The sequence below is a fragment of the Arachis stenosperma genome, chromosome 5 (assembly GCF_014773155.1).
Source record: "Arachis stenosperma cultivar V10309 chromosome 5, arast.V10309.gnm1.PFL2, whole genome shotgun sequence".
Taxonomy (NCBI): Eukaryota; Viridiplantae; Streptophyta; class Magnoliopsida; order Fabales; family Fabaceae; genus Arachis; species Arachis stenosperma.
The window spans coordinates 4,064,010-4,116,429 of record NC_080381.1 but is presented as its reverse complement, the minus strand read 5'-3'; the positions used below and the strand labels follow the sequence as shown (position 1 = coordinate 4,116,429).

General features: G+C 34.2%; 4 protein-coding genes across 7 annotated transcripts; 3 read left to right on the top strand and 1 right to left on the bottom strand.

The window, feature by feature from the left end:
• Positions 1-336: 336 nt before the first annotated feature.
• Positions 337-15,076, top strand: LOC130979387 (butanoate--CoA ligase AAE1-like). Its single transcript, XM_057902818.1, has 2 exons — positions 337-590; positions 13,439-15,076. The coding sequence occupies exons 1-2, from the start codon at positions 375-377 to the stop codon at positions 14,894-14,896; spliced, it is 1,674 nt and encodes a 557-aa protein (XP_057758801.1). The 5' UTR covers positions 337-374; the 3' UTR covers positions 14,897-15,076.
• A 3,843-nt stretch (positions 15,077-18,919) lies between these two features.
• On the top strand, positions 18,920-23,703 carry LOC130979423 (protein DETOXIFICATION 45, chloroplastic-like). Of its 3 annotated transcripts, none has more exons than XM_057902867.1 (14): positions 18,920-19,135; positions 19,332-19,664; positions 19,811-19,956; positions 20,100-20,377; positions 20,505-20,640; positions 20,749-20,845; positions 20,942-21,042; positions 21,386-21,549; positions 21,725-21,796; positions 21,882-21,998; positions 22,254-22,349; positions 22,918-23,039; positions 23,269-23,326; positions 23,544-23,703. In XM_057902867.1, the coding sequence occupies exons 2-14, from the start codon at positions 19,354-19,356 to the stop codon at positions 23,571-23,573; spliced, it is 1,728 nt and encodes a 575-aa protein (XP_057758850.1). In that variant the 5' UTR covers positions 18,920-19,135; positions 19,332-19,353; the 3' UTR covers positions 23,574-23,703. The 3 variants fall into 3 exon arrangements, 2 of the variants coding, with proteins under 2 accessions (XP_057758850.1, XP_057758851.1); XM_057902868.1 differs by having other exon boundaries at positions 23,440-23,703; XR_009086644.1 differs by lacking the exon at positions 23,544-23,703 and having other exon boundaries at positions 21,882-21,975.
• A 3,884-nt stretch (positions 23,704-27,587) lies between these two features.
• Positions 27,588-28,264, top strand: LOC130979244 (squamosa promoter-binding-like protein 3). Its single transcript, XM_057902631.1, has 2 exons — positions 27,588-27,898; positions 27,998-28,264. The coding sequence occupies exons 1-2, from the start codon at positions 27,597-27,599 to the stop codon at positions 28,131-28,133; spliced, it is 438 nt and encodes a 145-aa protein (XP_057758614.1). The 5' UTR covers positions 27,588-27,596; the 3' UTR covers positions 28,134-28,264.
• Positions 28,265-29,076: 812 nt separating this feature from the next.
• On the bottom strand, positions 29,077-33,069 carry LOC130981854 (isocitrate dehydrogenase [NAD] regulatory subunit 1, mitochondrial-like). 2 transcript variants are annotated; one of them, XM_057905587.1, is made up of 4 exons: positions 32,423-33,069; positions 31,329-31,556; positions 30,650-30,728; positions 29,077-29,577 (listed from the first exon to the last, which is right to left on the bottom strand). In XM_057905587.1, the coding sequence occupies exons 1-4, from the start codon at positions 32,930-32,932 to the stop codon at positions 29,303-29,305; spliced, it is 1,092 nt and encodes a 363-aa protein (XP_057761570.1). In that variant the 5' UTR covers positions 32,933-33,069; the 3' UTR covers positions 29,077-29,302. The 2 variants fall into 2 exon arrangements, with proteins under 2 accessions (XP_057761570.1, XP_057761569.1); XM_057905586.1 differs by having other exon boundaries at positions 31,329-31,568; positions 32,423-33,065.
• Positions 33,070-52,420: the final 19,351 nt, after the last annotated feature.

Sequence of the window (52,420 nt, the reverse complement as noted above, 5' to 3'; positions counted from 1 at the left end):
ATATAATTATTTTAAAGAATGTTAAAATAGAATAAATATATTTTAAAAAAACACAAACAAACAACATTAAAATTCGCAACCTGCTATCTTATTTAGTACCTTTAATAATAAGTTTTATTTTCTAAAGAAACACTACACTTTTTTTTTTCTTGAAATGCATTACCCATTAATCTGAAAATTAAGCTAATTCTACTAATAAAGCAAATCCCATTGGGTTGACGGCGTCATGGTATGAATCTTGTGCACTAAGAAGCCATGTACATATACATACTCTATCTACCGTGTCTTGTACTTCACAATCTAATTTATTATATATATCTGAGAGAGAGTTTTTTTTAAGAACGAATTTTATTTGATCGGAATTACCTAGCAATATGAAAAAATTAGAGATACTTATTCCGTGCTCTGCAAACTATACTGCTTTGACACCAATCAGTTTTCTAGAACAAGCGGCCACTATCTTCGGTGATAATAAGGCCTCAATCATTTACGGTGACTACGTTAGATTTTCTTGGAAGCAAACCTATCAAAGATGTCTCAACCTAGCTTCTTCTCTCCTCAGCTTTGGGATTTCCCATCCTCATCATATTGTAAGCTAAGTTCCTTTAAATTCATGTAATCTATGCTCATAATTTCTTAGCTGCTTTTTAGATTTCTACATTATTTCTCTTAATTTATTTTGTGCGTAGAAAATAACCACTGACATAAATATATTTTTATATAAAAATAATATTAAAATATAAACACATATTATATTAAATATATCAAATTAAAATATTTAACAATTTTCATTATTTATTATCTTTTAAAAAAATATATTCATGTCACTGATTATTATCCGTGTGAAATTCAAACTCCAAAATATTCATGATACAATATAGTTTAATTTTGTCTAGTTTCATATGTTACATAACATAAAACTAAGATTGGTATTTAATAGAGAATTATTTTTGATATGTCATTTGATATCTCAAATCCCAATTCCTAGTTTCTACCTTATTAGCTTTATCTCTGAAGTTCTTGCATTAGCTATGTTAGCTTTTAGAGCTAAAAAGTTAGTTATACCAGAGTAGTGTGTAATAATCCTTGAAAATTTCTTTTCCACCTGTCCTAGTTATTGATAAGGTTATTGTCTCATATGAGGAATTTTCTTTTCATTTTATCTACTATTAATCACATCTTATAAATGCCATTTAGCAATAAAATACTAAGGCAACTTTATTTTAATCAATCATCATCTTACAGTGTATGCTAAGAATAATTATATAAAATATATAATTAAAATATAAAATATATATTAAAAATAATTAAAATAATAATATATTTATATATTTTAATTCAAATATTATTACTATATAGTGTTATAGTGTCCAAAAAAGTACTCAATTTACTAGAAAATTTAAAAATTAACATTTAAAATTTATTATAAAAAATTAAACAAAAATTAAATACAAAATTATAAACACCATAAATTCACCCTACTGTCTATACATTCCGTCTTTTCCAAAATCTTGTATTAGGATAAGAATCAAGCTGAATATATTTTCCAAAAGCTTATGTTTAATGTCCTTATACACTCCCTCTTTTCCAAAACCTTCTACTAGGATAAGAATCAAGCTGAATATATTTTCCAAAAGCTTATGTTTAATGTCCAGCAATTTATTTGGGTTCACGATGTCAAGGCATTGTTATTCAATACGAGTCTTTGTTTTTAATTTGAAATAATCTATTTTTATACTGTTATATGATTATCACTCAATCACTGTCAATTCTATTCAACCGTTCTGGAAAAGAAGGATTGTTTATATTTGATGTTTTTGTCATTTGTTTAGATCTGAATCAATAAATAAGCGCGTGATCATGGAATATTTTCATGTTTGTAAATTGATTTCAAGTATTCTATCATTATTGTTGAACAACCTAGGCTTCGTTGACATTTTGATCCTCATATACCAAGACTTACGCCAATCAAACTCTTCTTTAAAATAATAATATATTTTTATTTTTAACGAGTCAATAATTTTTTTTATTTTTGTCAGACATACATACGCATTAGAATATTAAATAGATCTGGCTAATATATATCATGGTGGGAAGAGTACTATGATATGAAATTCATTTTAGTTTTGAATATTATTTAATTAATTTATTAAATTTTAATTTTGACATATTTACGGTCTAATTTTTATATAATTATTTAATTAATTTTACTTTTTTATGACCATTTTTGGTAATATGCATGTGTGAAGTAATTATTTATATACATGTAAAAATATGTAATTTAATGCATAAAGTATCTTTGTACTAATATATTAGATGGGAATTAAATACTTAATTTTTTTTCTAGTCATATGAAATTTGACTTTTTGAGAGGTTATGATGTCAAAGATAAATTAAACTCCACGGAATAATAATATCACGTGAAAATATTGATCAATAATACTTAAAAATTTCAAAATGATGATAATTAAGGATAATTAAAAGGATATTTAATAAACACAAAATATCAATTATTAAATATATACACTATGAACAACTTCTTATAAATTTGAATGTTTATTATAAAGGTAAATTTGGTTTGATTATATGGTCACATAATTTTATTGTAATTACAAATTTATTTTATTATAATTGTATATCTGACTGGAATATATAGTGTATGAACTACGAAATTTGATTTTAAATTAAAAAAATTATGTATATATCAAAAATTAATTATTAAATTAATTATTATATAAATATATATTATTTAACTCATTTTTAATGTATGTTCTATATTTTAATATATATTTTATATTAATAATTAATTTGATAATCGATTTTTAATGTACATCAAACATAAAATCATTATAAACGTGAATTTGATTTATATTTCTTAGATATTGTGGAGTCACTTTCTATATTCCTAAGACTACAAATTTTCTATATAGTAATGGTTGATTTATTAATTTATGTGTTCATGTACCACTACTAATAATTAAAATTATAATATAGTTAAACAAACTGTAAAAGACTGTTGGCTAATTAAAGCTAAAGCTAGTAGAAGCCTTATTAGTAGGGACTAAAATATTGTTGTACATACATCAAATACATCTTCAATTATATTATTTTAAAGCCTTTTAGGTGCAGCTATGCTATTACACAAAGTGTAATAACCAATCATTGTAATATTATTAAATTTTTATAATTTTAGTGAAATAATTTTATTGTCTATGCATGCATTACTGAAAAATTTATTTAATTGTTACTACATATTTTAATATTGATGCTGGGCTGCTTGCATTAAAATGGACTTTCAGTTAAATCTGTAGTTTCTATGAGAAATAATAATAAATATGTTTAATTGTTTATAGGCAAGTTTAATTATATATATATATATATATATATATATATATATATATATATATATATATGTTACTTAACTAAAAGTCTAAAATCTGCTCCGAATGAATTTGTGGTTATTTTATAAAATAGAATTACTTCTTAATTTCTTTTAAGTGGAATTTTAAATTAAATACGGTGATATATATATAATATATATATATATATATATATATATATATATATATATGTTTGAAAAATAGCAAGCCATTAAAGATATGAGATGTATAAACTTTTTTTTTTTCTTTTGAGTAATATATATAAATTCTTGAACTAAAATTTATATTGCATGCACTCAAATATTATATAATAATACTGTACATATATGTACAAAAATATAAAAAAATATTCATCAAGACCTTACTATATGTAATTTATTTTTAAAAAAATATTGGAATTACAATTTATACCCTAAATCCTAATCTTGATTTGTGGTTATTTCTCATTACCTATTTGATAGGTCTAGAAAAAGTTTAATACTCTTAAGCTTTGAACTTACACACGTCGTGACATTACATATAACATGCGTCTGATATTACATCTAATTTAAAAATAATAAGATTTATCGAAATTATAAAAAAAATGTAAAAACTATATATGCCAACTAAATATACGTACCTAATAATCTAACAAACGAAAGTGAAGATCTATAAAATATAAGGATCATTTAGAATGTATATTATAAGACCCACTATAACGATGGAGTCAATGCAATAATGAAAAAAAGTTTAATTAAAATAGAAGGGTACTCTTTGTTTTTAGCGGTGAATTAACATAGAATTAGAAGACTTTTCTTTTAATTTTTTGGCCCCCTTTATGTATAAGTCTTAGCTAACTCATATTAAAATGGAGAAGTTTCAAATGGTGGTGGTGATGAGTTAGATATGTATTAAATTAAGTACTCATTATTTGTACCACACAACATAAATGTTTAATAGCTTCCTTTGTTCAAGCTATAATAAAAAATGATTTAATAATAAGAGTCAATATAAATATAATAATAAAAAAAAAGAAAAACAATAAAAACTAGATTTAAGGAGAAAATAGTTTTTGGATATTTATTTACTTTTCAGATAAATAGAATAATTTTTTTTCCAAAAAAAAAATACTATTCCAAGAAATAAAAGTAATGTTGTTTATTATTGACGTGTAAAAAATGTTGTCTATTATTTGAATAAAAGACCAGTAAAAAATAAAAAAAAATTAGCCAACATACTTATTTATATCATGACCTAATACTAGGGTTCAGACATAAATACACCTAAAAATCCAATCTAAAGATTGGTCCTCGCTCCCCACTGATCGATCGGATTTGATACAGATTCCACTCTAAGGAAGTCGGGATCAAATGTTAGCCGGCAGATAACACTTATTCAAATAAATAATTGTCCCTAAAATATCGCAACCCATTTCCAAGAGCCATATCTCAACTTCCCTAAGATAAAGGGACGGTTATTCACCTTAAAAGATGGAATTACTCCAACAGTGGTTGATGATTCACCACTATAAATACAGACACCCCTCAGGAATCTTTAAGTTCCAATACTCTATAAACCTGTGAAACCCTTTGCTGACTTAGGCATTGGAGTGTCTTCACCACCCCATTCCTTCATACACATAAGTCGGACGACGGCTCACAGACGCACACCAAGTCGGAGACCCCATCCTCCAGACATATAGGCCATCCTCACAAGTCCAACCCATTAATCTCCGGTTACCCATCGTAACATTGGCGCCTTTGCCGGGGACCCGAGAGATCAACCAGTGATGGCAGATGACTTACACGAAGATGGCAACATAGCGTCCGATTCTGAGCAAGAGAATCAAGACGTTGGAAACGACGACAGGGATATAGTCACTCACCAAGGGGTGACTAACCAACATAGAGAATGCACTTCAGGGGTAAAAGACCCGAAAGTAAACTCCTCTGAAGGGCGTGAATCAGGAAAGGAGGGACAACCCCATGCAGCTGACTTCATGGGATTGTTCCACGGACACCAAGGGCGCATGGAGCAATTGGAGCAAGAGTTGGAACGGCAGAGAGAAACAGATAGGAATTTGAGAAGCGAGATCGAGCGACGAAAGGAGCTTGAAGAAAAGCTCCTAAGACTAGAGTCCGCTCTTCGAAGTCGAAACTCTCGTAGCGACATAGAAGACTCGCCCTTGGGAGGAGAAGATCCGTTCAGTGAGGACATAATGAGGGCAAAAGTTCCAAGGAACTTTAAAAGCCCTGATACGGACCTCTACGACAGAACTACAGATCCAAAGCATCATTTAAGCAATTTTAAAAGCCGGATGTACCTGGCTGACGCTTTTAATGCTACTCATTGCAAGGCTTTCCCGACAACCCTTACTAAAACAGCGATGAAGTGGTTCAATAGCCTCCTCCCGAGGTCGGTCACTAGTTTCGATGACCTCTCGCGAAAATTCCTCATGCGATTCTCAATCCAAAAGGACAAAGTAAAACACGCACCGAGCCTCCTGGGAGTGAAGCAGGAGGTCGGAGAACCTTTGAGGGATTACATAGAAAGGTTCAACAAAGCGTGTTTGGAGATCCAAGACCTGCCCACGGAGGCAGTGATTATGGGCCAGTAAATGGAGTCCGAGAAGGCCTCTTCTCCCAATCCATCTCGAAAAGGCACCCGACCTTCCTGGGTGATGTACAGGAAAGAGCTGAGAAGTACATCAACATGGAAGAAAATGCAAGGCTGCGAGAGCCAAGTTGGCAACCTGGGCACTCTCACTCATCAAAAGAAAAAGAGAGAGAGCCCAAGAAAAAAGAGGAAGTCGGCCCTGAAAGGCCTAGGAGATATCACTCCTATACTCCTCTACGGGTTTCCCTAGGTGATATATACAGGAAAATCTGTCATACTAAAAGACTACCTCTCCCTAGGCCCATCAAAAATAAAAAGGAGGGAGTCGTGGCGACTACTGTGAGTACCACAAACTATATGGTCACTCAACAAATGATTGTTACGACCTAAAAAATGTGATAGAAAAGCTGGCCAGAGAAGGTTAGCTGGACAGATATCTCATAGAAAGGTTGGACCATTATGGCAAGAGAAAGCGAGATGACGAGGACCGAAGAGACCCACCACCACAGACTCCGGAAAGACATATACATATGATCTCGGGAGGATTCGGTGGAGGTGGCCTCACAAAGTCATCTCGCAAGAGACACCTGAAGGAAGTCTACCAGGTCGGGGGCGAAGCTCCCGACCTTCCAACCATCTCTTTTACTAAAGAAGATGGGCAAGGTATCATTCCTGGACATGATGATCCAGTTGTGATAACCATTATCCTTGCCAATGCCCATCTTCACAGAACCCTGGTGGATTAGGGAAGCTCAGTCGACATCCTGTTTAAACTGGCATTCGTGAAGCTGGGATTGGATGAAAAAGAGTTAAGAGCTTACCCCGATACTCTATATGGACTGTGGGATACGCCAATCAGGCCATTAGGATTCATACCCCTACACATGACTTTTGGAAAAGGGGTAAAATCCAAAACTCTGAGTATTGACTTCATGGTCGTCGTTGTGGATTCGGCCTATAATGCTTTAATAGGTAGGACAACCCTAAATTGGCTCGGAGCAGTGGTGTCCACCCCCCACCTTTGCATGAAATTTCCAACGCCAGAGGGAATAACAACCATCAGGAAAGACTAGAAACTGGCGAGAAAATGCTACAATGAAAGCCTAAACTTGAGAGGAAAAGGCAAGGAGGTTCACACTATTGAGCTCGGAGGGATCAGAGCAAAAGAAGAGTTGCGACCACAACCCGGTGGAAAAATTGAAGAGATACAGGTTGGAGAAGAGGAAGAAAAAAAATACCAACATAGGAGCTAACCTGAAAGAATGTATGAAACAGAAGCTTATAGGGCTCCTACAAGAGAATTCCGACCTCTTCGCTTGGAAAGCCTCCAACATGCTAGGGATAGATCCCAAACTCATGTCACATAAACTGTCAGTATACCCTGGATCGCGACCTGTTCAGCAAAGAAGACGGAAGCTCGGACCTGAACGGGCCCAGTGGTGGAAGAGCAAGTACAAGCCCTCCTAGAAGCTGGCTTCATCAAAGAGGTTAAATATCCGGCGTGGCTGGCAAATTTGGTGTTAGTCAAAAAACAAAACGGAAAGTGGAGGATGTGCGTCGATTACACTGACCTGAACATGGCGTGTCCTAAAGACCCATATCCACTCCCTAACATTGGTACCTTAGTAGACTCCAGCTCAAGGTATCAATACTTGTCATTCATGGACGCATACTCGGGATACAATCAAATCCCGATGTACAAGCCGGATAAAAAAAAAATATCTTTCATCACGCCAAGAGCAAACTATTGCTATGTGGTCATGCCTTTTGGGTTAAAAAATGCAGGAGCCACATATCAAATGTTGATGAATAAGGTGTTCGCATCCCACCTTGGGAGTCTAATGGAAGTCTATGTAGACGACATGCTAGTAAAAACCAAGGACGAAGCCGACCTCCTGGTTGACCTTTTGCAAGTTTTCAGCACCATAAGAATGCATGGGATGAGGTTGAATCCCGCAAATTACACCTTCATGGTGGAGGCTAGAAAATTCCTGGGATTTATGCTAACATAAAGGGGGATTGAAGCAAACCCCGACAAGTGCAAAGCAATCCAAGAAATGAAAAGCCCAACTTGCTTAAGGGAGGTCCAACTGTTGAATGGCCGACTTGCAGCCCTTTCCAGGTTCTTGGCAGGATCAGCGTTAAGATCTCTACCACTCTTCTTTCTACTAAGAAATAGATGCCAGTTCGAATGGACTCCTGAGTGCAAAGAAGCATTCCAAGAGTTCAAAAGGTTTTTAATCCAACCTCCCATCCTGACTCGACCTAAAGTAGGGGAATAACTCATCATGTATTTGTTTGTAGCCGACAAAGCTGTAGCATCATCCCTAATACAGGAAGACGAGGTCGGAAAGCATCCCGTATACTTCACCAACAAAGTCCTATAAGGCCCTGAATTAAGGTACCAAAAACTTGAAAAGTTTGCATATACATTAATAGTAGCCTCTTGAAGGCTACGGTCTTATTTTCAAACTCACACAGTAAGAGTTTGAACGAACCAACCCATGAAGCAAATCCTTCAGTAGACGGATATTGCAGATAGAATGGTTCAATAGGCCATAGAGTTATCCGAGTTTGACCTTAAGTACGAAACTCGGACAGTAGTTAAAGCTCAATGCCTTACCGACTTCGTGGCAGAATATGCAGAAGATCAAGAGGGAGCCTCCACCGCATGGGAATTATACGTGGATGGATCCTCCAACAAAGTCGAGAGCGGTGCAGGCATAATATTAGTCAAACAAGAGGGAACTCAAGTAGAAGTCTTCCTTAAATTTGAATTTTTAGCCTCTAACAATCAGGCAGAATATGAAACCTTGATTGCAGGGTTCAAACTGGTAGAAGAAGTCAGAGCGACCAAAGTAGTCGTGTTTAGTGACTCTCAGGTGGTGACCTCCCAAATAAATGGAGAATATCAGGTTAAAGACCCCAATATGAAGAGCTACTTAGACAACATATTGGAACACCTTAGGCTATTTGCAGAGATCGAGGTCAAACATATATCTCGGGATCTTAACAGCAGAGTAGATGCCCTCTCCAAGTTAGTTAGTACCAAACCTGGAGGGAATAATAGAAGCCTGATCCAAGAAACTCTCCAAGAACCCTCTGTGACAAAAACAGAGGACAGACAAGACGTCCTTGAAGTATCTGGATTGGACCTCGAATGGATGAACCCACTAATCGAATACATAAAATTCGACATCCTACATAAAGATGAAAAGAGGCCATGAAAATCCAGAGGGAAACACAAAATTACACTTTAGTGTAAAATATCCTCTATAAAAAAAGGAATATCCACACCACTATTGAAGTGCGTCCCGGCCTCAAGGACGAAAGAAGTACTGGAAGAGGTCCACAATGGTATATGTGAAAATCATTTCGGAGCAAGATCTTTGGCTAAGAAGGTATACAAGCCGGATTCTACTCGCCGACCTTGTATAAAGAGGCCACCGAGTTCATAAAGAAGTGTCAATCATGCCAAATGCATGCAAACTTCCACGTCGCTCCCCCCGAGGAGCTCATTAGCATAACTTCTCCATGGCATTTTACCAAATGGGGATTGGACCTATTAGGACGCTTTCTCCAAGCGCCTAGACAAGTAAAATATCTAATAGTAGGGGTAGACTACTTCACGAAGTGGATAGAAGCAGAATCATTAGCCACCGTTACAACCCAGAGAAATCAGAAATTCCTCTACAAGAATATTATCGCAAGGTATGGGGTCCCTCACTCCATCACCACTGATAATGGCACTCAGTTCACTGATTTCACCTTTAGAAACCCGGTAGCCAGTATGAAGATCAAACACTAATTCACCTCGGTAGAGCACCCACAAGCAAATGGGCAAGTTGAGGCAGCTAATAAGGTTATACTGGTTGGGTTGAAGAAAAGGTTGCAAAATGCAAAGGGAGCCTGAGCTAAAGAACTCCCTCAAGTACTATGGACTTATCGAACTACACCTCAGTCTGCCACAGGAGAAACACCCTTCCGGATTGCTTATGGCATAGAAGCCATGATACCAGTTGAAATCAACGAGCAAAGCCTAAGGGTGAGCTTCTACGATGTGGTTGGCAACGTACAGGGGCACAAAGAAGAGCTTGAGCTACTCCCTGAAGTCTGAGAATAAGCCCAGATAAGGGAAGCAGCGCTGAAGCAAAGGATGACGAACAGGTACAACAAAAAAGTCATTCGAAGACGCTTCACTCCAGACGACTTGGTCTTAATAAAAAACGACATTGGAGTCAACAAGTCTAGGGAATGAAAGCTCGCTGCTAATTAGAAAGGGCCATATAAAATCACTTAAGTCTTAGAAAAAGGATACTACAAGGTAACCGATTTGAGCGGTACCGAATTTGGACGAAGACCGTCTCAGGACGAGGTGGAGAGACAATGGCCCCATTCACTACAATTTTGTCAGGGTTAAGAGGAGAAAGGTCCAGATCAGAAACAATGACTCCAACCTGCTCCTTAAAAATCCTCCAAGCCTCCTCCGAACTCTTAGCCACTGAATCCTCCAGGTCCTGGTAGGCCTCCCGACCTCTTGCTAGCTCCCGTTTTAGATCGATGTTCTCCCCAAAGAGCCGGACATAGTTCTGCTCCGCCTTCTCCTTAAGATCCTCTGCCATGGTACACTGGCCCATCAACCTCTTCTCCCTCTCCTGAAGCCGGGTCCTCTCCTTCCTTAGCTCGGCAACCTCCTCCTTAAGCCTCTTCTCTTCCTCTTGATAAAGGAAGATCCTTCCCTCCAACTCCTCAACCTTTTAGGTAGAACCCAAAGAGCTAAGGAGAGTCTTTTCCAAAATATCAAGGAGTTTTGTGCACACCTCAGTAGCTCGAACACTCCCCTGAACCATAATATTAAGATGGTTTTAAACGGAAACCTCGTCCATATCAATTTGAGTATGGAAAAAGATGTGATTCTGAACGAATTTAGGACCATCAAAATTAGAACCTCCAGAAGAAGAACCAGAAGTCTTGCGCTTTTTTCTTCTCGGGTTCAGGGGAAGATCGGGCCGGGGGAATAGGAGGAGGAAGAGAAGAAGCAGAAGAGGAGGATACCAAAATAGAACCAGAAGAGGTCCCCAAATCACGAGGAGGAGGAGGAGGAGGAAGAGTACTTGCAGCCCTCGCGGCATCAATCTGAGCTCGAGACCTCCTCTTGGCATTTTGGACCTTCTAGTAGGAGGAGCCGGATCCTTTCTTCACCATCTCTGAAAAAGAGGGAAACAAAGAGTTAGTCTATAAATCGGAAGGCTACAAGTTAGAAGCAATAAATCGAAAGATTACAAGTTGGAAGTTATCAAAATCATTAACAAAGATACCTAATTGGGTCCGCACAAAATTCGGAGACCCCTGAAAAAACTTTTTGGTATCCAAGTAAGGGGCTCTCCCCCAAGCTTCCCGGAAGAACCCTACTACGGCATCCTCAACTTCATCCAAATCGTTAAGGCTATACTTTTCTATAGGAGAAGCCTTCAGCCAGTACAGAGAAAAGAGGGGATTAGAATCTTCATCAAGAAAAAAGGGATGGTGACCCTCTACTGCTAGGACTTTAAAAAAGAAATTCTTGAAGTCGTGGAAAGACTTGTCAAACATAAAGAAAACTTTCCGACCTTGAATGGCTCGGAAAGACACCCACTGATGCTTACTATTTTGCCCACTAAAAGACTTACTCAGATGAAAAAGATAGAAAAAGATCTTTAAGGAAAAAGGGAAGCCTAGCTCTCGGCTTACGAGCTGGTAAATCCTCATAAATCCCCAAGAGTTGGGATGGAGCTGTGTGGGGGAACTCGGCAGTGATTCAAAATATCCATCTCAAAATCAGAAAAAGGAAAAAAACCCAAGGCGGGTAAAAAGGCAGTCATACATAAAGAAGAAATGGGGGTTAGAGTCAGAAATCCTCCCAAAACAAACCCAGTCTCTAGGACCCGGGGCAACCAATTCATACTTAGGCTCATCATTCTCATCACTACAGAGCCTATGGTGGGTACAGAGGTCAGTAAGATAGTCTGTATCTACTAGGAGACCCTCTTCAAGAACAGTGACATTTACCCACTCAGAAACGTGAGAAGTCATCCTTTCCAACTAAAAAGAAATAGGCAAAAACGAGACAAAGAGCTACAAAGAAAAATGGAAAAAGATAAAAAACAGGATCTCTAGACGTTCAAAGCAAGCCCCTCAATAAAGCAGGGTCACTAGGCCTACAGACAGACTCGCTACGAACATCCAAAAACTCCTCTGAAAAATGCAAAGTAGAATATTCAATAATAAAAGAGAAGGAAAAGAACTAACCTCTATTTGCGGAAATAAAAAGGAGCAAGCGCGACAGCAACTAAGGACTTGAAGAAGGAAGGCTAAAAAAGTTTCTTTCGGAACAAGAGAGTGTAAGCAAGAAGTTTTCAGAAATAAAACAAGGAAATAAGAGGGAAAAATATTTATAAACACACCAGGGGCATAAGGGTAAAATGACGCGTTCATTAAAGGGGCGTTCCGTTATCAATATAACTGCTCCCACGTGTAAATATGAAACTCCTAACGGACGCGATGTTTGATTAGACGCGACTGTTGAGAAATTTAAATCACGTCGGTTTCAAAGATCACGTCGGCTACATGCCCGAGTTCAAATACTCGAATCCAACTCCTAAGTCAAAGAGATCGGATTCAAGTAGGGGCATTGTTCATACCATGGCCCAACACTAGGGCCCAAACACATATACACCTAAAAGTCCAATCCAAAGATTGGCCCTCGCTCCCAGAGGAGGTCGGATTTGATACACACTCCACTCTAAGGAAGTCGGGACCAAAGGTTAGCTGGCAGATAACACTTATTCAAATAAGTAACTGTCCCTAAAATCTCGCAACCCACTTTCAGGAACCATATATCAACTTTCCTAAGATAAAGGGACAGTTATCCACCTTAAAAGGTGGAACTACTCCAACGGTGGTTGATGGTTCACTACTATAAATACACTGACACCCCTCAGGTATCTCTAAGTTCCAATACTCTGTGAAACCCTTTGCTGACTTAGGCATTAGAGTGTCTTTGTAGGTACGACCCTCCATTCCTTCATACACACAAGTCGGACGACAGCTCCAGACACACACCAAGTCGGAGACCCCATCCTCCAGACATCTGGGCCATCCTCACAAGTTCAGCCCATTAATCTCCGATTACCCATCGTAACAATATCTAATAATTAATTATTGCGATAATTTATTATAAGAATTCAACTAATTTGTACTCTACGGATATATTTTAAAAAGACAATAATGAAATTTTTGTAATGCATAACGTAAACAAAAAAATTAATTGTTGTTATAATTTTTATAAAACATTTTTTTATAATATGCTTAATGTATACTCATAGGGTATAAATTAGACCCTTCTCATAAACTCCTTTTCTTATAAGCATTTCACAACACATAATCAATGGGGTCAGATAACTAATCATGTTCAAATAACACAGGTTGTAGCTTTGGCGCCAAATGTTCCAGCACTCTATGAGCTACATTTTGGTGTTGCTATGGCAGGTGCTGTTCTTTCTGCACTCAACACCAAGTTATTGGATGTAACAACATTACCCCAAATTTTGGATCTATTGGAAACCTGCAAAATCATATTTGTGGACTATCAGTTCTTTGATTCTGCCATCCAGGTGTTCGAAATTATCTCCCAAAGAAAATGCAAGCCACCACCCCTCATTGTCCTAATCTCTGATAACTATGATCAAATTCCATATTCCCCAGTGATCAATAATGTGAGTATCCTACCAAATACCTTAAGTTACAATGATCTTGTTGCTAAAGGGCACGCAGATTTTGAGACTTTTAGGCCAAGCAATGAATGCAATCCTATATCAGTGAGTTACACATCAGGCTCCACAGGGACTCCTAAAGGAGTTGTTTATAGCCATAGAGGTGCCTACCTTAATTCAATTGCGGCGATTTCTCGTTTCAACTTGAAATCAAGTTCAGTGTTACTATGGACAGTTGATATGTTTCGCTGCAACGGTTGGTGCCTTGCTTGGGCAATGTGTGCTGTTGGTGGCACCAATGTTTGCCTCAGAAATGTCTCAGCAAAAGGGATATTTGATGCCATCCAATTTCACAAAGTGACTCATTTGTGTGGTGCACCAACCCTTTTGAGCATCATTGCTAATTCATCCCCCAATGATCACAAACCCCTTCAATTCAGGGTAAAATTCATAGTTGCAGGTGTGCTACCACCAGTTCAAATCCTCAACAAGGTAGCAGAACTTGGATTTGATGTTAACATCGGATATGGAATGACAGAGACTCTGGGCCCTGTCATTGTAAGACCGTGGAAACCCGATTCGGATAATGAAGATACAAAGCTGAATTATGGTGAAGGAGGGCTTCCAAGCTTCATGATGGAAGTAGAGGTTGATGTGAAGGATCCAAACACCATGAAAAGTACCCCTCATGATGGAAAAACCATTGGTGAAATCATGTTCAAAGGGAACACCCTAATGCTAGGGTACCTTAACTCGCAAGAAACCGAGGAAGCTTTTAAGAGAGGATGGTTCAAAACTGGGGATCTTGCTATTAGGAAAGAAAATGGTTCCATAACATTGAAAGATAGAGCAAAAGATATTATATATTCAAATGGAGAAGCTGTGAGTTCATTAGAGGTAGAAGCAGTGTTGTTGAGTCATCCAAAGGTTTTGGAAGCTGCTGTTGTTGGAAAATATGATGAGTGCTTGTTGGATTCATCACCATGTGCAGTTGTGAAATTGAAAGATGGATGCAGTGCCACTGTTGAAGAAATCATCAAGTTTTGTGAGGGTAAGCTGGCCACTAAAATGGTTCCTAAGAGTGTGGTGTTTGGGGATCTGCCTCTTAACTCAACTGGGAAAGTACAGAAGTTTCTTATAAGAGAGAAGATCAAGAGCAATGGATTGTGAAAGAGAGGGATAAAAAAACTATATCTTAGGAATAAATCAATAAATGTTATGTAACACACTATTGCTTACCTTGTTCTATGTTGATCTTATACTATTAAAATGAATGCTAAGACTTAAAGAAGCAGATTGGTATGGGTTTGATGTTTTTTTTTTTTTTTCTTTCAATAGAAGAAATACTTTTTTTATGTTGAAAATTATGTAATAATTTCCATCGTCAAATATTCTTGCTTGGTTGATTTTTGTATGGTACTTTTCCATAACTCATTAACTCGTCTAGATTTGATTTGAGTTCTTCAACTTCTTTTGGGTAGATGAGATATACTTCAATGAATTAAAAATGCCTTGTGTGATTATCTGCAAAAGACAATTCCATACTCCAGTTTTTAATACTTTCTTGAATTGTATCTAAATGAATTTTTCACATACCTTTTCCTTAATTTGAGTTGTTCTTTCATAAATAATATAGTATCTATATGGTCGTTGATCGGTTATTTATTAGAGTTAACTCTCATGTAACCAATGTATAAGGTAATAAAATATATTAATATCTAACTTATAATCAAGTAACAGTCGAATTATAATGACAACGAGTTATAGTTAAAATGACATAGTCTTTTTATATTTTTAGAGATCGTGGAAATGAGGTTAATAAAATATATTATTATTATTATTATTATTATTATTATTATTATATTCTTAGATTGATTCTGTACTTAGACAATTTTTGTGAAAGGGAAAGGTGGAGGAGCATTGTTTAAATTTGGTCAAGTGGAGTAAAATTGTCATTCCAAAAAAATAAGGAGACTTGGGAATTAGAGATATCCAATGTGTAAATTTTGCTTTACTCGGAAAGCTTGTTTGGCAATTATTGCATAATAAGGATAAGCTTTGGGTAAGAATTATGTTAGCAAAATATTTATCTGGAAGTTCTTGCTTTTCACCTAATTTTTATAATAATGTTTCAAGCATTTGGCAAGCGATTTATAAGACAATAGAAAAGCTTCGTGATGGTTTTGATTGGTGTACAGGCAGAATGTCTCAATCCTTTTGGTATCATGCTTGGCGACCATGTGGAATGCTAGCTCCTTTTGTTCCTTTTGTGCACATTTCTGATTCTCACTTAAAGTTAGAAGATGTCTGGCACCATGGGTATTGGCAGTGGGATATTCTTTGCACAATGATTCCGGAAGAAGTTAAACTTGATTTGATACTCTTTGATCCTATCAAGCAGGCAGGAGATAAAACAGGTTGGTTTTGGACAAACCCAAATACTCTCACCTACTCGACTAAAAGCGGGTATGAATGGCTATTGAAGAAGAAGTTTGGCTGGAATGATAATGAAAATTGGCTTTGGCTTTGGCGTTTGAGAATACCGGAGAAGATAAAGTGTCTGCTCTGGCTTTGCCTCAACAACGGAGTTCCCATAGTTACCAATTTCAAAGAGGTTTTTCTACTTCTGAATTTTGTCAGAGATGTTATCTTGCTCTAGAGGATATTAACCACTGCTTTAGGACTTGCCAAAAAGCTCGTTAGATTTGGATTAGCTTAAATTTGGGAATGACCGCTGAGGACTCTAGTTTGGATTTTATGTCTTGGATTCGTTCTAACCTCAACAAAAATGAGTTTCTCTTTGCAGCGGCCTTTTGGTGGATTTGGAGGGATAAGAACAATGACATCTTCCACCAAGATGATCCATGGAGTAAGGAGAAAATTGTTCACTTAGTTAAACATGCTGCTTGAGATTTCTCTAATGTTGTTATCAACCAAAAACATATTATTCCTTCTTCTTTGAAATATAAATGGGAACCACCTCCAATGAATGTCTGTAAAGTGAACTGCGATGCAAGCGTTTTTGAAAATAAGTAATTAGTTGGTTTTGGATGTATTATTAGAGACAGCATGAGAATTTGGATAAAAGGTTATTCTGCCAGTATATCTCTTTCTAGTGTTCTATGTTGTGAGTTTCATGCTATTTGGAGAGGGCTTGTTATGGCTTGGGATTGCGAGTGCAAATAGGTCATATGTGAAACTGATAATCTTGATTCTTCTTGTTTCGCGAGGTACAACCAGCATGATTAGGAATGACTATGATCTGCTTGACAAAATCAAGGAGATGCTCCAGCACAATTGGACAGCTACTTTAGTGTTCATCCAGCGAACAACAAACAATAAACAGAGCTGCTGATTTAATGGCTAAGACTGCTGTTTTAAACAAACAGTTGTATCTAAAGTGGTTACTGACTCCTAATAATTTAGACATTATTATTAGAGAGAAATACTACTCTTTTTTCTTAGATTTTTTTTTCTTTGTGTTATGTCCGGTCACCAAAAAAAATGCCAGCTGCATAATGTGAAGAAAAGAAACAAGAAAGGTTCCAATAGTGCAATTCCCACAACCGAGGATAATAATGATGGATGGCCCAAAGCACATGTGAAATTATTACTAGAACTAGAATCTTATAGTAGATCCTATAAGAGATTCATGTGACCTATGATTAATGCATGGCTTCAAGACTTTCAAATAGTGATAGGTTTTATGTGGTGGTATGTATATATGCCATTGCTTCAGGTTCAAACAAATAATTCTTCCTACATTTGTTAGCTTTTGGAATATACTTCTTTTGTAAAATGAATTTGCCTGTAAAGTGAAAAAAAAAAGACAAAAAAAAAGGTAGAGCATTTGATTTCATTCATAATTGAAATTATTATATTGACCTAAAAATGGTGAAATTAAAGGAAGCATGTAAATAATAGTTGATAGTTACAATTTTATTGCTAGATTTTTTGTTGGATTAATTTGACATTATTCTTAACATTTAAATGAAAAGTAAATTACTATTTTTATCTATAAAAATTTAAAATATTAATAAATTTATTTATAAAAAAATAAAATAAAATTTATACTAATAAAAAATAGTTGTTATATAACAAACGTATTAAAACATTAATTTTATTGGGAGGTAGATATGTTATTAACTATAAAATTTTATAGGTAGAAGTAATATTATTCACCTTTTATCAAGTTCTTGGTGTTGGTTAACCTGCCTCTAGTAATCACTATGTATCATCACTCTTCAATAATTCAACCATGTGATCACTAATTCAATGGAACATCATTATTTCAATAATAGATCTATCACACCGACAGCTTTATTTTTAATTGTGTAATTAGATTTTTAAAGGGATTTGAAGTGAATTGCAACTAAATTATACAATCTATCTAATAATAATAAAGTTTTTTTACTACATTATTTCAACATTTTGGGAGGTTAATATAGACTATGAAACCCAACAAAAAACGATCTTTAGCTCATAATAATAACTAATAAAATAAATTTCTGGTGATTTAAATAGTTAACAAGCATGATTAATGTGACAAAATGACTTCAAAGCCCAAATGGGTTGGTGAAGGAACTCAATTATTTCTTGATGTAGGCCATTCAACCCATGTCTATAGTACAATAATATAGGCACATAGCAACAAAAACGTGGTTTGATTTTGACTTGGCAATAATTATACTAAGAATTCATTGGCTAGCGACAAACTCTTAGATGGAGTTTCAATCTGCGACGGATTAATCATTGACCTGTTGGGTGAGGGATATCGTGGGAAACCAAAAAAAAATTATACTAAGAAAACCAACTTGAGTTGGTCTAGTGGTTAGCTTACTAGTCTGCTTAAATAAGTGTCAGGAGTTTGAATCTCGTCTTATGTATGCAGTAGTTGACAAACCTTTGAATGGAACCAGATTCGCGAAGGATTAGTTACAAAGAACATTAAAAATGATTAACATAATTGGTAATTAATAACCTTTCATTGGATATAAGTAAGTTCGATTTTAATTTTCAATTTTCAACAATAAAATTATAGGTACTTAATATTTGAAGACCAATCAAAACTCTTGTGGTAATAAGAACGAAAAAAAAAAGAGAAAGAGAAAAAGAAATTGGACCAACTAACTAACGTTCATTGCATATTAAAAGTTGTCTGTTTAATACTATAAAAGTGCAAGTATAAAGAATGTGAAATTTGCACTAGCTTGACCATAGTAAAAAAAAAAAAAATTGGCATTACAGTTAGAAATTGATTCTTTTCTGACACTAACAGAAAACAGGATCAGCTGAAAATGGAATAAGAGTTTTCAATTATCAGTTGCTGCTTATAAACCTTATACTATATCAAGTTCCAAGTTCACCGTACTTGAATTTTGAATATTTGGAGCTAGGAAAACAATAAAGGTTGGTACTTTAATGGTTTAAACCCCACCCCCCTTTTCTTTGTTGCATTCTCGTGCTGGAACTGAAAATTGGGTTCATTTTTCAGTGAAGAGTGAACCACATTCTTAATTTATAATCTTCTAGTACCCTTTATTCCTTGAATTAAGCAAAGCAACTTAGATATATGATCCGTTTCTTTGTTTTGAAATATCTGCAGTGAGCTAAGTTATACCAATTACATGGCTACTCAAATTGGTGGTTCACTTGTTTGTGGAGTTGCTATTGAAGGGGTTGTGAAAAGAACAAAACTCAACAATGAGGTTGGGAAGTGTAATTTCCATTTTAGAATAGCAACAGAAAGAAGGGCTTGGAATTCCATCGGGATTCTTCACAAGAAAGTGGTTTCTTTTGACAATTTTGTGAGGCACTGTGGTTTGGTTGCTAATGAACCCATTTCTGATGTTGGGTTGAGTCATTTTGATGTGCATAATGATGATGATGATGATAGTGCATTATCAGAAAATGGCATCTTGATCAACAAGAAGAATTTGTATGATTCCGACACTCTTTTACTCAAATTAGCATACTTTGTCAATTAATCATGAGTCCTTTTGTTCTTGAATGCTAATCAGGTACGATGTAATGAATATTATGCTTATATATGTGATTTTTGGCTTTCTTTTTTTCAATTCACAGTGTGTTTGATGGGGTAAATTTAGAAAACAAACCTAAAGTTCCAAGTGTACAAACTGAGCTTATAATGCTTTCTATACCTGCAATTGCTGGACAAGCAATTGAGCCCTTAGCGCAATTGATGGAGACTGCTTACATTGGCAGATTGGGTAAGTTGATTGATCTTTGGTAATGTTGATGGTTTTGAAAAACTTGCATTATGCTGATTTTTCATTCTTATGTTATGGTATGCATAAATTTACTTTTTAGTTACTAATGAATTGATCTTTTTGCATGGTGATTATTTGAATAGGAGTATTGGAGTTGGCATCTGCTGGTGTTTCCATGTCAATTTTTAACATAGTATCAAAGGTTTTCAACATTCCTCTCCTTAGTGTGGCAACTTCTTTTGTAGCAGAAGAAATTGCAGCCAATCCAATCAATAATGAAGGTCCCCATGATCAAGCTAAAAGAATGTTTCTACCATCTGTTTCTACTGCCTTAGTCTTAGCAGCAGGAATTGGTATGATTGAGGCTTTGGCTATGTTCTTTGGATCTAGATTGTTCCTCATCATGGTTGGAATATCATCAGTGAGTTAAACCTTGCATCACAAACTTCTAAATTCTTATGTACAATCCCTCTTCCTTATCCTTGTTATTTCATTTTTTGGTCCATTTCCATTATCTGATGTTGCTGTCCTAATGTTTTTCTGCATAGGACTCACCAATGCGGATTCTATCAGAGCGATTTTTGTCACTTAGAGCCATCGGTGCTCCGGCCGTGGTCATTTCTCTGGCTGTGCAAGGAATATTTAGGGGATTTAAAGACACTAGGACCCCTGTACAATGTTTAGGCAAGTACTTCATTACACTTTTTGAAACAGACACTGATAGACATTTAATAAGGTTTATGTCACATTGATCACACTGTAATGGTTTTTACATTACTTGAACTTTTGCAGGTTTTGGCAATTTGGCTGCAGTGTTTTTGTTTCCTGTACTTATTTATAATTTTAACATGGGTGTGGCTGGAGCTGCCTTGTCCACTGTCATATCTCAGTATGAGCTCTTATGTTTGTTCTTCCTATTGCATCTTTTCAATACAGTAACATAGGATCAATCAAATTAATAGACTCTGTATTGATATTATTTCAGGTACATTGTGGCCACTTTGATGATATGGAGTCTCAGTAAAAGGACTAAACTGTCAATCCCAAATATTAGAAGCCTACCTTTTGGTGGATACTTGAGATCTGGTGAGTATCTTCTTTATCTGATTTGACATTAATTCAGTGGTTACACTTGTAAGTTTGATTCAAGCTATTGATAAAAATCATGGTTTTATTGCTTTGGTAGGTGCCATTTAAGGAATAACATATCTCTATGGCTAGTCAAGAGTACTTACTTTGTTGTTTCAAGTTAACTTCCATGTGTCTTTGAATAACATAGGAACTATCTAATCCATGTATAAGAATTAGATATGACATTTCTGATTTAATTTTGTAGCTTTTGCATGTTTATGCATCTTCTGTTTCGAATGCTAAATACTTGAGAAACTAGAGGAGTGCCTTGAGGGAAGTTTTTTCAATTTATTGCCAGGTGGTTTTCTTCTTGGAAGAACTTTAGCTTCTGTAATGACAATAACTTTGAGCACAACAATGGCTGCACGTCTCGGACCCTTAGCCACGGCAGCACATCAGATATGTTTGCAAGTATGGTTATCTGTATCACTTCTTGTAGATGCACAGGGAGCAGCTGGTCAGGTACACTAATCTCTCTTCATAAACATTAGAATCTCTTAGTCTTCATGTCAAAATTTCACAAATATTAGATGACAGGATCATTGGAATATTAATATGAGAAGATCTATTCAAATTTTAATGTTCTCATCCCCTTTGACTTCGTACAATTGACCAATGGAGTTATATTACTGAATAGGCTCTTGTTGCAAGTTTCTTGGCCAAGGGTGACTACAATACTGTAAAAGAAGTAACTTACTTCGCTTTAAAGGTTGTCCATCTCATTCTTTGTGTTAAATTATCATATACTTTGCCCCTAGTATTCATATTTCTAATTTGATTTTATGTATTCTCAGATTGGAGTACTCACTGGAGTCATGTTAGCTATAATTTTGGGTACCTCTTTTGGTTCTCTAGCAACCCTTTTCACTCAAGACATTGAAGTCTTAGGTATTGTTAAATCTGGTCTACTGGTAAGAAACTAAGAATACTTACCTGCATTTCCTTCTGTTAATTATTTTCATTAGGTAAATTACATTGATCTAGTATATGCTAATTTCTGGAGGTTTGATACTCAATATCATTGTATTTTAAAAGAGGTTGGTATATGCATGATAATCAAGAATGTTATATGTAATATCGCCTCATCTTAAAATAAACTAGTGTAATTTAATTAGTACTTATATATCATATGCAAGACCTTAATTATATGATAAATACTTGCACAGTTTGTCAGTGCTAGCCAACCTTTAACTGCTTTGGCTTATATCTTTGATGGACTGCATTATGGAGTTTCAGACTTCTCCTTTGCTGCTTATTCTATGGTAAGTAAGTGGTAATGTCCATAACTTTTTTTTTAGCCTAAAAGCATAGAATAGTTTCTTTAATGGATAATCTATCAAAAAAAGTACCTGATTTTTGGATACGTAGCAAAAAAATTCTCACTCTTAAAACGATAAATGAGATAAAAATAACTAAAAATAATATTTTTTTAAAGTGAGAAACAACTTTTAAATTTGAAACACTATTCATGTATTTAATCCAAAATTTTGTAAGAATATTTGAATAACGATGTCGAAAGTATATACAAAATATGGAATAAAAATTCAACCTCTAAATTTTTTTTTTGAAAGTATTCTTGGTCATTGATAAAGAAAATTATAAAAAAATATATACTTAACGTAAAATCACTCAATTTTAAGAATTAAACTACTTTATTTTTTTCATGATATTTATAAAAAATTGTATCAGAATCTAATTTTTAAAAATATATTTAACTTTAAGTATTTTTATCGTATTTTAAAATATTCTAGGGATATTTTTGTTGAAAAGGTCATTATTGTTTTACTCTTCTGAAATTTATTTTGATACTTTTGTAAATAATCTAAACAGATGTTAGTAGGTGCAATCTCTTCTACATTCTTGCTTTTAGCTCCTTCAGTCATTGGTATACAAGGAATCTGGTATGGTTTAGCTCTTTTCATGGGCCTCCGGACAATTGCCGGAATTATGAGGTGAATTAAACAATAACATTGCTCAATTCTACAATAACTGATCATTTTTATGTTTATAGTTTTATAGTTTATACAGATAAATTGATTTGAGAATATACCAAAAAGGTGAAAGTAAGGGATAAAAAGAGAAAAAAAAAAAGAAAAAAAGTAAAGCTATCTAACAAACTAGAGAATGAAGTTAACTTTCAAGTATCAATAATTCCATATACAACTTTACTTTGTTGTTCAGATTATTATCAAAAGATGGACCATGGTGGTTCTTGCAACTAGACAACCACGAATTGAAGGTGGGTTAATAAAAGAGGACTTTTTTTTATGTGTGGTATTCTTTTACATTTTTTGTAATGTCGTGCTCATATTTTCTCTCCTTTTACTTTTTAATGTCACACAATAATTTTAGTCGGTGTAGTAGCAGGAGTCAGAAGAACAATTGGACATGTGAAATTTTTAAATTACGGTAAATGATAAATTGATAATCTCTAGCAAAGCTCACATGTTTTTCAGGAGAAGAGAATAAAAAAAGTAAATGGCTAGAGATGTTGGATTTTTTGTTGGACTTTGTAATTATGGAACTTTCTTTTTATCGGCCACAAGATCATGCCTTTGTTAGAGAGTTTGGAATTGTAATTGCTATTGTTATTTAATTGTATTATAATTTTGGGAATGGTTTAGAGTTATTTTAAAAATTTTAATACATTTAATGTTTAAAGATGTGTATTCCATTCTTATTTAATATATTTATTATATTAAAAATATGTATTACATTTTCATTTTATGTTTTAGTGAGAATACCGTACTCATATATATATATATATATAACTTTTTAAGTTTTTTTCTAATATTTTCTTTTATGATAAATAATAGTTACTTTTTTTTAATTATTTTTATAATATCGTTCTCTTTGGATCTTTTCTGTTACTTTTTTTTTAATCCCATATTATATTATATTAATATTACCAAACAAATGTTAGAAAAAGAAAAAAAATATTTTGGTTTTAAAATAATAATAGAAATTAGAAAGGAGTCATACTATTATATACAAAATAATATTATAAATTAATTCTAACCTATTAAATTAAATTCACTTAATTATCTATATTAAATAATAATTAATATAAACATATGTAAATAATTAATATCAATACTAATCTTTTATAAATTAGTGATTATGATAGTAATTTTTTATTTGAGATGTCTCTTAAAAAACCAAATTCCTTTGTATAATAATGAGTGAATTACCAATGTGGTCATGTTTTTATACTTGACGGATATTGTCATTTTTGACGGAAAAAAGAGACCTTTGGCATCTCTATTTTTTATTTATCTTTGTGAGATAATTATATTCTATCTTTATGTGAGCTTTTTGTTCGTCAAGCACTAACAAAAATTGCTAATGAACATGTTGAGTTATTGAAGTGGTGGATATTACGTGTCAATGTGAATGGTTAATAAAGATCGTGAATTATTTATAAAATCGGTTAAAAATTTATTTGTTAGGATTTTATTTGTATTAAAAAATTTTGATATAATATTTTTTTAAATTAATTTCTTATTTATTATATTAATCAATTTTTAAATAAATTTTTAAATGTATAGTATAATAAGTACAAATTAATTAATAAATTATTTAAATTAAAAATATTATTTATTATGAAATAAAGTAAATAATTTTTAATAAAATGTTGTCCTTTTTTTAAACTAAATTAATAATTACACTTAATATCTTTACATTAAAATAAACTGCTATATATATAAAAGAAGCCCTTGATAACTCAACCTATTAATAACATAATTAATCTATTAATATTATATATTATCAAAAGTTTAAAAAAGATCAATGAAAATTTAATAATATAAAAAATAATATAAATTAATTAAATTTTTTGTATATTAAAATTCGATTGCTTGCATAGTATAACTAATAATTAGGAAATTATGACTTATAATAAACTTCCAGAATTGTTTTTATATAGCCATATATAATTATTTAGATTGAATATCTGAACAATAAAAATTTAATTTAAAAAAAATATATCAATTTTTTTAGGATAAATAATTTTTGACAATATATAATATTGTATCATAAATCATCACTCTTTAATTATTAGTTACACTATTCAAGCAATTGAATTTTATAAAAAAAATTAATTAATCTCTCTTATTCTTTATATTACTAAATCTTCATTGATGTCTGACTTATGATTATATATGTATTTTATTTTATTTAATATTAATAGTCAGTTGTTATTTATTTTAATTTAAAAATATCAAATATAATTATTAATTAAAAAATATTAAAAAAATAATTTAAAAATATTATATCAAAATTTTTTTATGAAAAATAAATTCTTAACAGATGAACTCTTAATTAACGGTGAAATGACGTTATTTGTCCAAGGGAACAGAAATAAATAAACTCTTTACTAATTTAAATTTAAAAACAAATAAATTTATGTTGGTACTTAATATCTACCTTGTCAGATAATGTGTCAACAACTTTTATTAGTGCTTAATAGCAAAATTTATAAAAATGTTACCTTATGTTACAAAAACTAAAAATAGAAGTTTAAGTAGATTATTTTGGAGTGATTGTCCTTGATAGAAAAAAATAAAGATCGAATTAGTAGTTTCTTCTGTAATAAATTAATAAGATGATTGAGAATTTATATTAATTTACTGTAAAATCATTATATTTAAATTTTTTTTAGAAGTAGATTTGTCTTTAGAGATAAACTTAAATAGACCTATCTCTGAATTATGAGTATAATTATTCATTTTATTCTTGAGATTGTGAATAGAAATAAATAGACTTCTTACTAATTTAAATTTAGAAATAAATAAATCTCGGTCATTTTTAATTCTTCACATTGGTAAAATTTACAAAAATATATATTGTCTCGCAAAAATAAAAATAAAAATTTAAATAGTTTTTTTTTATCAAAAACGATTGTCTAATCAAAATGATTGAGAATTTATATTATTTTATTATAAAATCAATATTTTTAAATTTTTTACCTAGAAATAGGAATCTCTAAGTTAAGAATATGATTATTCATTTCTATTTTCATACAAAAGAAATTCCATTTTATTCTTATCACAATATTACTCATATTGCCATTCAGTAAAAATAAGGCTTCCAGTAGATTAAAATACATCCGTCCGATTATAAATCAAACAGTGCCAAATTATCCAACACATATCTAACTATTGGATCTCATGGTTGTTATTTATCCAGCGCATAATGAAATGGAAGGTGAAGATTAAACGTATAATGTAATAGGCATCTATACCTAATAAAAAAGGACCTGCTATTATACATCTCTTCTCCATTCTCAAAAAGTCTTTCATGCGTCGCCATGACTAAAATTTGTACGTACTGAAACTGACCGTCTGCAATAATGTGTGCCTAATCTTTGTAGTACATCAGTGTCTTTTATTCCTTTCTCTCCTTATTTTATACACCAGAGCAAATTAACAGTTATGTTTTACAATTTTATTTATCAAGATATATATAATAAAAAAATAATAAATATAAAATTAATTAAAATAATACATATTTAATATTTTAATTAAAATTAATACCTTAGTGAGTACTCAGAAGAGTATTTAAAAATATTTTAATTAAAATTAATTTAATTAATTAGTATATAAAATCATATATAAAATATATTAAAATAATTTGAATGACGTTGAACCTAATGGAGGGTGAAGATTAAACGTATAATGTAATAGACATCTGCTATTTTTTCGTATCACAATTAATTATCGAATAAGATAAAGACTCATGTGTTAAAGACTTTTACTAATGATATTATTTAAAAAATAAGTCTATAAGATGGCTATAATTAATTGTTTTATGTAGTAGTAATATTTAAAAAAATTGGCTAAAAATATAATATTAAGTTATTAGATTATTGATTAAAAATATTAATTAATATAAATTAAAATTATTTTTTTATATTTAATAATTTGATGAATAAATAAATTATTGTTTAATTAAGTGTCTTAAAATAATAAAAAAATTAATATTTTTTTCTAAAATTTTATCCTTTTTTTACTTTTTTTTTTCTATTTCTATTGCTACATTTTTTTCCCTCCTTTCTTCTTTCTTGCTCTGTTACTCTTATTCTTTTATTTCTTTCTTTCCTTTTTTTGTTTTTAATATGTTCTTAATATTTATTTAGAATTTTTATATATCAATTCTAAATATTTTCTTTCTTCTAGAAGAATTGTACTTATTATAATAAGACTTAGTTATAATAATATTTATCTTTATAATTTTATTTTCACTATTTTTACTTTATAAAACTATAGATAACATGTCAAAAATCATATTAAAATTGAGAAGTGATAAAGTGAATACCAATACATATAGGATAATTTAATATTTTGGTTCCCATTGGTCCATAAATTGTGTACGGACGTGAGCTTAACTGGCGGAGTTGCCTTCCTTACATATCTACACTCACAGATATAACTTCGTAAATCTAGCTACTTCTAGATGTTTCCATTAATAATGCAAAAACTCTGCCAGTAAGAAAGGAAGAAAGAAAAGAAATGGATCGCAGAACAGAGGAAGAAGAAGGAGAACAACAAAATTTGGGAGAAGGAGTGCATGACGAGAAGAGGAGAAAGCAGAAGATAACAATAAGGTTGGTTTATGCTGATGGATCAAGTAGATGGAATTCGTCTTCTAGTTGTACTACTTTGTCTTACTGTTGTCAAGCAGATGAATGCCTAGCAGACTTGCAAGCTGCTAAGAGGTACAATCGCCGTCACAAGGTTTGCGAGCGACATGCTAAAGCTCCGGTTGTCTTAGTTTCTGGCACTCGGCAAAGATTCTGCCAACAGTGTAGCAAGTATGTCATCTCTTATATATTATTCTTAATCCTATATTTGATATTGGCGCATGTGTACTGTGTACTCGCTGTTTGTTAGATTGAATGGCATATATGCAGATTTCATGAGCTAGCCCTGTTTGATGACAACAAAAGGAGCTGCAGAGAAAGATTGGCCAGTCACAATGAGCGTAGAAGAAAAGCTCAAGCTCATCATGCAGACCTTCAACCCCAACCAGAGAGCGATATTAATTAAGTTAGTACAAACTTTGTTTGGAAGGCAAAAAAAGATGATGATGTTCAAACTATTGATAATGATACATTTTTTATAAGAAGTAAAATGCCTTCTTTTGTATGTTAAGAATGATGAATGCCAGAAAAAATAAATGCGCCCTCTGTAATGATTAATGAATCTCTGTATGTAAGCACAAGGATGACCTTGTTTAAAGGTTGTCCACCGTACAATTAGCAGTGATTCGTATTTGTCCATTGAATTTGAACTCTAATTATAACCTTACAAAGATGCGGATCATTGACAAAAAAAATTGAAAAATTAAAATAGAAGAAAACAGAATATATATATATATATATATATATATATATATATATATATATATCATTTAAAAACCTTTAAAATTAAATAGTAATTTTTAATTAATAAACATATTTTATGTTAAATTTAATATTAAAATAATTTAAATACTTAATCTTAAATTAAAAAATATTTAAATAATTAAATAATTAATTTAAAGTTTTAAACTATATATATAAATTAAAAATAAATATTTTTTTTAAAACAACAATTTTAATTAAAAAAAATGTATTCAAATGTATTCAATACTTATCCACAACATTTTGATGTAAATCAAATTTTATTTTTTAGATGTATATCAGATATTCAAACATACATAATTCCTATCTTCATCGTTATAACATAGCCATTTTTGTTCAAATTTAGGTTATTTTTTCCTTTAGTGACAACAAAATGCGGCCAAACTAAGACAAATTCATACAAAAAAATATAAGACTAATTCATGCAAGAATTGGAAGAAGTGTGGTGAGGGTAGGTGATTTGAAATTTCACCTCTTCTGAAGTATAGTAACTACTAATAAACATGTGACACCGACGAAACCACCCTGAACTTATATGAGTACTTAAACAAGAATACTAAATTGTTTGTGTTTGTGTAGGGTCAACATAAAAAAATTATCAAATACTCAAAGCACGGTAAAAACAAGTTTAGAAAGTACAGAATAAATAAATTCTCATCACATCATCTTCTATGTTGAATAGACATTATTTAGCACCAAAAATTTGCCAAATTCAACTCTCATGGGAGCTCAATTAATGTTGATATAATTAGTTGAAAAGAATATACGAAGCTGACTTCGTTTGCAAGGTCAGAAAGTAGGTTAATCACTTAATCAGTTTAAAGCATCTAACACAGCATCAACAACCTCTTGAGTGGTGCTTGTCCCTCCAAGGTCATGTGTCCGGCATTGACCCTCTAGAATTACACGTTTCACCGCAGTTTCCAGTCTGTCAGCAAATGCAGGAAACTGGAGGTGTCTCAGCATCATGGCTGACGAAAGAAGCAGCGCCACAGGGTTGGCTTTCTTCTCTTCCACTTCCTTCCCACTGCCAACATTCCCAGCTGAAGCACCTTGCTCAAACACAGCATGCTCAGCCCCAACATTTCCTGCAATAGCATGCCATTTATGATTTTGATATTTTCAAGCAATGACATAAAGGATGCAGTATACGTATATGAATAATCACTTTTATCCGGACACTCTTCACAACTCCACAATCTCCATCCTACTTGGGTCAAACCAAATATATATATATATATTAAAAAAAAAGCAAGAACAACAATAATACAATACAAGGGGAAACAGATTGCTGTACCACCACAATAATTGCAACCACAACAACTGGCTTGTTATCACTATTTTAGCACAAGTCACTGTACTCCTGAGTTGATACGTAATCTCAAATTTTGAACTCATAATAGTCAAGATGTTACTTGCAACACCATAGTGAAGTAAACACTAGTTGTAAAAAGATGAAATACAACTAGAAACAAAAGCAAGGTAGCATCTAAAACTTCATGATGCTAACAATAAAAATATCTTGAATACATGAAGATCTTCAATTTAAGAGAGTTACCTGCTAAAGACTCGTGTGTTTGAGAGACTAGAGTTTTCCTAAAATAATTCACCCAAGTTAATTCAAAATTTCAAATTCACACAACTGCAAGTTAACCATAGGTTACTCAATAATTTAACGACCATGAATTCTAGCCCCAACCAACATTCCACTACAAGAAACATTGACACAACTACACTAATGACAATTTTTAACCATTATTCACTGACTCCACTACTAATTTTGCTTTAGTTGTCATATCTACCTTTGACAACTAATAAACACCACATTGGCTGCCAAGCTGCTGTTTCCTCCACTGCTTCAACCCAATGGCAGGTAAACAAATTGATATTCTAAATTTTATACAACCTTAAGATGCAATCTCTATTTTACCTACACTTTTATTTGCAAATTTCAAACCCATAAAATGCTCCTCAAAATAATCGCCCAAGAGAACTAGAGTAATAGACAAACATGCAGTAGACTCTCAACAATTTGAACATTGATCATACATCTCATAACAATGATGACAACATAAAGTAAGATGTTATTTGATGAGAAAAATGGCATCATGATCAAATTAGAGCTCTGAGTTTCTATACTTCTGTAAATAATAACCATACCTCCTGGCATGACACCAGTACCTCCAGCAATACCTGCTGCTGTATTTGCAACGAGATTTCCATACAGATTGGGGGTCACCTAGCAAGTGGAAAAAGTGCCCATTAAAACCCTTCCTTTTGATTAAAAATTGACAGAAATTGAATGGACCAATGAGTTGAAAGAGACAACCATCAGGTTGATCAATCACAAATTGCAATTTTCCTAAGTTGAACCTTCTTTCTTTTTTTCGGTTTTGGTGGGTGTGGGGAGCAAAATTCATATTTTTCTCCTATATTATACACATTAAGACTACATCCAGCTCGACTCAGGCAAATAATGCACCATTTATTATTTCTAAGTTCTTACTTTATCCTTTTCCACAGGAATAAGAGAAACAAGTTGATGTTTATTTCAGCTGGCAGAATATGTCTGTTATAAACCCCACACCAGGTATTTAGCTGATGTCTCGTGCAAAAGTTTAAAAAAAGATCAGAAGAGGAAAATAAATATATAAACATAATTGGATCCACAATAATTGCAGAGTAGTGTGGCTTGTCTCAACAATAAACTGACAGCGATAGAGCACGGCCAGTAACAGACTCTGAGTCGAACAGGTTTTGATCCCTTGTAATTATTCCATAAATATATCAAACAAAAGCAAAAAGATATAGTTAAGGGCAAGGATAACATAATGAATACCATGACATCAAACTGCTCAGGCTTTGATACAAGCTGCATGCAGCAGTTATCTACAATAATTTCGTTATACTTGATTCCGGGATACTTTGTTGCAACCTCCCGACAAGATTCCAAGAATAAACCATCTGCAAGCTTCATAATGTTTGCTTTGTGCACAGCAGTCACTTTCTTTCTGTTATTAAGGTAAGCATACTCGAAAGCATATTTAGCAATGCGCTCCGAACAGAACTTCGTTATTACCTAGCATCACATTAGTATGAGGTGCAAACAGAAAACCCATACTACACAATGTCAAGACGCTAACATCATGAGAATAATGATATAATGTATATATATATACATTTAAACATTCCAGGAAAAAATCAACAGAGAATTACAGAAGTAACTCAATTATTCATAAAATACTCTCCTAAAAACTGGGAAATCTTGGGATCATGTCCACAATTCTACAATCTTTGGGGTAATAACTTGAAAGCACACAAGACAGCAGTACACAACTCGTACAGAAAACATCAGATCAAGTCCAAAAAAGGGGAAAAAATGATAGCAGTGATTCCCAGAAAATTTTTCAATTGATAAGCGCTGTTTTTCTTCCTCATTAGCATTCATGATTGATAACTTTCTTGATCAAATGGAGCCCATATAATGTTTTTTAAGAGTTTCAGATTTTGTTGCATGGAGAAATGTGAGAATGCAAGATGTTAATGTGCATTTGGACCTAAGGTGACCTCACAAAGCACAACATGTAAGTACATCCCAGGTTGTCACTATCAACAATAATCTACATGACAAACTACAAGTAACTAATCAGTTCTATCCACAATCAATCCCAACAAACAAACCACAGGAGGAGCCAAACGCCAAAAACAAAACTATAAAAGAAAGAAAAACCATCAACTTATCTACTTCAATACACAAAAATCACTTCTACAATGAAATAATTTCTTTTATATTGAGAACAATGAATCCATAACCAAAACGCTAAACAAATATCTATATACCTACGTATTAAACAATTTTTATGCATAAAAAAATTTGAATAGGAAATCCATTTCACAATTCCACAAGAAAACAAATCGGAAATCGAAATTCACCTTGAGGCTTTCAACGACGCCGGGGACGACCTCGTGCTCGAGGCCGGAGTACTCGCCTTCGGTGTTCTCCCTGATTACGACGATGTCGACGTTGTTGTGGCGCGTGGTGATACCAGGGAGGTTGAAACAGTTGACGAGTGAAGCGTAGAGGTCGAGCTCCTTCCTCAGCTGCACGTTCAGTGAGCTCACACCGCCGCCCATCGGCGTCGCGAGTCCTCCCTTGAGGCACACCTTGTTCTTCCGGATCGACTCAATCACCGCCGGCGGCACCGCCTTCATGTCGCCGTGGACCTCGAACTTCTCGAAGTACACCGGCGCGTGAATCGCCTCCATCACCTGCTCAACGGCGCCGGTGACCAGAGGACCGATCCCATCGCCGGGAATCAGTGTGACGGCGCGCGGGGCGCCGTCTCCGGGACGGGGCATATAGGTAACGGAGCGGGACTGGTTGGTGCGCGTGGCCAGGAATCGCTTGAGGAGCGTGGAGGAAGATCGTGCTGTCGACGCCATTGGTGGCGGGCGTGAGATTAGGGATTTGTTTTTGGGAGTTTTGAAGGGTTTGGACTTTGAATGCTATGGACTGCGATTGTGACTACGATCTACGATGCGATTTCTGAAGCAGCCATAGGAAAGGTATAAAGGACCCATTGGAATAAAGGTCTCAAATCGTTGAATACTGTAATTGTATTTTTATCAAATTATTTTATGAAAATAATAACCAAACTTTTTAAAATTTTAATTTTAGGCAACCATTGTATTTCCATTTTCCAGTATTATTGAAATTTATGGATTTTTTATTTTAATAAATAAAATAAATATAATAATTATCGAATTAAATTATTTTAAAATAAAATTATCGAAATTTGTATTCTTTATTTATTTTGTTTATAACGTATTTTGATTACAGTGTCAACGTGATATTTTAAAATAAAATTATCGAAATTTGTATTCTTTATTTATTTTGTTTATAACGTATTTTGATTACAGTGTCAACGAGATAAAACACGTTGACACGTATATATCTTGTTTACCGTATAAATAAGATATATTTATTTTGTTTGCAATGTAAATGTGATATAAGAAGACAGAGTTTCAGCCTTATAAAAAAATAATTTCAATTTTTTTATTGAATTCTTACACTTTTTATTAGTTTCATAATTAGATCATTTTTTTAAATAAAAAGTTCAACACAATAAGGTGGAGCATCAACGTTTCAACAGAAAATTACTAAACAGATAAAATAAACTAATTCCTAATATCACCCCACTCTTTATAACTCTTAATCGATCGGTTAACTACTTTGCAACACCTGATTCTTGATTCTTGAAAATTCTGTCATTCCTCTTCAATCAAGTGCTCCAAATGATAACAATGAAACAAAACTCACAAATATTTTATTAATTTGACTGCGCGATTAACCCATGAACCACGTAAACTTACGGTCATTCAGCTCTATATCCACCAGTTCGATAATGTTGTTAACACACTAGCACATTTTCTTTCTTCCAATTGCACAACCTCATTGAAGACACCCAAGTAGCAAAGAGGAACCTGACATATTTCCGATAAAAAACTCAACTCTTCAATTTAATATGTGTTCATACCCTGGCCCAATAATAAAGGCCCAGGATCAAGCAAAGGACCTAATCCAAAGGGTTGGGTCTCACCAGTACCAATCTTCATCCTATGAAGTCGGTATTCACCACGACCTGTTCTAAAGAAGTCGGGCACGAGATTAGCTGGCGGATAAACACTCATTTAAATGAGTAACTACCCCTAAAATCTCTCTAACCACTTCCACGAGCCATATCTTAACCTCCCTAAGATAATGGGACGGTTAACACCCTAAAAATATGGCACTGGTGGTTATTGGTTCACCACTATAAATACACTGACACCCCTCAGGTATCTCTAAGCCCAATACTCTCTAGACCTGCTTACACCCTTGCTGACTTAGGCATCGGAGTGTCTTTGCAGGTACCACCCCCATCTCCTCGCACAAACAAGTCGGACGGAGCCTCCCGAGTTGCAGATCCTTTCGGAATCCTCCTCCTCCACACATTTGGGCCAACCAACTCCATCCAGCCCATCAATCTCCGGTTACCCACCGTAACATTGGCGCCGTTGCCGGGGACCCGAGAGATCAACCACTGATGGCGGACAGATCCCACGAAGAGGGTCATGTGGAGACAGATTCTGAGCAAGAGAATCTGGACACAGACAATAACGATGCGGACTTCACCCTCCACCAGGAAATTGATAATCAACACAGGGAAGATACCTCCGGAGTAAAAAACCCGAAGGTAAACTCTTCAGAAGGGCGCGAATCAGAGAAAGAGGGACCATCCCATGTAGCTGAACTCATGGGATTAGTCCACAGTCGCCTGGAACAGTTAGAACAAGAACGGGAGCGACAAAAGGAAACTGAAAAGAACCTAAAAGAGGAGATGGAACGACGAAAAGAGTTAGAAAGAAAACTCTTAAAGTTAGAATCCTCCCTCAAAGGTCGCAACTCCCGTGACGAACAAGAAGAGCCGCCCTTAGGTGGGGAGGATCCTTTCAGCGATGACATAATGAGGGCAAAAGTTCCGAGGAACTTCAAAAGCCCTGATATGGACCTCTATGACGGAATCACGGATCCAAAGCATCACCTGAGCAACTTCAAAAGTCGGATGTACCTAGCTGATGCTTCCGACGCTACGCGATGCAAAGCCTTCCCGACCACTCTATCGAAAGCAGCGATGAAGTGGTTCGACAGCCTCCCCCCGAGGTCGGTTACTAGCTTTGAAGACCTCTCAAGGAAGTTTTTGATGAGGTTCTCTATCCAGAAAGACAAAGTGAAACATGCACCGAGCCTCCTGGGAATAAAACAGGAGGTCGGAGAATCTTTACGAGCCTATATGGAAAGGTTCAATAAAGCATGTTTAGAGATTCAAGACCTGCCCACAGAGGCAGTCATAATGGGGTTAGTCAATGGACTCAGAGAAGGTCCCTTCTCACAATCCATATCTAAAAGACACCCCGTTTCTCTAAGTGATGTACAAGAAAGAGCTGAAAAGTACATCAATATGGAGGAAAACGCTAAGTTGAGAGACCTGAGTTGGCGACCTGGGCCCCCTCCCTCAACAAAAGAGAGGGAAAGGGAAACCAAGAAAAAGGAAGAACTCGGTCTCGAGAGACCAAGAAAATATCACTCTTATACTCCCCTAAAAGTTTCTATAGTGGATTTATACAGAGAGATTTGTAACACTGAAAGACTGCCACCCCCTAGACCCATTAAAAATAAAAAAGGGGGGAGCCGCAGCGATTACTGTGAGTACCATAAAATATATGGTCACTCCACAAACGACTGTTACGACCTTAAAAATGTGATAGAAAAGCTGGCTAGAGAAGGTCGGCTTGATAGATATCTCATAGAAAGGTCGAACGGTCATGGAAAGAGAAAGCGAGACAATATGGATAGAAGAGACCCACCGCCGCAGACTCCAGAGAGACATATCCATATGATCTCAGGAGGGTTCGCGGGAAGGGGACTCACCAAATCCTCTCGCAAAAGACATCTCAAAAGAGTCTACCAGGTTGGAGAAGAGTCATCCGACCTCCCTACCATTTCATTAACAAAAGAAGATGGGCAAGGAATAATCCCTGGACACGATGATCCAGTAGTAATAACTATGATCCTGGCGAATGCCCATCTCCACAGAACCCTAGTAGACCAAGGAAGCTCGGCGGACATCCTTTTTAAGCCCGCTTTTGACAAGCTAGGGTTGGATGAGAAAGAATTAAGAGCCTACCCCGACACCCTATACGGATTAGGGGACACGCCAATAAAACCACTGGGATTTTTGCCCCTCCACACCACTTTTGGAAAAGGGGAAAAATCAAAGACTCTGAGTATAGACTTCATAGTCATTGATGTAGGGTCAGCATATAATGCTTTAATCAGCAGAGCTACCCTTAATCGACTCGGAGCCGTGGTATCCACTCCCCACCTTTGCATGAAATTCCCGACCTCAGCAGGGATAGCAACGGTAAGAGGGGATCAAAAGTTGGCAAGGAAGTGCTACAATGAAAGCCTAAATCTGAGAGGAAAGGGTAGAGAAGTTCACACAATAGAGCTCGGTGGTGCAAGGGCCAGAGAAGAGCTGCGACCACAACCGGGAGGAAAAACTGAGGAGATACAGGTCGGCAAAGAGGAAGGGAAAAATACTCATATAGGAGCCAACCTAGGGGAAACCCTAAAACAAGAATTGACTAAGCTCCTAAGAGATAACTCCGACATCTTGGCCTGGAAGGCCTCTCACATGCCTGGGATAGACCCCGAGCTAATGTCCCACAAGCTCTCGGTTTATCCGGAATCGCGACCTGTACAACAAAGAAGACGCAAGCTCGGCCCAGAACGAGCCCTAATAGTAGAAGAACAAGTGCAGGCGCTCCTGGAAGCTGGCTTCATCAGAGAAGTCAAGTACCCAACATGGCTAGCCAATGTAGTGCTAGTCAAAAAATAGAATGGCAAATGGAGAATGTGTGTCGACTATACCGACTTAAATAAGGCATGTCCCAAGGACCCTTATCCACTGCCAAGTATTGATACCCTAGTAGACTCCAGCTCGGGGTATCAATACTTATCATTTATGGACGCCTACTCGGGATATAATCAAATCCCAATGTATGAGCCAGACCAGGAGAAAACATCATTCATCACACCCAGAGCTAATTTCTGCTACGTGGTCATGCCATTCGGATTGAAGAATGCAGGAGCCACATATCAAAAGTTGATGAATAAAGTGTTTTCCCCTCACCTGGGGAGTCTAATGGAAGTATACGTCGACGACATGCTGGTAAAGACCAAGAAAGAAGTCGACCTCTTGTCAGACCTCTCACAAGTCTTTGACACCATAAGGCTGCACGGGATGAGACTAAATCCCGCAAAGTGCGCCTTCGCGGTGGAGGCAGGGAAATTTTTAGGATTTATGCTAACACAAAGAGGGATCGAAGCCAATCCCGATAAGTGCAGAGCCATCCTAGAAATGAAAAGCCCGACTTGTTTGAGAGAAGTCTAGCAGCTGAATGGCCGACTTGCAGCCCTCTCCAGATTTTTAGCAGGATCGGCACTAAAATCCCTTCCACTGTTCTCCTTATTAAGAAAGGGATGCCAGTTCGAATGGACTCCTGAATGCGAGGAAGCGTTCCAGGAGTTCAAAAAGTTTTTAAGCCAACCTCCTATTCTGACCCGACCAGTATCTGGGAAAGACCTCGTCCTGTACTTATCCGTAGCAGACAAGGCTGTCTCATCAGCCCTGATAAGAGAAGATGAGGTCGGACAACATCCAGTTTATTTCATCAGTAAAGTTCTACAAGGCCCTGAGCTAAGATACCACAAACTAGAGAAGTTTGCCTACTCCTTAGTAATAGCCTCATGAAGGCTACGACCTTACTTTCAGGCTCACACAATAAGAGTCCGTACAAACTAACCCATGAAGCAAATCCTCCAAAAGACGGATGTTGCAGGGAGAATGGTTCAATGGGCAATAGAGCTCTCCGAGTTCGACTTAAGATATGAAACTCGGACGGCGATCAAAGCCCAATGCCTCGCCGACTTCGTTGCAGAATATGCAGGGGATCAGGAGGAAAAACCAACTACATGTGAACTCTATGTAGACGGGTCCTCCAACAAAACAGGAAGCGGCGCAGGCATAATATTGGTAGATGAAAGAGGAATCCAGATAGAGGTTTCCCTAAAATTTGAATTTCCAGCTTCAAATAACCAGGCAGAATATGAATCCTTGATCGCTGGATTAAAGCTGGCAGAAGAAGTCGGTGCTACAAAGGTGATGATATACAGTGACTCACAAGTGGTGACCTCCCAGATAAGCGGAGAGTATCAGGCAAAGGACCCAAATATGAAGATGTACTTGGAGAAAACTCTGGAGCACCTTGGGCGTTTTGCAGAAACCGAGGTTAAACACATAACTCGGGATTTAAACAGCAGAGCAGACGCCCTATCCAAGTTAGCAAGTACCAAGCCAGGAGGGAACAACAGAAGCCTGATCCAAGAAACCCTCCAGGAACCCTCAGTGGTAAAAATAGAAGACAAACAAGAAGTCCTTGAGGTAGTCGGTTTAAACCTCGGATGGATGAACCCCTTGGTCGAATACATAAAATTTGACATCCTTCCAAAAGAGGAAAAAGAGGCCAGGAAAATCCGGAGGGAAGCACAACATTACACTTTGGTGAGAAATACTCTCTACAGAAGGGGGATATCAACACCATTGTTAAAGTGCGTACCGACCTCAAGAACTACCGAGGTGTTAGAGGAAATCCACAGTGGAATCTGCGGAAATCATCTTGGAGCAAGGTCACTAGCCAGGAAAGTAATCCGAGCTGGATTCTATTGGCCGACCTTGTAGAAAGATGCCACAGAATTTGTGAAAAAGTGTCAACCATGTCAGATGCATGCAAATTTCCACGTGGCTCCACCAGAAGAACTCATTAGTATCACTTTTCCATGGCCCTTTGCAAAATGGGGAATGGATTTGTTAGGTCCTTTTCCCCAAGCGCCAGGACAAGTCAAATACCTGATCGTGGAAATAGATTACTTCACAAAGTGGATAGAAGCAGAACCATTGGCCACCATCACCGCTCAAAGAAATCGGAGGTTCCTCTACAAAAATATCATCACAAGATATGGGATACCCTATTCCATTACTACAGATAATGGAACCCAATTCACCGATTCTACCTTCAGAAGCTTAGTAGCCAGTATGAAAATCAAACACCGGTTCACCTCGGTGGAGCACCCGCAAGCCAATGGGCAAGCCGAGGCAGCCAACAAAGTCATACTGGCAGGGCTAAAGAAAAGGTTACAAGAAGCAAAAGGAGCTTTGGCTGAAGAGCTCCCCCAAGTGCTATGGGCTTACAAGACAACGCCCCAATCCGCCACTGGAGAAACGCCCTTCCGACTAGTCTATGGCGTAGAAGCAATGATACCAATAGAAATCAATGAACAAAGCCCAAGGGTAATTCTCCATGACGAGATCGGAAACATACAGGGGCACAAAGAGGAGCTCGACTTGCTCCCCGAAGTCCGAGAAGATGCCCAGATAAGAGAAGCAGCATTGAAGCAAAGGATGACTACAAGGTACAACAAAAAAGTCATTCGAAGAACATTTGCCCCGAATGACTTGGTCTTAATCAAAAACAACATCGGAGTCAGCAAATCAGGGGAAGGAAAACTTGCTGCTAATTGGAAGGGACCATACAAAGTCAATGAAGTTTTAGGAAAAGGTTATTATAAAGTAACCGACCTGAACGACACTGAGTTCCCAAGGTCGTGGCATGCTTGTAATATGAAAAGGTACTACAGTTAAAAGCGAACTCTACTCCCTGGTGTACTCTTTTCCCAACTTCATGATTTTTTCCCAAAATCAAAGGGTTTTTTTTGGAGAAGGATTTTTAACGAGGCATCATAGTAGAGGCTAAGGGAAAAAAGGCTATTAAAAACCCTTAGTAGCAAGAAGGTACCTCCCCAATCAATAAAGATCTTTTTTTTTCATAGCTCTTATAAACTCCTTTCTATTTTAAGTCTTTCTACGAAACGCGCCGACTTAAGCTCGACAAAACGTGAAAATCCCATGAACCGACCTAGATGGTCGTCAGGATAAAACGACGAGGTACAAGTCGGTGTAATGAGGTTATAGAAGTTGATCGTAAAAACTCGGAAACATCCCGACTCATAAGTTGAAAGGAAAAAACCGAGTACAAAAGAAAACGAATCGCAAAAATAACCTAAGTCATAAGAACTCAATAAAACAAAGTTGAGTATAAGGGATAACAAAAAAGAGATTAAAGGCTGTCAAAAAAGTCCTTAAACAAAAAGGCTCAGAAAAACAGACAAGCCAAAGAGAAAGGTTTTCAGAAAAAGATCAAGGAGACTTCGAAAAATCAAAATCAGAAAAGCATACATGCATAAGGTAACTTAAACCCTTATCTAAAAAAGGGTATTTATTTTGTTAAGTTAAAACCCTTATTAAAAAGGGTACTTATAAAATATTTTGTTTACGGCCTTAAAAGGCCAAAAGAAATTGTCCAAACACCACCAACAAGCAAAGAGTTTAAAAAAGGGGAGACTCACAGGCCGAGCCCCCATATAGCCATAAAAAAGTTATTTCTACAGAGGAGTAGACGGATCACCACCACCAGAGTCAGGAAGAGCGCCATCAGGATCAGGAAGAGAGGCAACCACGGGAGATGAAGAGGGAGTCAGAGGAACAACAGAAGAACTCGAAGCGTCCTTGGAACAAGGAGGGGACTCAATAATCCTCTTCCCCCGAGTCTTCAATTCTGACTCGGAAACGATCACAGGGGCAGAAGGATCCACAATAGCACCATCAATGACGACCTTGTCTGGATCTAAAGGAGAAAGATCCAAGTCAGGAGCAATAACTCCGACCTGCTCCTTGAAACTCCTCCAAGCCTCCTCGGCACCATCAGCGACAGAGTCCTCCAACTCGGCATACGCATTTCGAGAGTTCAGCAAATCCTTCTTCACAGACACAAGATCTTGAAATAAACTCTGATAACTCTCCTGTGCTGTCTTCCTCAAAGTCGCCTCCATGTTGCATTGGGCCCGCAACTTACTCTCCTTCTCCCGAAGGCTATCTCTCTCCACCCTCAGCTTGGCGACCTCCTCCTTCAACTCCCTCTCATGCTCCTGATAAGAAAGAAGCCTCCCCTCCAGCTCCTCAACCTTCGAGGTTAGCCCCAAAGAGCTGAGAGGAGTCTTCTCAAAAATATCCAAAAGCTTGCCACAAACACCCGCCGCCCTAAAACTTTCCTCAGCCAGAGTGGTGAGGTGGTTTCAAACAGAAACATCATCCATACTTATATGAGGATAGATGTTCTTTCGGACGAATGCAAGAGCATCCGCCTTAACCCCACCATCAAAAGAAGAGCCAGACTCTAAAGTCTTGCGCTTCTTCTTCTCTGGCTCAGAAAGAAGTCGGGCGGAGGGGAGCGGCCGAGATAAGGCTGAAGAAGAAATCACAATGGGCTGAGAGGGGGTCCCCATGTTCTGAGGAGGAGGAGGAGGAGGAGAGATGATTGCCCTGGCACCACCAGCCCTGACCCGGGACTTTGCTTTAGCCTCCTGAACTCTCTGGTAAGATTCCTGAGCATTCTTCCTTGCCATGTCTGCAAAAGAAATAATTAGCAAATATTACAAGTCGGCAAATCTCAAGTCGGCAGATACAAGTTGAAAATAAGAAATGTATATATATATATATATATATATATATATATATATATATATATATAAACTACCTAGTTGCGACCGAACAAAGGTCGACGATCCCTGGAGGAATTTCTTAGTATCCAAGTATGGGGCCCTCCCCCACACTTCTCGGAAAAACCCCACAATGGCCGCCTCCACCTCATCCAGGTCGTCCAGACCGTACTTCTCACAAGGGGAGGTCTCCAACCAATAGAGGGGAAAGCAAGGGGAAGAATTCTCATCCAAGAAAAAGGGGTGGTGACCCTCTACAGCTTGCACTTTGAAAAAATAATTTTTGAAGTCGTGGAAGGATTCGTCGAAAAGGGTGAAAATTCTCCGACATTGTATGGCTCGGAAAGACACCCATTGCTGCTTGTTATTTAGCCCACTAAAGGGCTTAGTCATGTGGAAAAGATAGAAGAAAATCCTCAAAGAGGTCGGAAAGTCCAAAGCGTGACTAATAAATTGGTAAATTTTCAGAAAATCCCAAGAATTGGGGTGAAGTTGGGTAGGGGCAACTCAACAGTGATGCAAAACAGACATATCAAAATGCGAAAAAGGAAGAAAAACACCCAAACGGATGATCATACATTCATACATAAAGAAAAAATGAGGGGCCGCCTCATTGGCCCTCCCAAAACAAACCCGGTCTTCTGGACCGGGGACCACCAACTCATACTTTGGCTCGTCCTCCTCAGAAGTACAAATCATGTGGTAAGTACGAAGATGAGTAATAAACTCAGTATCGACCAAGGGTTCTTCCCCTAGGACCGTGACATCAACCCATTGAGAAAGAACATCTACGGAAGCCATTTCTTTTTCCTTATAAAGGGTGACAAAAACCTACAAAAGAAAAAGAAAAGGAAAATAAAAAACACGGTCTCTAAAGGGAGGAGATACGGAGCCAAAATCTACAAACCAACCTATCTACCTACAAAATAAAAGCATGCAAACACAAAGCATGTCATGAAAGAAGGAAAGCTAACCTTTATCCAAAAGTGAAGGTTGGAAGAAGCAGAAGTCTCCAAACGCAAGAACGCAGCACGAACGAAGAAAGAAGAAATTTGAAAAATTGCAGAAACGAAAAAATGAAAGAGAGGGAAAGTATTTATAAACATGCTAAGGGGCATAATGGTAAAAGCGGGGCAGTCATTAATGAGAATGCACCGTTACCAAGACCTACGCACATCCCTAACGGACACGACGTTTGATTAGACGTAACTGTCAGAACTAAAAGGACATGGAAAGTCACGTCGGTTTCAGAAAATCACGTCGGTCCTCCAACAAGTCGGCTATGACCCCGAGCAGAATACTCGAACCCAAATCTTGAAAAAATTGGGCTCGAGTAGGGGCACTGTTCATACCCTGGCCCAATAATAAAGGCCCAGGATCAAGCAAAGGACCTAATCCAAAGGGTTGGGTCTCACCAGTACCAATTTTCATCCTATGAAGTCGGTATTCACCACGATCTGTTCTAAAGAAGTCGGGCACGAGATTAGCTGGCGGATAAACACTCATTTAAATGAGTAACTACCCCTAAAATCTCTCTAACCACTTCCACGAGCCATATCTTAACCTCCCTAAGATAATGGGACGGTTAACACCCTAAAAATATGGCACTACTCCAACGGTGGTTATTGGTTCACCACTATAAATACACTGACACCCCTCAGGTATCTCTAAGCCTAATACTCTCTAGACCTGCTTACACCCTTGCTGACTTAGGCATCGGAGTGTCTTTGCAGGTACCACCCCCATCTCCTCGCACAAACAAGTCGGATGGAGCCTCCCGAGTTGCAGATCCTTTCGGAATCCTCCTCCTCCACACATTTGGGCCAACCAACTCCATCCAGCCCATCAATCTCCGGTTACCCACCGTAACAATATGATATACAAAACATTAAATCTAAATAAATATTTCTTTTTGACTTAGAAATACTTCTACTTAAAAATATATTTCTATGCTTATAACTTACACATATTTTTAAATTATATAATATATACTAAACAAAAACTAATTACAACGTTATAGGTCGTAACAACCTAACACAAGTAAAATAGAGTTCCAAATTTCTACTTACATCGTAACAATCTAATAGAAGCAAATAGAGTTCCAAATTTCTACTAAAAACCTACCGCTAAAGCTACAAACTATGCTCTAGTTTTTCACGACTATCCTACTCATGGCTACATACAAAAAATATTTTCATATGGGATTGAACAGAATTAAATACAACAGAACTAACCTCAAAGTCAACTGCTTTAGCGTAATACAACGTCTCGTTCAACCTATTGATGTCTCCGTCATTCCTCACCCAACGCGTCATTGCAGTATCAGTTGATAATATGGTCAAAGAGGTATAATAGAAAAGAGAAACCTGTTGCAAAATGTAGAATGGAGCCCAGTCACGACTGTAAACGACATCTATTTAAAGACATCACCCAATTTTATCTCGTTTACAGTGTAAACAAGATAAGTATGCACGTATTTCATTTACACTATAAATAAAATATGTGTAAAATTATCTTGTTTACAGTGTAAACGGCATAAACAAAAGACGCAAATTTTGATATTTTTTAAAATTATTTATTTTGATAATTATTATATTTATTTTATTTATTAAAATAAAAAATTCGAAATTTAATGTGCTTCACCGTGATGGCATGATGTGGATTGTGGAGTCTAATATCAATATATTGGACGGTTAGATTTTGAGATACACAAATATAAAGATTTGTGGCTTTGAAGATTGAATTTTATTTTTTTTAAAATATGTAATGTTTCGGTTTATATATTTACAAAATGAGAAAATATAAGAAGTCAGTGAATTTAGTGTACAATGTGTATAATAGAAAGAAAATTAAAATTAACATCAAATAATAAATAATTAATTAATTTTTAATAATTATCAATTTAAAATTCGAAATAAATAAGAATTTGCAATAATTATGTAAATTTTAAAAATGGTATCCTTCTCCTTATCTGAATTCTGATGTGATTGCTTTCTCGCTCAATCTCTTCTTTTCTCACCAGGTGCCGTGCCGCCACAGACACCAGTCGTCGTCGCCCATAGCTCACGCCGACGTGTGCACCAATTTAAAATTCGAAATAAATAAGAATTTGCAACAATTATGTAAATTCCAAAAATGGTCTCCTTCTCCTTATTTGAATTCTGATGTGATTGCTTTCTCGCTCAATCTCTTCCTTTCTCATCGGTGTCGTGCCGCCACAGACACTAGTCGTCGTCGCCCATAGCTCACGCCGACGTGTGCACCACGAACGCCCAGCAGTACCGTCGCGCAGTTTGCGTCGTTCCCGCATCATGCTAGTCGTGCAGCCGTTCTCCCGTGCTGGCGGTTTCTCCCTCTCAACGTCGTCATTCGCGACGTATAGGGGACACACAAGTGTGTTATTTTCATACGTCCATCACGTCTCGCAAGATCGTAAATGGAGACACTCCCTTTGCACACGTTACGTCTGTCGCACAACCTAATACCGCCATGGCTGCCGCCGCCTTCAACGACGTCGCCTCCCCCTACATAGGTATAGGTCCAAGATCAATGTAGGATAACACAATAATAATTGTGCAAGCAATTATTTTAGTCCATCATGCTCCCGTTTTTGTACATACAAACTTAGCCCACTTCAAAAATGCCCTGTTTTGTGCGAAATTTTTTTTATTTCGCTTCCCTTACGTCTTCAAGGTATATACATCAACGGACGAATTTATATGCTTGATGTTTAATTCACTAGGTATGTAGATAGTTATTTTAATTTTTAATTGGATGGTTATTTTGCTTGATTCAGTTTAAGTATATACAATTAACAAATGTTAGATGGTCATTTCATTAGGTAATCGGATGATTATTTTAATAACTACTATGGCTGTTTGATGGCCGATGAGGGAGGTTCTAACGCCAGAGAGGTGGGAATGAAATAGCGAGCAGACGTTAAAGGAGAAGATGTTTGAATAAATTCTATTGGTAAATTAGAATTTGGATGATTAATTTTTTAAAATAATTATTTGAATTTTTTTCTTGTATTGAACTAAAATTAAAACTAATTATACATATTGTCAAAATTTTTCATATTGTCTCTAAAAAAGTTTTTACAAAATTCATAACTCAATTATCATAAAATCCGAGAATTAATTTTTTTTAATCAATTTTATAACCCCTCAAATCTAAATATAACATTTCATAGTTGAAATTAAAAAAATAACATCCATAATTAAAAATACCACGCCATGTTTCCATCAGTGTGTATTACATGTGTATTATATACACCGTTCTTCCATCTCCAACAAAATCGGCCTTTTAATTATTGTGTGTTAAAATATTGCTTAATTGTTTTGTGTTTATATATATAAATATAGAGTGAATTTATGTTATCAACATACCTCTTTTGTATTTTTAATATTGAAGTTGTAGTTATCGTTATCAGAACTCAATCGGTAATTGAACTAATTAAATTATTAATTTATTAATTTAATCGATAAATTATTGGTTACACTGATAAAATTAGTCTTACGTAAATAAAAAATATAAATAGTTAAAAATTTAAAATATATATCTTCATTAATATTTTATGAAAAATTAAGTCTTAAATTCTAAAAATAACTAATATAAAAAAATCATAAAATTTATCAGTAATATTACAGTAGTATTTTAATTTGACACAATAAAAATAACAATTAATTCACAAAGTCTATCGTCTAACTATAATATCAGTCAATTTTAACATTAATATCAAAACAAATAACTTTAATCACAATATTAATATTAAAATAGATAAGCATATTAATAAATTTTTAGTAAAATTTATATTTATATTAATAATGATACATAATTAAAATATAATTAATTTAAAAAATAAAGAATATAAAATTAAATTAAATTAAATATTTATAAAATTATGTAATTGAATATATACTATATAATTAATATTTGTCACGTATGATGGTAAGAAACATAATAGTTATGTTGCAAGTGGAAAATAGTGTAACTCAAAGACTTTTGGTTTGAAACTTAGAGACATTTCGAAAAATTTTACAAATAGATCTTATTGGTTCATATCAATTTTCTTTTTTAGACGGTTCAAAGAATAAACCGAATTGAATTAGTGTGTTATTTATTTGTATGAGATATTATATAAATTTAAAGGTTAAATTTGTGAATTTTAGTTTTTTTTTGTTTATATCTAGATTTGTAGTTTTTAATTTTTTAAAAAAATATAAATCTAAAGATTAATTTTGTATTAAATATACTAATTAGATTTTTTTATTTGTGCACTATGAAAATTTGACTATCCAATTTTTTACTGAGGGTCTAATTGAATATTTAAAATAAAAAATAAATTTATATTAAAAAAATACATAAATTAACTAGATATTGAATTACACACAATTTTTTCTATTTCAAAAAAAAATTAACCCTAAAATACTTGTAGTTGATATGTAGTTAATAAATTTTTTTCTTTTGTTTTGCATATTCTTTTTAATTGTTTTTTACTAGGGCTGGCAATGGTAGAATATGGTAGGATTTAGACTCTATTCTAACCTTACTTGCAAGTTGAAAACTTTCTTAAAATTCTACCATACCTTACTTACAAGTTGAAAATCTCTCATCCCTAACCATACCTGCATCCTAAAGTTTTAAATTCTACCCTACTCGACCTTACTTGCAGAAACAAAAAAAAAATCAAACAAATATAAAATTCAACCATTCCATTTTATACATATTAATAAAATAGAAAATAAAAAATTAAGTTCAAATTAAAATTAAAAATAATAAAATCTTAAAGAAATTCAACATAAAATTATAAATAATATGATCATCAACTACTTTAGTGATTATGTCAAGTTTTTATAAGAGGAAGATTATGAGTATAAAACTCACTTTTTTTCACTACATACATAATTTTTACATATATATTATATAATATATTATGAGTGCAGGTAGGATAGGATATGATATACTTTGAACCCATACCCTATCTTACCTGCAGGTAAATTTGCACACTATTCTATTTTACCTGCAGTGAATAGAATAGGCAACCCTACCCAAATAGATTGATTTGGGTTGGATACTCGCGAATAGAGTATATAGTGTGAGCCTTACTTTTGACCCACTTTTTACCTCTTTGCTGCCCTCTTTCTTTTCTCAATGTTTATTTTTTTTATAATATGATTATTTATTTATTTTTTATTTCTATTGATGATATGAATGCTATTGTTATTAGATTTGTGGAATTTGGATTGAATTTATGTTTTTCTTTGTACGAAGATTAGTGGAGGAAAAAAATTAGGATAGTTTGATATGATTGATGATAATAAAAAAAAAACACAAAAATAAATTTTTTCAAATTCTCCTTTCTTTGGTATCATAATTTGTACGTACCAAAATATAGGGACAATTTCTTTTAGATATTTTTGTTTTGTCTTCGTAGTTTTATTTCAAAACAAAATACAAACAGATAATTACAAATACATATATTTTAGTCACATGCTATTTTGATGGAGTTAAAATTTTTGGATGCTAAAAATATATTTTTTTCAATAAAATGGCACTTTTTGATGAATAGGTGTTAGAAAAAAATAAGAGGGAGCAGCACAAAAAGAATTTATGTCTATTTAAGTTATGTGAAGTAATATAATATAAAATGGTATTTATAAGTATTAAGAGAATTAAAATAATAAAGGCGTATTATCTTATAATAAATATTCAGATATTATAAATAAGTCTAATAAATACTAATTGATTCTAATATATTCTAACATCCTCTTTTAAATTCAAGTTCAACTTGAGTTTGAAACTTATTTAAAATAACAAAATAAAAAAATGCAGAAAACTGATAAAACAGGTGTAGATGAAACTGCTGAAAAAAAACGCAAACAAAACTGCCAGAAAGAAGCTTAGATGAACTAGCACAAACAGAATTGTCACAAGAAAACGCAGAACTACCGCAAGGAAGCACAGACAGAACTGCCACAAAATCGCAAGTTAAACTGCCGCAAAAAAAGCACAGATGAAACTGTTGAAAAGATGGCGAACTGCCCAAAAACTACCGAAAAATGGTAAACTGCAAAGAGATAATAAAATTCTGACGAAAAATATTTGGTTTCTTCATGAAAATAGATAAGCAGCGGATGATAATGATATTTAATTCATTAGACTCGAAAAGATATAAGACAGAGATCATAAACTAATCGGTGAGGTAAAAAAGTATTAAAAGAACGACAAAAGATAAAAAAAATGATATAGAGTATAAAACAAACGATAATTTTATAAAAAAAATCTATTATTTTAAAAGGAATATACATAGCTCTAATATTATATTAGAAAAGGTAAAAAAATAATAAAAAAATTGTCATTTATATTTATTTAAGTGATGGGAAATAATATAATATAAAAAATATTTATAGTAATTGAAAAAATCAAAATAATAAAAATAATATTTTATAATAAATATTTAAATATATTAAATAATTTTAATAAATATTAATTAATCTTAATATTTTCTAACAGGCTGAACGAAATAAAAAATAAAACAGAGGTAATGTTATAGAATAAAAGCAAATACACAGTTTTATGGTTGGAAAATTCTTAAGATATCAATTTACTTTGTGGGATATTCTTAATTCTTGACATCGAAAACGTCTTTGGAAGTTACAATATAACATCATTTTAATCTTTAGAAAATATAAATACTCATTTAAAGAGAAGTCGAGTGACCTACAATAATATTGTTTACATCTTCCATATAATATTATTATATTCTATGACTCATTTGACTAAGATTATATGGATTACCTAAACAACAATATCAATCAACCCCATCCCCACATATAAATAAAGCAAAGGAATCTGTCTCGCCAACTTTTTCAACTTTTTCTTTCTATGAACCCAATTGATGGGTAAGAGAGTTGACAAAAATATTTTGATTTTGATATATGACTTATTAATTTGTATTTATTTTATATAAAGTTAATAATTAATAATTGTTAAATTATTTAATATATTTAATTAAATTATCATCTAATAATTTTTAATTATTAAATTTATATAAAAAAATTGCACGTGAATTTGTGAAGATTTATACTTAAATTCATCGTTTAATTTGTGAATTTGTTGCACATTGCCACCTTCATTCATTTTATAATAATTAATTCTCATTTGAGAGAAGATAAATAAATCAACTTGATTCGCACTTTTGAAAGTATGAATTTTTCTCAAGCGATGCGTCAACATCAATCATCAATTGGATGAACATTTCCGGCTGATGCTACATAATCTACATATATTATCTTTGCTCACCAAAAAAAGGTTCTGAATATATAATTAAATGAATTTTTTCAAAGTAGTTGTTTACATAAAAAAAATCTTAAAATGAAAATGATAATTGATTATTATTCAAATATATAGAATCTGAGGAAAGCCGAATGAGAATTTGCTATCTTTTCCTAACAAAACAAAAATGCCCGTTATGATGTCCATGGATGAGTTTAATCATACAGTGAGAGTGATAATGTTCATGGTAGACTTTAATTTGGGAATGTCTCTGGACGCATACAAGACCACATGCAACCCTATTCAAGGTTCACCGATTCACCTCTAGTCTATCTATAATGGGACAGAACGACCAATAAGATATCAAAACAAAACCAAAAGCAACCGCTTTAGATCAATTTTTATTAGTCCAGTAGTCAGTTCATTGTTCGTTTAAATAAATATTGTAAATTTAAATTTTATTATATATATATAATAATTTATTGGCCAATAACAAATTATTTAAATAAAATTTAAATCTCAATAGATTAATTTAATCTGTCTGACTAAAAAAAACGGTGAACAACACCAAAAAAACAACCACTTCACTTGACAGTTCATCCTGTTCATTTCACAGTCATGCAGATTTGCATCAAATATATATTTATATTAGATCAACATCAAAGTAAAGTGGCAGAGTCCATATGTCGTTTAGATGCTATTAATTAATTATTGGGTTTTTGAATTCAACGGGCAATGCATGCTTAAAGTCTGATTCGGTAAAGTTTTATTTTATTTTTTTAAATTTTAAAATAAAATATATTTTTTATCTCTAAAATTTATATTTTTTTAAATATTACTAATATTTATTTTTTTTAATTTTATCTTTAATGTTTTCTAATTATTTAAGTTTGTCTTTAACATTTTTTATTTATTTCAAAACTATTCTTAAATATTTTTAACTTTGTCCTCAATATTTCAGATAAATTTAATATCTAAAAAAAATTTTGATACAAACAAAAAATATTAGGGATAAAATTAAATACAATTAAACATTAAAAGTATTTTTAAAGAAAATTACAAATATTAAGAATAAAAAACATACTTTACTCTTAAATTTATAATATTTATGTTTGATAAATTAAAATAAAAATTAAAATAACGTGACAAACAAATATCTAAAAATTTATACTTCGAATAGATTAATTTTTAAAAAAAAAAGTACTAATAAAATCTCTAAGATAGCAAATATGAACATATTATCTTCAAATTAATTAATCTTTATGATTAAAATAAAATATTTTAATTTAAATTAACTTGTCTATATTTACTATTATAGATGACTTAGTTTGTACTTTTTTTCTTATTCAAAAATTACTCTATACGAAATATAATTTTTTAAATGTTTATTTGTCACTTTACTCTGAAATTATTTATAGATACAAATTACAAAAAATATATTTGACAAAATTGATTTTAACATTTAAATCATTTTAATATATATATAAAAGATTATACTAGATTTTTTAACATTACAAATTATACGCTAGTTTTAAAAGGTAATATTATAAATACTTCCAAAAATATTTTTAACCTTTTAAGGCTAAAAGAGAAACATATTATTTAGTTTATTTGCTAAATACAAAGTGAAATGCCTGTATTATTTTTTTTTATCAACATGGACTGAATATTGATCTTAGTTAATTTAAATACTTTTCCCCTTCAATTATAGTTAGCTTGCCGTTCATTTTGTCCTAGTAGCTAGGTTGCGTGTTCCTTATCATAGTATTTACTACTCTTGGGACTTTAATTTTTATGATTTTTCAAAACATTTATGGTCTTGACTCTTTAACAAGTCATGGGATTTAGTAGTATAGTAGGTTTCACAACATTATTAAAATAAATAATTTGTAAGTTGTCTAAACATTTTAAAACATTTTTGTTCTTATTATTACATTTTGGAATTTGTCTAAATTGTAGTAATTTAAATTTGTAATGTTCCTACATAGGCATCAACCATGATTATTCCTAATCCTATGGAAGGGGCGTGGGCAGAGGGCCAAATAAAATGGGAAAAAAAATTGTTCCTCGGACTTGCATGCTTGAACCGCGACCACCATAATCGGAGGAGCCTAATATGCACATAATCAAGTTGAGATCAATTTTAAGTTTTAAACGTGACAAAGTAATCATTTTATACAAGTCAATAAAGTAATCAACTAATAATATGCAACAAATTGTATAAGCAAGTGCCTAAAGTTTGAATTTTACTTTATATATACTGTAATTATTGAATAATAATAAATTTTTAAATAAAACTAAAATTCATATTAATGAATAAGGTTGATAATCTATATCCTAATCGCAAATATCCAACTCGGACTAATTCGTTCGAGTAGGATAGAGTGCTGTACGAGTTCGCTGCGAGTAGAATAGAGTACGGGTTCAGGTATATCTTA

Bases quoted from the DNA above. Each gene is read 5' to 3' on its own strand.
- LOC130979423 (XM_057902867.1), top strand. From the start codon at position 19,354: ATGGCTACTCAAATTGGTGGTTCACTTGTTTGTGGAGTTGCTATTGAA. The intron at 19,957-20,099 runs GTAAGTTGATTG...TTATTTGAATAG, and splicing joins TGCTTACATTGGCAGATTGG to GAGTATTGGAGTTGGCATCT. The intron at 20,846-20,941 runs GTATGAGCTCTT...ATATTATTTCAG, and splicing joins TTGTCCACTGTCATATCTCA to GTACATTGTGGCCACTTTGA.
- LOC130979387 (XM_057902818.1), top strand. From the start codon at position 375: ATGAAAAAATTAGAGATACTTATTCCGTGCTCTGCAAACTATACTGCT. The intron at 591-13,438 runs GTAAGCTAAGTT...CAAATAACACAG, and splicing joins TTTCCCATCCTCATCATATT to GTTGTAGCTTTGGCGCCAAA.
- LOC130981854 (XM_057905586.1), bottom strand. From the start codon at position 32,932: ATGGCGTCGACAGCACGATCTTCCTCCACGCTCCTCAAGCGATTCCTG. The intron at 31,569-32,422 runs GTGAATTTCGAT...ATGTGATGCTAG, and splicing joins GCGTCGTTGAAAGCCTCAAG to GTAATAACGAAGTTCTGTTC. The intron at 29,578-30,649 runs GTATGGTTATTA...ATGCTATTGCAG, and splicing joins TACTGGTGTCATGCCAGGAG to GAAATGTTGGGGCTGAGCAT.
- LOC130979244 (XM_057902631.1), top strand. From the start codon at position 27,597: ATGGATCGCAGAACAGAGGAAGAAGAAGGAGAACAACAAAATTTGGGA. The intron at 27,899-27,997 runs GTATGTCATCTC...GCATATATGCAG, and splicing joins TTCTGCCAACAGTGTAGCAA to ATTTCATGAGCTAGCCCTGT.